Here is a 69,842-nt window from a genome sequence, read left to right on the forward strand (position 1 = left end):
CAGTTCTTGTGCTCAGAGGCCAAGCTATAGCAAGGAGCAGCTCGGCTGACAGGGTTATTGGGCCCCAGCAAGAGTGGCAGCTGGTACTTGTTGGGGGCTGGGTTGGGGTCTGTCACCCGGTACGGCCACCGGTAGCCGAAAGCATACTGGGGAGCCCTGCGTTCCCCAGGTGGGTGGGTCTTCTCTAGGTCGTAATGGCAGGAGGCTGGGATGGGGCTCAGGCCTGCAAGTGGATGAATGGAAGGGAGGGGTCTCAAGGCGGGAGCCAGGCCGCATCTCCTGGTGCCCAGCTGATGGGTAAGAGGTCTTGGTTAGCCTGCTGTGACTTCACTATAACCACTTTATCACCATGCAGGGCCATCAACTCCCCTGCGTAGGGCCATGGGCAGGGGGAGGGACTTAGGCCATCCTGACATCAGCACTGACACTGTTGTCATAATATAAAAATCACAAATGTCATCAGAATGCCACCCTTGGAATGTCAGCATCCTGACATCCTCCCTGTGACAGCACCAAGAAAATATCCTGAAATCGCGACGGCCTGTGAGCTCATTAGCATGACAATATCCCTGATGCAACATGAGTCCCATGACATTTTTATCAGATCATCACCTGGCGACATATGTGCATAACACTGGCTTCAAGACCTAAGTACTGTGACACAGACATGACAACATCAGTGTCTTAATGTAACATTGCAGGGGGATGCCAGTATCCAAAGACACACCTGGCAGAGGCGAGTCATTACCGCTTGTCCTTGCTCAGGTCCTGAGGGTGAACCCCCATCCTCCAACCTCCCAACTCCCACATGCCTCCCCTGTCCCATCTTACACAGGTTAGAGATGCGCTCTCCCATAGGGACCTGCGTGCAGCTGGACATTCCAAACCGAGTTATTTTGGGATCGAAGAAATAGCAAGGCCCAGGGCTGCAAATGTCTGTGACCCCTGCAGGACAGCCACAGAGAGGCCAGGTCAGCCCCAGAGGCCGCTCTATGGTGAGCCTGGACTGCCTCCAGAGGAGATCCCCCTCCCCCAAACAGAAGTGAGGGCTCCCTTCCGATTCCCTGGGTGTTTTCCAACCCTTGATTTCCTCATCTACAAAATGGGGCTTTTAATGCATGACCTTACAGTCTCCAGAAGTCGCTCAAAGAAACAGATAAAATGACAGCTGCATGGCAGCTTGGGCAGCCCCCATCGGGGATTGGTGCCAAGGGATAATAATAGACATAGTGACTATGGTTAGTACTGAGAGGCCCAGCCTCGGACAGGGGGTTCCCCTGCTGAGGAGGATGTGTCATCCCAAGGAGGGACCCAGCAGGCCTCTAGATCTCAGACCCCCAGATACACACCTCAACACCCCTGCCCACCCTTCCTCTCGTTGGCCTCAACCAGCAAGCCTCAGCTCCTCTGTGGCTCTCTGCTCCGGCCCTTCCAGGCATTTCTAAGCCCCCCGGGGAAGCCTTGGGAGCCACCACTCTGTACCATTTTCCCCCACTCCCCAGCTATTCCTGCCCAGCTAAAGTGCCCTCTCCAGAGCCCAGACAGAGAGGAGACTGTACTCTGCCATCTGGACAGTGACAATATCCCTGCCTTCAAAGCTCCCTCAGGAGGTCCAGCCGGGAGCTGCCCACAGCGTTGCCTTTAGAGGGGTGGGTCACCTGGGCGTCTCCCTGCTGGCTTGCTTCTGGACCCAGCAGGCCCCCTGGGGGTCCTCTTCAGGGCAGGCCCGAGTTCCCAGGGTCCTGTGGCTACAGATGATGGCTTCCTACCTCTCACTGCGGCCCCAAACATCCAAGGATGATAACCCTAAGCCCGACGAGTAGGGATGACGGGCACGGCGAGCACTCACGCTTCTCCGAGTGCCGTGTGTGCAGACTGTAGGCTGGCTCCTGGAACATGGAGATGTCATGGTCTACATAACCCGTGCAGGATGGCCGGAGGTATTTGGCAGGGCCCGGACCTGCGAGGATGGACGGGGCAGCCCTCAGGCTTGGCCCACCCGCCCAGTCAGAGGCAGGGTGCCATGAGAACACTGGGGGCTTTCCTCCCACTGATGTCACACTGCCACAAATCCCACCATCGAGCTTCCCCATGGGGAAAGACAGTGTTTCCACGTAAAATGCTACTGATCTCACACAGGCAATGCACAATATGAAAGATAATAGTCACAATTAGTTGAGAAGGTATTCTGCACCAGACACCTTGCGAACTATTTTATACGGATCATCTCAGCTAAGCCTCTCAACAACTCCGTAAAACGGATACTATTGTGTTTCCCATCTTACAGATGAGAAAATTGGGGCTTATAAATATCCATTTGGAGGCACCTGGGTGTCTCAGCCAGTTAACTGTCCAACTTGATTTTGGCTCAGGTCATGATCTCACGATTGTGAGATCGAGCCCCACATCAGGCTCCTTGATGGGCGTGAAACGTGCTTAAGATTCTCTCTCTCTCTCTCTCTCTCTCTCTCTCTCTCTCTCTTTCTCTCTCTCTCTCCCTCATCCTAAACCACCTCCCACATAGAGCAACAATCAGTCATTAACAATGTAATAAGAATTAGTTTGTCTGCTTTCAGTTGAGAGTAAGATTTGAGAGAAGTGAGGAAAGCTACAGGTGGGCTAAAAGCTCCATTGAATCCCTAGCTTTTTTTCCAAAATTGGCCGCATTTCATACCCCATGCTCCCTCCCATCCACACCCCCCTGAAAATTCCCAGCAGCTAATACTGCCTCTGAGGTTCAGCTTGAAGGTGCAGGTCTTTGGTAGGCTTGGAGGAGAGTCCTCTAGAACTTGGCAGGAGGCAGGGCTGGAAGGCTGGGGCACCTTCAGCAGCCCTGCAGAGAAAGAAATCAACCCAGGCTCAGGGCAGGGGACTTCCCTCACCTTTGATCATTGCCATGATCACAGGGGTCTGCTTTACCTCCTGCCGTGACGGCACCTGAAACTTCTCCTCTGGGTGCTGCCCATAGAACACAGAGTTCTTGGCCCCCTTGGCCAGCTTCATGGCTAAGGCCAAGGAGGGGGCAACAGCAGCTACTGAGAGACCCAAGTAGTAGGCAAGGAGCTGGACCTGTGTAGAACCTGTTCCAAAGGCCCCTGCCCAAACCCCTGTGTCCACTCTCTCCCCCTCTCCAGAGGCTGCGTGGGGGTTGGGAAGGAAGTCGATCCTCTGGCTTGAGCAGCTGCGGCTGTCTGGGGTGCAGCCAGCCACAGGACCTAGCAGGCTGGAGCTGGGGATGACATCATCGCAGAACTTGGACTGTGAGACCCAGAGTGTTTATTTCCCCCTGTTGCCATGGCAGCTCAGCTTTAGAACCCTGAAAACTAGGCCCCACTGCCCCCTACTCCCAATCAGGCTAAATAGTCTGACGGTCCCCAGAACCCTGGGTCAGGTTAGAATAAGAGAGAGGTGGAGTGACAGAGCCCGCTCTTCACTCCTGATGGATTGGGTGCCTTGAAGTTGGGGAAAGGAATGGAAAGTGTGGGTGGGTCCTGGGGGATAGGTTCCTGCAGCTCGGACAATCCCTGGGGTGGCCTTCTATCCCCTGCCCCTCCCTCTATTCCCCCCCCCCCGCCCATTCTGGATATGCCCTCTTTTCTGTTTTTCCTTGGAAAAAGATCAAAGCAATTATTTCACACTAAGGTGTAACTGTCTGCTAGCTTCCCAGACTCCTATCCCAGGGCAGTGTCTTTAGAGATCCACATCTAGCTCAAAGAATGCTTACCTGCTGCTGGCGTTTCAGGCAGTGAGTGGGGAGCAGATAAGGAGGACGGAGGGGTGGGACTGAGGCCTGAAAAGCCACTTCCTGTGCCTAGTAGAGAGTACCCCCCAGAGTAGGGGTAGTTTGAGAGGAAACACTGAGGGGTAGCAAAGATACCCAAATGCTAAACGATTGACAGATGAGCCCCGGGGCTGAGGAAATGTTGGTGACACCTTCCCCCCTTAACATTCAGGTTTTAGGGCCCCGGGGCCTGTTTGTACCCACCAGCTCATAGCTGCTCAGACTGGGGATTTGATCTGAACCAGCTAAGAGGGGCTCCCATCTCTGGAAAAGATGACTGCTGGCTTTAGAGAGGGTGTCTGCCACAGCCCCAGGACGCAAATAAAGAAACTGAGGCCGCAAAAGGGGCAAGGACTTACCCAAAGTCTCCCATTATATCAGTAGCAGAGACGGAACCAGGGCACAAACCCAGGGCTCTCTTTGGCTCACAGCCTCTGATCTAATGGAAACCAAACCACACTCTGAGCTCATCCCAACCAGCAGACGCAATGAGGACTCAGGGCCAGGCATGTTGGCACTCCAGAAGCCCTTGTGGGACTGAACGGCTCAAAACAGAGGGCAGGGCCTCACCCAGTGGCAGCAGACCCTCCCTGTGTCCCTCACATGCAGCCAAGCCTCTGATTTCTGGACAGAGCGGGCCAGGCAGGGCTGGGATTGGCCTCAGGCCACAGGCAGTGCTGCCTCCTTACCCCCATCCTCGTCAGCCTTTCCTGGAGGAGGCTGCGGGCCTGCTGGGCCCAAGCCCTGCCAGTCCCCTCACGCTGAGGTGGGGCGGGGACCTCCACCTTCCTGGTCTGGGGAGGCAGGCGGGGTGGAGTCTCCAAGTATCTCAGACCCAGGGAGCCTTCCTACCACACCCCTGCCCTGCTCCTGTCTGTCACCTGTGTGCATGGCTCTCTTGGGGCGACTGAGCCACTAGACCCCAGTCAATCACAAACCACCCACTCCTGCTCCAAATTCTCCCTTCTTTTCAGCCTTTAACAGAGACCTAGCTCACCCTTGGAGACAGCCCTTGGTCCTCGCTGAAGCTGCTGTCCTGTCTCTCACACCCCTGACCCTCAGAGTCCGAGGTGGAGCGGATCTTTGGTCTCCTTGGCACTCACCCGGCAGTGTCCCCCTCCCTGTCAGAAGTACCACTCCTCGAGGGTTCCAGCATCCAGGGTGCCCCCCTCATCTCCTCGGGGCTGCCATCTGTCCTGACTTGTAAACCTGGTGGTGTTGGCTCATGACCTTCTTCCCCACTCACCCAACCCCTGCCATCACCCCGGGTGACAAGGCTTTCCAGGGAACCACCGATCCTTTGGCCTCTCAGTTCCCAGATTTCCTCCTCTCCAAACACCTCCCCTCCACTCCCTCGCAGCCCCCTCTCCCCAGCACACACCAGGCTTCCCACCGCCATCCAGGTCACTGACCATCCACCTCCCTCTGGAAGGCGTGCCAGCCTACCCTTCTGGACTTCGCCACTCTGGCTGCACACATCGCCTGCCAGCAGTGAGACCCCTCCGCTCACCGTGCTCCTTCTCCCTGGCCTTCTGTCCCCTCCTGCCTTCACTGCCCTCCTTGTCCAGCTGCCCCCCTGGGACACCCCAGCCCTGAGTCACCAGGTCTGCCTTGTCTGCCTGCACCAGGCAGCTAAAAGCTGTTGGGATTAGTATTGTGGCTTCCGAACCCTGGACCGGTCTCCACACTGCCCAGTGCCCATCACCACACCGGCCGGCTTGCTCTCTCCCTCTCCCCAGAGGTCGCTTCAAACACAGCTCATTCCCCTCCACCTGCCCAGCCCTCCTTCCGGCCCCCTGCCCCAACCTCCTTCTCAGCAGAGGAAATAGGCCATCAGACAGCACTCTTACCCAAACCTTCCCTAGCCTGCTGTTGGGGCCACCGGCTCCTGCCGCCTACTGCTTCCATTCCCTCCTGGGGCTCAGGAGGGCTCATCAAGACCTTCTTCCATTCCTTCCACCGAATCAAAGATGTCTAACCCCTCACTGGGTCCCTTCCTATCACACATACCCTTCCATCTGTTAGAAACCATCTTCCTGACCCCACACACCTCTCCTTCACTGCCTGTATCCCTCTCCCTTCGTCCAGACAAACTTCCCCGAAGAGGCATTTTCCCTGTTGTCTCTGTTGTCGCCTCCTTTCACTCTTCAGCTCTGCAGGCTGGCTTCAGGCCGTCACTCCGCCTAAACTATGACCTGACAGGGAAAGCTGCAGCCAATGGACACTTCTCACCCTCGTCAGATTGGCTTCCAGGACCAAATGACCAACCACTCCCTCCCTACCCGCAGCACCCCATGTCCCCACTGCCCCTTCCCAGCCTTCTTCCTGGCTCCTCCTTCTCAATCTGACCTTTCAATGTTGGCATATATCTATTAATTGCAAAGGGAAAAACAGTAACTCTACAGGGAGAATCCTGGCAAGCACCACCTCAACCACGTGATGTAAATTAACATCATCAACAGTGGGACAGATAAATGTCTTGCACCTCCTGGGGGAGGCACTGAGAAGGGCACAGCATCACTTCTGGGGTCTTCCCACTGCAGATGCAGGATCTGAATCCAATTATGAAGAAACTAGATAAACTCAAATCAAGATTCACTTTGCAAAAATGGCAATGTCATGAAAGACAAAGAAACACCGAAGAAAAACATTTTTCCAGATTAACAGAAACTCAAGAGGTTTCTCAATGAGGGGGCCCTCAATGAGGGGGCCCTGGCTGGCTCAGTCGGTTAAACATCTGACTCTTGGTTTCGGCTCAGGTCATGATCTCATGGTTCATGAGTTCGGATCCTGCATGGGGGCTCCACGATGGCAGTGTGGAGCCTGCTGGGAATTCTCTCTCTCTCTCTCTCTCTCTCTCTCTCTGCCCCTCCACCACTCGCTCTCAAAATAAATAAATAAACTTTAAAAAAAAAAAAAAAAGGAAAAGAGGACAACAAAATGCAATGCCACAGCCAGAATTCTCTTTTGCTATCAAGGATATTACTGGGGAAATTGGCAAAACTGGACAAAGGTCTGTGGCTAATTATGAACATTGTACTAATGTTAATTTCCTGATTTTGATCATGGCTGTCTGGTTGTGAAAGAGAAGGCCCTTGTTCTTAGGAAATAGCCACCGAAGTATGCAAGGATAAAGGAGCATCATGTCTGCAACTTAACTCTCCAATAACTCAGGAAAAAATATGTATATACCTAGAAAATTTAATATCTGGTGAAATATTAATGTTTGGTAAATCTTGTGAAGAGTATGTGGGAAACATCTGTAATGGTCTTGTTGCTTTTCTGCAAGTGTGAAATTATGTCCCAAAAAAGGTTAAAAGGAGAACTATTAGTGTCTCAGAGTTCAGTCCTGGGCCTTCCTGTCATTTTACCCCACCCACCTCTCGCCAGGGAAGCCCACCCTCTTGTTGCTTCAGTCCCACTGTCTGTCCTCCAACAATTCCCAAACAGACGTGCCTCTGGACCAGGCCTTCTCGGCGGCTTTGACCCACACATCCTACAGCCTACACTGTATCACTGGGTGTCTCACAAGCGCCTCAAAATCAACACACCCAGAGGCGCCTGGGTGGCTCAGTTGGTTAAGCATCCGACTCTTGATTTTGGCTCAGGTCATGATCCCATGGTTCTTGAGAACAATCTGACAGCACAGAACCTGCCTGGGAGTCTCTTGCTTTGCCTCTTCCCCACTCTCTCTCTCGAAATAAATAAAATTTTTTAAAAGTAATATTTGTTGAATGAATGAATGAATGAATGGGTTGATCCATTGATTGATCAAGGAAACGTTCCTTCTTGTGGGAGCAGAGTCCCAGCACCATGCCCAGTCTGGCTCACTGGACTACTACTTATACTTGGATGGGTCTGTATCAGTTATCCGCTGCTGCATAATAAATTATCCTCAAAACCTAACAGCCTAAGATGGCAATACACGTTTACTATTGCATATAGTTTCTGTGGGTCAGGAATTTAGACGTGGCATAGCTGGATGGTTCTGGCTTCAGGCTCCTCAAAAGACAGCAATCAAGATGGCAGTAAGGGCTGCAGTCATCTGAAGGTTTGATTGGTGCTGGCAGACCCATTTCCAAGATGGCTCGCTCACATGAGTGGTGAACTGGTCCCGGCTGTTGGCCAAAGGCCAGAGTTCTTCTCCACATGGGCCCCCCACGGGCTCCTCAGGTCATGGTGGCTGGCACGCAGAGCAAGCAGTCAGAAGAGAGCAAGGCAGTAGCTGCCATGTCTTTTATGACCTCACCTTGGAAGTCACACTCAGTCACTGCTGCAGTCCCTTAGTGGCCACACAGGTCAGCCCTATTCAGTGTGGGAGGTGGCTAAACACGGGTGCAAATGCCAGAAGGTGGGGGATGACAGAGGGCCATCTTGGAGGCTGGCTACCACAGGATTTCACTGTACAAGGAGAGCGAGCCAATGGGGTCAGTAGGGGCTGAACTTCGGTGTTCTCATGTAGGGCGGCATCCTCACTGAGCCCCACACAGGCTGAAGACAGCTCTGCCAGCGTGCCCTGGCTGTCTCTTGGCTGTCCATCTTGCCTTTCCTTCAAGGGACACCTGGGAGTCGCTCAGAGAGTAGGACCCTGGCATCAACGGTTGCCGTCATCATAACCACCAGGCATGGCCCTTCGTGGTTTATAAAGCGCCAGCATCTCTGCTGGAAAACATCGTGCAAGCACCATGGCGGTTCTACAACGTACAGACGAGAGAAGAGGTGCAGAGACGCGAAGTGACTCACCTGAGGCCACACAGAAAAGGCTTGGCAGAACTGGACCTCTGGCTCCTGACCCGACATTCTTTCCACTGCCCTGCCCAGCCGCCAGCTCAGACCCACGTCTCCTAACGCCCATCACAAGCTTCATTTCCGTCCTGAGCAGGTATTTTACATCCCTCTTTTAGGAGCCCTGCCCTAACCCCCAAAGCTGCCTGCCCCGTGCTAGACTCGGAGCAAGTATGTTCACAAAGTTTCCATCCAGACAAGGATTCTTCCTTCCCCCCTCCCCAGACGTACTCTCTGCAGGCTGCCGATGTCTGCTGGTGGGGCACAGCAGGGGTTAATAGCATGAACCAACATTTAGAAATAGCACGACCCCAGGGGAGTCAGCTGTGGCCAGCTGCTCATAGCCACTGAAGCCACAAGCTTTTGTGGACACGGTGTGGAAAATGAGTCCTGCCCCTTGGACCAGAGGCTCTGAGGGGATCCTGCACCACCCCTCACCCCTGTCTCCCCTGCAGGGTATGGGTGTGGCTCAAAGCCTGCCCCGGATCAGAGCAAAGCCTTGCCACTAGCTTCCCATTCGCAGCTGGCTCCTGAAGACAGCAAACACAACTTCTGAGCTCCTGAATTGTGTAATTGTTGGGAATAGCTGCCCCCGCCCCTCCTGAGCCAGGCTGCCTGCACTTACAGGAGCCCCATGGATGCCTCCAGCCAGGAACAGAAGCAAGACCACTCCCAGCAGAGGCCCGGGTCAGAAGCCCAGGCCTGGGAGCCCCTGGCCATGAGACTGCAGGGCCATGGAACTGGGGCCAAAAGCTTGTGTCCCCTTGCGCAGTAGTGGCCTGGGTTCTGTGTCCTTCATGGCAGAAGGCCAATTCCCTGAGGGCAGGACCTGGGCAGCTGCAGTACACCCCAGTGCACACGCCACTCCATCTGGGGCATAAGTACCCGCCATTTACCAGCACGCTGGCTTCGGCCACAGGTTCCCTGGGTGGAGCCCATGTGGTCAGAGTGCAAAACACAGAGGCGCTCAGACTGCCAGGCGTTGGCCAGGGGCAGGACCAAGCCATAGCTGCTGCCAGAGCCGGCACTGAGTCCAAGAATCATTGAGGGTGAGAGTGACCAGGAGTATGTGTCCAGCGTCTTAGCTGAACTCTGCTGGTAGGGAAGTAGGTGATGCTGGGCTTTCTGTTGTCTTGTTCTCCTAGAGGCAGATCACTTGGAGAAACTGAGGCAGCACATGCCACAGGTCTCTGAAGCTTCAGGACACTTTGAATCCTCCTTCACCTGAGGTGTGGGCATCCTTTTTCATTCTTCGAGAGTGTTCTGGGTTTTCCTCTCCCCTGCCCCAAGTGTTGTGCAGTACTTTGCTGAGAAGAAGTCAGTCTAGGGGAAAGGGAGGCATTGAGTAACACCTCCTGACCAGGCTAGGGATGCCCTGGGAGGCACCAGGAGAAGAGATCACTACTCCAGGGAGTTTGTGGAAAGGCAGAAAGGACTGGGAGGGCTTCCTGGAGGAAGTTGAGATATGGCCGGGAAGGCAGGGGCACTCAGAGACGGTCACCGAGGGCACCTGGCCAGCCCACGCCAGAGAACTTCGTGACATAGGTGGGTCCTGGTCAGTTCTGCTCAGGACCTGGCCTTCAGGGTCCCAGGGAGGCCTGCTGAGGAGGCCAGGGAGGGGACAAATGAGAAGCAGGCACTGCCGGGTCCAACAGCCTTTGCTCTTGAGACAACAGGAGGTGGTCACAGATCAGTTCCAAAGCAACATGGGGCCTCAACTTTCTGCCAGTCTGCTGGCATGATGTCGCTCAGCACCTATCCAGGGTTCCAGCCCTGGGCTACAGGCTAAACAAAGGCCAAGCTTTGTGTGCAGGAGCCCCAGCATCCTGTATCTCCACTAGAGCCTCAGTTTTCTCATCAGCGCAAAGGGAATGCTATCCCCCAACACGCATACTTCCCAGGGTTGTCAAGAGATCAGGTGAATGTTTTGTAAACTGGGAAGCCCCAGCAGACAAGCAAGTGCAGGTTAGTACTGCTGTGCTCGTTGCCATTATTTTTCCAGGCCTGTGTTTCTCTCCCTAGCTAGCAACGAGGCAGGGGGAGGCTGCGACCTAATCCTGACTTGAACCTCAGCTGTGGGCGGGAACTCATCTGGAGGCTCCACAGACATACTCCCGGTAGTGGTGGGTAAGTCTGCGTGGGTGGGATTCGGGGAGATGAGAGAAGATGGGAAGGGGGAAGGAAGGGAGGAGAGGGAGGGGGAGGGAAGGGGAGGGCAGATGGGGTGGGTAGAAATCTCCACCCAAGTTTTTTGATTCATAAAGAAGCAGAGGCCTTCTCTTCCCCTCTTCTTTCATTCCTAAAAAGAAAACTCTTTTCCTCCAAGCACAGTTTTCCCGGCAGCACCCCCAACCCTAGGCCTGCACTTGGCCAGTAATTAACCCCTCACAAGGACGAGGTGCCTTGCTGACCTGGGGAGAAGGAAAAACAGGGACAAGTTGTGAATCAATGGCTTTACTGCCACTGAGACCAGCTGAGCACAGCCCCGCCCCAGGCCTCCTAGGGTGAACCAGATGGGAGTCCTTCGGTTTGCCAAAATCCCCACAAAACAGCAGCACTGGCTTCTTAGCCAACCCCAGTGCACATTTATTGAGCACCCACTGTATGCAGTCGCCTCTGGTGGGGAAAGTTCAGCCCTCAAGGGGCTGACTTTTCATCAAGGGAGGCAACAGGTATGAAGCTATGTACAAACTGTGAGGGGCAGAAGGACGTGAGGACTACAGAGAAGGAAGAGAAAGGACAAGTGTCTATGGAACGTCTGCTGCATGCCAAGCCCCGGGCTAGGCACATGAGGTACACAAGTGCACGGAATCCTCACTGACCCAATTCTACAAAGGAAAAAACCGAGTCACAGGAGAGGTGAAGCAACTTGTTCAAGGTTGGACAGCTAAGTAGGAGAGCTGGGATTCGAACTCAGGGCCTAGGTCCAACATCAGCATTTACAAACACCACACAGACACCACACCATCACACTACGCTGTGGTGGTTAAGAGCACTGGGCTTGGGGTCAAAGACCTGGTTCCACATCTTCGCAGCTGTGTAGACTTGCTCAAGCCCCTTAATGTCTCTCAACCTCAGTTTCTTCATCTGTAAAATGGGGCTCAATTTTGTTGCAAACTATGAAGTGTCATTATACTTGGGAGGTCAGTCACTAGTGAAAGAGAGGGCTTGGACACTCTGAAAAATGGTGTGGAGTTTCCTCAAAAAACTAAAATTAGAAGTACCATACGATCCAATATTTCCCCTTCTAGGTATTCAGCAGTTCAGAACCGCAGAACCTCTGGATCCAATATTTCCACTTCCAGGAAGAAGAAATCAGAAACACCAATTCCAAAGGTTACATGCACCCCTCTGGTCACAGCAGCATTATTTACAACAGCCAAGATATGGAAGCAGCCCCAGTGTCCATCGGCAGATGGATGGATAAAGAAGATGTTGTGTATATGTACAAAGCAACATTACTCAGCCATAAAATGAAAAGAGCAAAACCTTGCCCTTTGCAACGACATGAATGGAGTTAGAGGGTATGATGCTAAATGAAATAAGTCATACAAAGTCAAGTACCGTCTGGTTTCACTTATATGTGGAATCTAAAAAACAAAACAGGAGCGCCTGGGTGGTTCAGTCGGTTAAGCGTCCAACTCTTGATTTCAGCTCGGGTCATGATCTCACGGTTGTGAGATCGAGCCTGTAGGCGGGCTCCACACTGAGCATGGAGACTGCTTAAGATTCCCTCTCTCTCTCTCTCTCTCTCTCTCTCTGCCCCTCCCCAGCTCAAATGCGCACTCTCTCTCTCAAAATAAATACATAAAATAAAAATAAAAAACAAATGAACAAACAAACAATAACAGAAGCACAGTCATAAATACAGAGAACAAACTGGGGGGGTGCAAAATAGGAAGGGGATTAAGAGGTATAAACTTCCAGTTATAAAATAAATACATCACGGGGATGAAAAGAACAGCACAGGGAATAGTCGATAATATTGTTATAACTTTGATGACAGATGGTAACTATACTCATTGTGGTGAGCCTTTTGTAATATATATATACCACTATGGTTACATCTGAAACTAATATAATATATAATATTTATACATATAATATACATTATAATATATAATTTATAATTTTTTTAATAAGAAATGTTTAAAGGTGGGGAGGAGCTGGGAAGAGAGTGCTGGTGGGGTGGGGGTGGGAGCGGGCTAGAGCAGGCAGGTGTGAAAGAAGGATTCTGTTGAGAGAAGGGAGGGGACAGCACTCTGGGGCACTCTTCCACCCATCTGCTGGACAGAGAAGCTGAGGCCAGGCGATGCAGATGCTGGGGCCAGGCAGAGAGCGGGCAGAGTCTCCGGGGTTGGACGTTCTGTCTCAGGAGAGCCCTCTCTCCTGTGGTTTGGGACAAGACTGATGTTGTTGCCTGGCGGGGGAGCCAAGAGGAGCAGGGCTCAAAAGCTTTTAGGTGGGAGCTAAATCCAGGGCCAGATTTCCAGGAGGCAGCCCCAGGAAGTTGAGACACCTGCATTCAGGTGTTAGGATGCCCGGGGTTCTAGTCCCAAAGGGCCAGGGACCTACACTCCCCCTCGGGCCTTGTAAGAACCACTTCCGGCTCTGAGCCACAGTTTTCTCTTCCATAAAATGAGGGGTGGGGGGAGTGGTTCTCACTCACCTCACAGGGTTATTTTGAAGCAAATGATACTGTGGGATTGAGAATCCCTCCTGCCTTGTGGGAGAGTCTAGAACATCTCTCCTTTACAGGCTGGGAAGTGGAGGCTCTGCAGGGCAGAGACGGTCAAGGTCACAATGCCAGAGGACACAGAGCAGTGCAGAACCTCAGACCAGTGCCTCTCTGTCCAAATGAAGACCCGAGGAGGCCTCAGAGAAAGCAGCCCCAAAACAGTCTCCGTAGTGGTAGACAGCTGTCCTCCTAGGCCTGGAGCAGACACACACACACACACACACACACCAATCCCTGCAGGGCAAGAGAGAGACAAGTGAGGTAGGTGAGGGGGCTTGCCCAGCTCAGGTCTCCTCCCAGAGGGGGTCCCCTGGAGCCCTTGGGTCAGAGCTCAGGGAGGGCTTGGATCTAGGCTCCTCTGCGACTTTGTTCCAAAACTCCAGGGTGGAGCCTGGGTCTAACGGAGCTGTAAGGGTCCTCTCACCCCTGCCCGGGGAGGAGGCAGCCCAGCACGGGCCCTTTAAGAAAGTTGGGGGTGAGGGGGGCCAACGGGGGAGCCCCAGCCTGAAACCGGAGCGCGGGTCGGCGCCTGCCCCGCCCCCGGAGTTAAGTAAGGCGGCGGCGCGGGCAGCTCCAGAGCCCCAGCCCGCGGCGTAGAGCAGCCTTGTCTCAGCCCGCGCCTTGGCGCCTTCGGTGTCCGGGCTCCCTACTGCCACTCTGCTCGGCTCCTCCTCGCAAATCCTGCTGCACAGCCGGGCCGCGATGAGCTCCGGCCAGCAGCCTCCGCCTCCAGCCCCTGCCCTGGCCCTGGCCCTGGCTTTGACCCTGGTCATGTTGGCCAGACCTTCATCCGCAGGTGAGTAAGGGGCCTGAGACCCCCAACCCAGACTGCCAGAGCTGTGGGGGGCTCCTGAGGTAGAAAAATGGGACAAGAGGGCCCAGAAGCAGCCCCCACTGGGAGACAAGCTCCTGCCATTCCAGGCTGGGCTCTCTGGGAGTCCCAGTCCGGGGTAGAAGCAAGATCCCCCCGTGATAACTCTCCATCTTGAGGCTTCTGTGGGCTCTGGCTGGCTGAGGCTGGCCCCAGTCGGTCGGCCTAGGGTGTGGCCTCCGTGCAGGATAGTCCGCTATACCCAGTGGGGCTGCCCAATGCTGTCTGGGCTCCCTGAGCCCAGCAGGCTTTTGGTGACGGCACTGGTGCCCACAGGACACTCAGCGACAGCAAGAAGCCAGTACCCCAGCCTCAGCAGTCCAGGCCAGGAATGGTGAGAAAAGGGCAGGGAGCCACCCTGCCCCACCCTCCATGGGGTCCCACATGTACCTCAGTCTCTCCCGCCTGCCGCTTCCTCTGGTTTCCTCCGACCACTCTGGGACCCTGCTCGGCCCCGGGTGCATTTGACTGTACGGCCTCTTCACCACCTTCCTCCTGCTCTCCTCTCTAGCTCCTGTCTCCCCTCCCCACTCTCCTAACTCAGAAGGCCTGGTTAGTGACAGGCTCAGCCTCCTAGGGCCCCTCAGATATCCTGCACCCCGGCAGGAGCTCGTCCCTCAGACAGCCCTGGGCAACCCCCACCACATTTCCCTGTCCCCACCATTGGTGCTCGACCCCAGCAGAGACTGAGTGGCAGTTCACCTTCTGAGAGGCACTAGGGTGCATGTCCTTTCTGTTAAATGCCAGAAGTCCGCGATCACAGCATTCTCCTTGAGGTAAGGCCTTAAGAACTGTGGCCTCGGGGCCTATCAGTCATTACTACCCATGTATGAATCATACTCATGTATGTAGTGCTTCAGCCTACATCTTTCAGGACCATTCCCAAAAGCAACAGAAGGGCCTGAATCTCCCTTCCAGGGGCCCAGGCCACACCCTGCTCCCCATCACATAGGGAAGCCAGCTCTAATGGACAGCATCACGAGGTACCCAGAGGGGAAATGAGTCAGGGGAGGACCCCCCACTGGGGTGAGTCAGAGCTAGATCCCCAGGCTCCTTGCTTCTGTTCCCAGGGACCCCCTCCTTCAAAGTCTCGGGGTCTGGGTGATGGGCTGGGCCTCTGGAGAGGTGGGAAGGGGCCATCTGAGGTGACTGGAGAAGGATGCTTATCCAACCTGCAGACTCCAGCCAAGAGATTCCAGCACCCCCATCTCCTTGGGCTTCAACCGAGAGCCATTCTCAAATACCTTCTCAGCAACAAAAACATACAAGCATGGTGCTGGGCAATGAGGAGTACACAGAAATGGATAGGCTAAACTTGAACTCTTTTAGGAGACAGAAAAGCAAATTAAAATTCAAACAGCAGATCCTATCATGTCTGCAAAGATCCAGATGAAGAGTACGGGGAAGAGAAATTGACAGGCAAGCTGGGGCAGGGCCGAGGGTGATCCTCGAGCCAAGGCTCGGAGGATGGGAAGGGGGTCAGTATTCTAGGCAGGAGCTCCGCCTGAGCTAAGGCACTGAGGTGGATATGAGCAGATCATGTTGAGATAGGAAGACCAGCAGCCTGGTTAGAAGGCATATTTTGAGCACAAGCCAGGAAGAGCCATTGGACTGGGGCACAGAATCCTTAAATGGCAGAATACGGCCCACAGCCTATGCTCTGTTGGCAACGGGGAACCGATGAAGATTTTAGAGCAGAAAGTGGCATGGCACCAGTGGGGTTTTATAATGTTAAGCCAATCCCTACCTTTAGGAAGAATTTGGAAGTGGGGAGGGGGCAGGAGGGCTGGTATCTTCTCCCCCACTCCCAGGCAGATTCCCCTTCAACAACCCATCTCTGTCACCATGCCTGCCTTACTTCCCTCTCCTGGTAGGATCAGCCCCCCTACCTGAGGAAGGCATCACTCCCATCCTTACTGGAAACCCCAAGCCCAAAGGCCCTCAAGGTCTCAGGTATCAGAGTGAGGCGCACTGGGATGTTTTCCCTACATTCATCAACATTCCAGAGCACCTAGGCCATGAGGCCTGGGAATCAAGCCCCACTGGAGACCATCTGGGCCAAACTTCCAATGGTACAGACTGGGAAACTCAGACCCCTGAAAGGGAGCAAAGTGTTCTAGGTCCCACAGAGGATCCTGGCAGCCCAGGAAGAGCCCCCATCCCTGCTCTGAGGGAGCTCCCCACCTGCGTGGGACCTTAGGCTAGAGCCATGCTGACATGGTGTGGATGATAAGTGTGGTGTCCAGCTCCTTCTGAGCCCTATGGGAGGCCTTCAGCAGAGGGACAAGCAGTGCAGGAGATTGGGTTTGAGCTGATGTGGAGATGGCGTTCCAGTCAGGGGAACAGCATGAGTAAAATTGAGAGGTCAGAGTGAACACAGAGCCCGCGGGGCCAGTGGCCTCCATACCTCTTACCTGGCTGGCACAGCTGACTTTGAAAGACAGAAGGTGAAAGAAGGTTGAAGTCGGACTGGGTGGGGCAGGAGTTCCTGGTAAGGAGGGTTCTGCATTCCCCGCGTGAGGACTCTGAACTGATGAGGGCAGCTTAGAGAACAGGGCCACGGAGGCATCAAGTGCAAGGAATTGAATCAGGGTAGATTCTTCTGCCTCTAGGGATCCTCTGGGGTACCAATGGTACTGGAGACAGCCTCTGAGGCACACGAGCGTGTGTGTGTGTGTGTGTGTGTGTGTGTGTGTGTGTATGTATGCGCAGGTGAGCTTACTGCCCCTGGGGCCTCTGGGGCAGGGCAGAGGCCAGGCCCTTGGCCCGGGCCACCCAGACTCTGGAAAAGCTGTTCAAGAACCAAGTATAACTGAGCCACCCCTCACCCAACATTCGCCTGCCCTCCAGGGCAGGACAAGAAGGGTCTTTCAGTGCTGCCTGCCCCGGGGGCTGTGGAGGGGGCTGCCAGGTGGGCCAGGCGGCTGGCAGTGACTGCAGGAGGGGAGCAGGCTGTGCGTGGAGCTTTCAAAGGAAGCGTATAGGCTGCTTCTGGGAACTGGGCGAGCTGCCCAGGAGGGGGCAGGCAGGGGAGGGGGAGTTGGAAATAGCCCTGACGTACACACTCACTGGCGCACACAGATGTGGGTGTGCACGTGAGTATGCACAACTACGTCCACAGCCAGCTCACTCACAGACCTGGGCTGGGCGGTGCCCGGGATGAGGAGGCGAGGACAGGAGGGGGGCAGGGGGTGCTGTGCTGTGCTGTGGCTCCTACTCAGTGCCGGGAACGAATGAACAAAGAGCCTTCCTCCAGGACTCGAGCCTGCTCCCCTGCTGGTCCCTCTGCTCCTTCACAGCCTCTTCCCAACTCCTGACCCCACCCCGCTCCCCTCTTGCCTCCACTGTACTCCCTGCCCCAGCATATGTCCAGTTTCAACAGTACTACATTATCATTATTACTCAACGTACGTGAGTGATTTTGGAATGAACCGGGTTTGTGTGAACAACTTTGTACTTGGATTCTCCCCAGGGTAGGGGCTCCTAGCTCTCTCGGCTTCTCAAAAGGGCGCATCATTCCCAACAAGGGAGAGGGTGGAGCTGTCTTACAATTGGGCCCCTACCTCCAGAGACATCCCATGGGGGACACTAACCATGTTGGGCCGCAGCCTCACAGCAGCGCTGCAAGTCAAGAAACATTTTATTTTTATGAAACATTCCCCATTTTATAGATGAGGAAACTGAGGCTCACAGAAATGCAGGGCCCAGCCTTAGGCAACTCTCTGGGCACACAGGCCACAGTGTTACCACTCAACAACAGCCCAGATCGGGCCAGGAAGGTAGTCACCCAGCAGTGGGCCCAGGCACACCCCCCCCCCCCCAGTAGGGAAGAGAGACAGGTCTTCAAGGGAGAAACAGCTCCTGTGTCCCTATACCCCACCTCTCTGGACCCTCACTGCTTTGTCACAGCATAAGCAGATCCTCTTCAGGAAAGTCCCCTACCCCCCTTGAGGGTTGCGGTGGCAAATGAAGCCATGATCGCCTCAGATGTAGGGCAGCAGCACTGAGGGCTGCCGTCAAGGTGGCCTGGTGGCATGGCTCCCCAAGCTCTGAACAGTGCCTGTCCTGTTGACCATTCCTTCCTCCCGCTGAGCTGCTGCCCAGACCCAGCCATTCCCAGCCTGTGGTGGAGCCAGCTCTGGTGGCTCCGATGTGCTTGTCCACTTCAGTGTGTGTCTCCCTCATGGCTTAATAGTCATGGTGGGTCAGTGAGCTGCCCCACCCCCAGACCTTACTACAGGGGTTCCCCACCCCAGATGAGTCCCCCCACCATGGTTCGTAAGGAAACTGGGGCCCAGGGAGGGGAGGCTACTTTCTCAGAATCACATACCAAGTCTTAGCAGGGTGGGGGCTAGCCTCCCTGCCCTGTGTCCTTGTATCCTGGTTTGGGTGGTGGCCTTGCCACAGGACCAGCAGCTTCCTGCAGGCAGACCAGGGGTATCCACTGCCTTGCTCCACACAGGACTGAGCCCACAGAAGGGCATATTGATCACTGAGTCAACCAGGGGTTTTCAGACTATGCCCAAGGTGTTCCGGGCTTTACATTCAGAGGTGGCTAAGCCCGGGAATGTGGGAAGCCGGCCCCACCCCAATTCACGCATAGCAGCTCCATGAGCATGTTTACAGATTTGGGTTTTGTGTAGGATGTGGTTTTGGCAAAGTGTTCTGTGGCTTTTTAAAAAAATGGAAAAAAAGACTTGAAAACCAAGGAATTGCTTTGAGTTGAAACATACTGAGAGCAGGGGAGACTCAGGTCAGATACAAGGAAGAACTTCTTGGCTTTCAAAGAATCCATATCAAAACGGATACCAAGGGCCCCTGGAAGATGTCCTTTCCCAGATGGAACAGGTCTGGGGGCCTGAAGGCAGGGAGCAGAACACAATCCCAACTTTCTCCCAGCCACGGATGGGGACTGGCCTCTGCTGCCCCAACATCCCATTCCTGCTGTTCCTAGAAACAAACGGGACATTCCTGAGCATCCTGTAGAGGCCCAAAGACACCTGCTGGGCCCTCCCTCCCCCTCCGATATATCAGCCTCGGCATTCAATGTCATCCTGTGTCCCAAAGAGTGGCTGATGAACTCGGCCATCAGGTAATAATCCATAATCCCTGGCACTCCTCCACCTTTGTTCAAGCTGTTCCCAGGAACTGGTCTTCTCTGTTTCTCCTCATCCTTCAAGGTCTAGCTCCAGCACCTCCACCTCTGTGGACCTTTTCCAACCATTGATTGCTGAGGGCCACAGCCTGGTCTTCTCCTTCCTGGGGCCCTGCCCTCCTTCACTATGGGGTTACGGGCCTTTCTGCCCCCTAGTCCATGACTTCCATCAGTACGATGCCCAATAGGTACATGTACATGCATGCGTGCACACACACACACACACACACACACACCATACAGTGTTGCTCAGCAGCCAGGCTCAAGGCCTAGCAAGGAGAGTATCCAACCCTGCAGCCAGCGATCCTGGGGGAAACCTCCAGCTCAGGATTCATACCCCCCAACTCCAGGGCCGAAGCAGGGCCTCTGGCCTGGGCCAGCCTGCTCTCTGGGGAGATGGTGGGGGCTGGAGAGAGGAGACCAACTTCCTTTCCCACCTAAGAGCAACCCTCCCCCACCCACATTTCAGGAGGGGCCAGCTATAAATATCAGTGGGCCCAGGATGCTGATTCCCACGACTCCAACCCCTCCCTGCCCCTTCCCTGTGCACAGCAGCTGGGGCCAGCCCAGCTCTCCTGCAGTTGGAGGCTGGCCAGGCCGGCCTCAGGCCCAGACACACACACACACACACACACACACACACACACACACTTCCCACCATGGTCAGGGAAGGAACAAATCACCCTTTTTGGGTGCCTTGGAGCAGCTAAGAGTGTGCCTTCTCCCGCCCTTCAGTCCTGACTCACTCCACCTCTCCCTCCTCGGAGTCCTCAGCTCCAGGAACCTCTACAGGGCTGGGGGAGGCAGGAGAACAGGCACACAGTGGTAAGGAACACGGTATTAGAGAGCCGAGGATCAAATTCCAGCCCTACCACTTGATGCATGACCTCAGGAAGTGATTTGACCTTTCTGAGCTTCAGTCTTCTCTGTAAAATGGGGATAAATGATTCCTACCTCCTACGTGTGTTGAGGACTCAAGCCTTTTGCCAGACTAAATGCTTAGTAGGTACCCGCTCCTGAGGTTGCATTTTCTGTTATTACCATTTTCTTCTGCAGTAGGGGCAGCCTAGCAATAAGGGGACTTTTTGAGAAAGGTTCCAGAGTAAGGGATTGGATGAGGCAGCCCTGTGAGCAAGTCTGTGTGGGACTCAGTGACATGGAAAAGGGGAGGTGGGTTCTCAAGGGAGCTCTCAGCCGGCTGCTGTCTGCCCAGAACCCTTCAGAAAGGGGGAGGGGGTCCTGCATCCGGCCAACTCCCTGGACAGAGGCCCAAATACCTCTCCCACTGCGAGGAGCAGCAGGACAGCCCTTCCCAGCCCCATCCCAAAGCCTAACAGCCCCTCAGATGGATCATTGGCCCTGGGTGCAACACAATCAGTATGTGTTGAAAGAATGAGCAAATGAGACTCAGACTCTGAGAGCAGATGGGTGGGAATGAATGAGCAGGCACCGGGAACTTTTGTAGGATGGGGAGCCTAGACACCCATCTTTTCCCTGCTCCCTGCCCAAGCCTGGGGCCCCTCTGGAGGTCAGGGTGGAAGGCAGGGCCTGGTGACGTGAAATGGCTTCCACAGCTCCCATGGGGCTGTTGCACTGCTCCTTAAGCACAGTCACTGCATCATGAGGAACAGAATCCAGACTGAGGGAGTGAGGGACCCTCTCTGCCTTGAGCTGCTTGGACCCATTGGGGGTGTTGGTGATGCCCAAGTCCATGTATGTGTGAGACCAGAGCTGGCGAGGTGAGAGGAAGTGAGTCTTGGAAACTGGCTGCAGAGAGTGCCAGCTGTAGGTACACTCTAGATAAGAGGCTGGGCAGGGGCTGGGCACTCAGGTTAAGATCCGGGTGTGTGGGCATCCTCTGCCTTCACCCCCATAGCCTCTTCTCAAAAGACCACTGGGCACAGCTCAGCCAGCTCCCCGGATGTTCTAATAGAATCCAGGCACCCGCCCCCGGCTGAGGCTCCATCTTTCAGCATCTGGCGCCCGTGTGCTTCCGGCCATCCATCTGAAGCCCAGCTGAGCTCTACCAGAGTCAGGTACTCAGATGGGGGCCTGTCCCTCCAACTGTTGACAGCCTTGAGGCAGGAGAGATGTAGGGACCGGAGCCAGCTGTGCAACCACAGTCCTTGGGATACCTAGCCCTGCTGTGTGGCTTTGGGCAGACTCTCCCTCTCTGGGCCTCTGGGTAGAATATTCAGTCCCCAAGGTCAGCTGTAAAATTCTGAGCTCAAGCCTCTTGAGAATAGGACAGGGGGCTCTGCTTCTGTCCAGAGACAGCCAGCTGCTTGTCTGGGGCCATACAGCAAAGTGGGCTGGTCCTGGAAGGGGGGCGGAGAGGCTGCCCAGCCTGCCTGAGCTCCCCGGCACCTAGAAACCATTTTCCCAAGTTGGCATGAAGCGCCGGGGCTCTCCCGGGATGAGGGTAGCGGCCCTCCTCCACCCCCCGGTTCCCATCTTCCACCCCCTTGCCCCAGCCCCACCCTACCAAAAATAAACCCAGACCACCCCATTTTGTACCAGCCGGACCCACCCAGCCCCTCCAGAGCCAGTTGAGTCACCGCTCCAAGCTGCTCCTTTTTTTAACTGTCTGAGTCACTGGTTGTGGCCGTGGCTCCATGACACATGCCTCAGGCTACAGCCACGCCACAGCCTCCAACGGCACAACCAAGGGAGGGGTCCGAATAGAGGCTGGCGGCAGGTGTGAGCCCAGGCCGCAGCCTCTGCCAGTAACACCTCCAGGCCTGGGGGAATCCGCCCCCTAGCAAGCCAGGGCTCAGACCTGTCCCCAATGGCCCTGGCACTACCTTGCCTCATCAGCCCAGGACCGTCTTTCAGGGAATCTTGGTGACAAAGCCCATCGGGGTCCACCATGCCCCCACAGCATTTCTTAGCCTCCAACAGGTCTGGCCCTCCCACCTTGAGACTGAGGGTCTCCAGGCCCTGGGCCCTGCAGCGGTGGGAGTGGGCAAGTCTTGGCCTCCTGGGGTGATGGGCACAGAGATGCTTAGTTCGGGCCGTTCCTTACTGGATCCAGCTCAGACCTTGACCACACTGCCCAGAGCACCATGAAGACTTTCTGTGGCACAGAGGCTTCCACTTGAAGTCCCTCCTGGCTTCTCTATCCCCTTCTCCACATGGTGTCAGCCAAGCTACAGGCCTCTCTTCCCCCATCCCTCTGTCTCTTCCCCGTGTCTGTCTCTCGGTCTCTGACCCTGCTCTGTTCCCTTTCCTTCACCCATCCCCGTCCCCGTGGCAACCCAGAGCACTGCCTCTGCATCCGGCAACCCCCAACAGGTCCTTCCTTGTCTTCCCAGCAGACACAACACACCCTCACCTCCACGCATTCCCACAAGGGGCTCTGGGCCCCAGGGACCAATCCTGAGAGAAATTTTCCATCCCCTCACCCAAGTCCCCTCCTTCCCCCACCCCAAAGCACAGGCTACATCCTGTCATCCTGTCATCCTGTCATAGGGGATGTCAGGATCCCACGGGCACTTCCTCAGAGGCTGAGAAAGGGGGGCAGGGGGCCTGGGAATGGCCCCACCCCCAGCCCCTGCCTGAGCGGGAGCCTGCACAGCCTCAGCCCCAGCCATCTCCTGTCTGTGGCTATGGCCTCCAGCTATAAATAGGGGCTCTGATGCTATTTTCTTTAAAAACAAGCACCAGACTCTTTCACCACAGGCCCAGAAAAGCACTCCCTGGCTGGGGCAGTCCCCGACCTCGCCCCAGCCATTGTGTCCAGCCCCCTGCCTGGGCACTGGAGTCCTGGAGGGAGAGGAGGACTGAAGAGAAGCCGGGAGGTGAGACACAGTGGGGGAGAGAGCTGGGGCCAGCTTGCAGACGGAGCCCCTGCGGCTGGCTCAACCAGAGAGAACGCAGCTGCCCCCTCCCCACTTTGGACCCCTCCCCCTGCTTCCCATCTCCCTTCACCAAGCAGAGCCAGTCTTGTTCCGGAGACACAGGGTGTTAGCAGAGAGGCCACAGTGGCACAACTCCCCAAGCCACAGCTGAGCGTCTTTGCAGAGAAGGAACTTTGGGCTGTGGGGAAGAGTGGGGGAAGACTTCCTGTCCTGTCCGAAGGAGCAGGAGGGCATTCCACAGGCAGAGAGGGAAGAAGAGCTGGCCAGGCAGGAGGCCCAGCCTGAGCAAAGGCTGGGAGTGGGGACCTGTCAGTCATGGATGGAAAACAGCCCAAGGTCTAGCGAGGCTGGCATGTGGGGTGTTCAAGGGAGGTGACCAGGAAAACCTGGCAGGGCTGGGGCAGGGTCACCCAGCACCTTCAGTGCCATACTAGGGTGGGGGCTTGATCGTGGGGCAACGAGGAGCCATCGAAGGCTTCCAGACAAGGGAAGATGACAGAGTGACTTTCAGTTTGGGTTAACTGTGGCTGCTATTAGCAAAACAAGGCAGGAACTTCATTGAGCCAGACAAGGGATGGTGACCATCTGCCTTGTGGGATGGCACAGAAGAGCAAGAGGGGGAGATGAATTTGAAAGAGAATTTGGGGGCAAGATGGTTGGAACATGGGGAAGGAGGAGGGAGAATGTCCAAAACGACTTTCAGATTTCCACCCAGCAGTGGGTGGGTGGTGAGGCCTTCTCTGGAAGGCAGGCAGGTTTGGGAACAGATGACACTGAGTCTGGCTGGAGCTGGGTGGGCTTGGGTGTGTCTGGTACAGATGTCTCTGGGGAATTGGCAGGTGGGTCCAGAGCCCCGGAGAGTTGGGCTTGTGGCCTCTTAGGCCAGAAGTGGCTGCACTATACCGCTGTAGTGACCACACCTCTCTATCAGCCACTAACGGCTGAGCTGGGCTGGGCAAGCCAGGTTTGTGTCAGGCTCCCCATCCAGGCTGCACAGATGGGAAGACTGAAACCAAAGAGAGCATGGCTGCATGTGGCTAGGAGGTGTTGGGGGAGTGCGGTGGGGGGGAGGGGTGGGGGGGGCGGTGGAGGTAGTTCCCATCCCAAGCCCCTGCTTCCTCTGGTCTCCTGGACATGGGACTTCCACCTGTGGGATTATCCCCTTCGGATAGGGCAACTGAGGCAGAGGGAGCGGTGGCTTCTCCAGGACACACAGACTCTTGAGCACAAGCTGGGCCAAATTGGTCCAGGCCTGTGTCCAGACCAACAGTCATTGCTTCCGCTAACCCCCCTTCCCAGCTCACACACTCACTGTCTCCAAGCCCAGTCTGCCAGGCTCGGGGAAGCCCCAGGGCACCTCCCCAAGGGCCCTACCCCTAACGGTTTCTCATCCCAGAGCTGAAAGGGAGCTCAGAGATGAGCAACAGGCTTCCACATGCTTTCTGACTCTGGATTCTGCCCAAGAGAGGGGGTGGCCCCACAGCCCCCCTGGGCCAGGCTTCTTGCGCACGCCCTTGCCTCTCCACCCTCTTCCCTGACCTCTAAGACCCCCAGTGGGCATGGCCGACACTTATCACTGGCTTTTGGAACATGCCATCCTTAGCCAGCCCTGGAGAAGAGCCCTCCCTGATCCAGCCAGCCCCAGAACCGGACCCGCGTCCAGCCACACCAGGAGAGGCTGGCTGCCAAGCCAACCATGGAAAGCAAATGCTCTCCCCTCCCTTCTTCGCTCTCCCCAACCCCAGGAGACCCTGAAAACAGGAAGGGAAAAAGTGTGTCTTCCCCAGGCAAGGGGCCAGCTCTCACACCCTCCTCCCGTTGCCCCACTTCCGATTCACACGCAACAATAACCACCCCCCACTGCTTCTGTGTGCACATGCCCCTCCCTGATACCACAACACCCAGCTCCAGAGCCCCGAGCACAGGGGCTCAAATCCAGCTCTGCCACTGCTCCTCCTGACGTCTTAGCACAGGTGGTGCCCTCTTTGAGCCTCAGTTTCCTCACTGGTAAAATGGGAGCTACTTCACGGGACCTTGTTGGGGGAAGGGGCTATTGAGCAGGCCCAATGCCAGGTGAGGAGGGTCCCTTGCTCTGTTTCTTCCCCACGAGACCCCCTACCTCAGCCTGGGCCCTCTAAGAGGAGGGTCCCTCCATCCCCCCCCAGGGCCAGGAAAGCTGGGGAAAGGAGATATGGAAGAGGGCCTGGAAATCCAGCCGTCTCCCTGCACAAGGAGGAAAATTATAAGGCAAGGAAAAGCCTCTCAGAATTGCTCCATACCACAGCAGCCCCACCCCCTGTGCCTCAGGCTAGGGGAGCGACCGGGCTTCCTACAAAGACGCCATTGAGGCCCTGCTTCCTCCCCACCCCGGCCCTCCAGCCTGGGTGGACTCTGAGCTGCTTCTTCCAGCAAACCTCTCATTTTCCCTCCCGCTTCCTCTGTGCCACACATGGCCCCAGGGTTGGGACATGTGGCTGGGAGCCCAGGGTACCAGCCCTGCCTCTGTCAGTGTCTATGGACCAAGTTTAGCATCGCCTAATCCACCAGTTCAGGGATACTCACCTTCTAGAAGAGGTCCCTAAATTGGAAATGTTTATATATATACATATATATATATAGGAATATATATACATATATATATATAGGAATATATATATAAATATACATATATATATAGGAATATATATATAAATATACATATATACACATACATATATATATATATATATATATATATATATATATATACCCCTTGGCTTGGGTGGCTTCTAAGCTCTTGGTTAGAGGACGAGCCACTGAAGCCAGGGACCAGGGTCAGGATTCAGCCAATAGCTGAGGAAACTGTTGCCCTGCCCTGGCCTCCTTGACCTTGCAACCAAACAGAAGGTCAAGTGCCCTGACAGTGAGTCCTGTGGTTCAAGAGTTCTTGGAATGTAGAGGAACAGGCCCACATTGACCCCGGCCGAGGTTCCCATAGGGTTGAGATGAGGAGGCCATTTGCCGTGAGCACATAGAGCCTGGCGTCCCGCATTCTACTGGGAAGCTACTATCTGCCAAGAGGAACAGCTACTTGTCTAAGTTCCATGTGACTTTGAACTAAACTACTGTTGTTCCTATGGGCGTGGCTTGTGGGGTAAGAGAGGAGCAGGTGGTCAGCAGGCCTCTGAGGTGGCTTTGGGTTATGGACTCTCAGGCTGGAAGCAGGGAGGAAGGAGAGCTAGAGCAGTGAGTGCTATGAGTCTGCAGGTGTGTGTGCATCTCCCAGGCAGCTAGCCCTGGCAGGTAGTAAGCATCTGGGCTTGGCTCTTGTGATCCCATTGTCACCACCATGAGCAGGTTATGTTGTCCCTTTGATCTGACCTGAAGTCTTTCCCTGTAACCTTCCCCCTGGTTACTCTCAGAGGTAATAAGCTTGGTGATAGCTCAGTTGAAAGGACCGAGCCTTGGGACGTGCTGAGGTGGGGGCTGACACCGAGTAGGCACAGGGTCAGGCATGCTCAGGAAGGGTCATGTCCAGTATCTAGAGCCCGACGGGACCCACCGCACCACATCCTCACCTGCCCCACACTCCCCTCCATACACTGTGATACGTGGCACTGACCTGCACTCAGTCACATTCGTGGCTATATGCCACCCACTGTGACCATGCACAGGTCTTGGATGCTCTGGGGGACTGAGTATCAGCACACGGCATTGCTTTCCCAGCTCTGAAATGGAAGGGGGCAGTGCAGGGATCTCCAGCGCCACTGGCCCCGGGGTCTGTAGCTCTGGTTCTAAATAAGTTTCCACCCTTCCCAGCCTCCTCAGAAGTGCCCTGGCTTGGGAACAGAAAGCTGGTAAAGAAAAAGCACATCCCTTGGAGGCACAAGGGGAGGGGATCTGGCCTGAGTTCTGCGGGACCTGGGTGACCTCAGGGTGGGCCCAGCTGCTGGGGCAGGGCACCTGGCCCATCCTTACTCTCACACAGGGCCACCCACATTACACCCATAGGGGAGACAGAGAGCCCTTCATCCCTGCCTTGGCCCTCCTAGGGCACTCCCCCACAGCCCCCCTCTGACTTCTCAGAAGGACTCTCCCAGCCTCACCCCTGTCTGCCTAGGATGTGGATCTGGAACAGGATCTGCACACCTGGTGCCAAACCCCAAGGAGCTACGGTGAAGAAGTCTGGCTTCGCCGGAGAGCAGGACCCCTCCCCCTCCCAGCTGGCTGGCAGCACCCCTGCCTCATTCTCCTCACGCCTGTCCACAGCCTCAGGCTTGCTCCGACATCCAGCCTTCTGTGTCTCTCTTGGTTTCTCCTCCTTCGTCTCCTTCTTTAAGCCTGTCTGGACCCCTGAGTTCAGTTTTTGTGGAGAAGGTTTTAAAATCTTTCTCATGCCTTCTGTCTCCCCCAGATTGGTTCTTCTTTTCCATGGCTGCATTGCTGTATTTGAGAATGAATGAATGAATGAATGAATGAATATGGACCCCCCTTCTCTCCCCAACTATCTCTCACCTACTGCTCCATCTCAGTACCACTGGATACACCTCCCCAACATACACACGTCCAGCTCTCCAACTGCCCCCCTTTGCCCCCGGGCCCTGGGCATGCCCACTGGCCATCCTGCCCAGCAGCTCTGACTCCCAAACTTCCTCCCTTATAAAGTCAGGCGGCAGCAGACATCAGGAATGCTGCTGAGGCTGCCCGTGACGCATGCTGGCTGTAGGGCCGCCTGGCTGCCCCCAGGCGACCAGGAATGTGTTGGGAGCAGGGCATACAGGGACTGCTTGCCTGGGAGTGGGGTGGGGTGGGGGGGTGCCTGCATGGGCGGGGCTCAGACAGGTGTCTGGGCCAAGAACTGACAGCTTTCTGCTTCTCTGTCAAACTGCTTCTCCTCTGGAGCCTCCGTTTGTCTGTCAGAAAAGAGAAAGCCAAGCACCCTACTGCATGCTAAAGCTGCAGAGAACTTTGACATTGTGGAAGCCATCACTCAAGGATTGGGGGGGTGGCCCAGGGCTGGGGAGGCAAGAGGCCCCAGGCCTCACTCTCTAAACTGTCCTGGGGCAAGGGTGGTGCTCCCAGTTACAGCCGGCACGAGACAGGGGGAAAAAGAGCCAACGGCAAAGAAAGACAGGGAGAGGCAGAGACAGGCAGCAAGGTGGCTAAGTGGCCAAGACAGAGACGGAGGAGATTAGGGAGAGAAAAAGGGAGAGACAGTCTGGCTAGCCCCAGGGGTTTTGAAGACTCAAAAGGATCAAGGTCTGCAGCAACCCCCACCCCCAGTGCCTGGAAAAGGGGCCCCCGCTTGAGACCCTGCCCCTGGCCAGCCTGGGAGAGCACGGTGGGAGCCTCATAGGCAGAGATACTCCCCACATGGTGACCCTTTGTCCCAAGAGCCCGCTGACAGATGAGAGTAGAGTATCATGAGGGAAGTAAGCCTCATGCTTAGGGCCCCCAGAGGCAGGACTCGGGTCCCCATTCATAAACACGTTAAGAGTGCCCCCAGGGAGACAGGAGATGCCGGCACAACCTGCGCCCTGGCAGAGGGTGGCTTGCTGGGGGACGTTGGCCCAAGCTTCACCTCCCCGTCTGAGAAGGGGCCTGGGGGGAAAGACAGGCTCTTTCTGTGCCCCCAACCCTCGTCTCAGAAAGAGGGATGGAGCCACTCTGCCTTGGCCCAGACAGAAGCGCCCTGTCCGTGGGCAGGAAGGGTGGGAAGCTGTGGGATGTTCCACCTTCAGCAAACCTCTGGGAGGGATGGACGGGCGCCGGGCGGGGGGGCGGGAACCCTCCAGGAGCACACGGCCCCTTTCATGGAGCCAGGCCCAGCCAAGTCACGGCGGGCGGCGCCGAGGGGCAGGACGGGCCTGGGCACAATCACTGCTCTGTCCTGGCAGCTCCCAGCCCACACGCGCACACATGCACAAACACACAGCCTTATGCAAACCCAAAACACACCCCCAGCCACCCACACACTGGAACACACACGAAAATAGACCTCTATGTAGTCCTGGACACCCACCTACCTACCGTCTTTCAGGTAGAGAAACCCAGACATGTGGCATTCTTCCTGCCCCTCCCACTTACCCTCCCCTTGGGGCACCCCCCCCCCCCCCCCACCGACCCATGCTAAAGTCTTGGCACCACCCAGGCAGCCCACACCATTAACCCTCTGCCTACCCATATCTGAGAGCAGACTCCCAGACCAGAAAGGGAACTTCGGGACTAATCCCCACGACAGGAGGAGGGACTGGGAAGGAGTGCCCATTTTACAAAATGGTGACATTGAGGTAGACTGAGCCCCTTCTCCTGGCCCCAGGGGAAGCCCACACAGCTGATACAAGCCTGCACTGGTGTTTGATGGATCATGGGTCTTCCTGACCCAGGAGAGTCGAGGCCAAGTCTCCAAGCAGCACTGATACCTTCTCTCCTCCCCCAACTGCCCTGAGGCCGCAGTCAGGCCGAATAGGCTGGCCCTTGCTACTTTTCCCTCTACTCCTCTGTCTTCAACTGTCCCAGAGCCTGTATATCCCTGCTGCCAGTCTCTCCCTTGGCCTTGCTGCCCATTGAAACCATCCATTCCTCTCCCTCTCTCCTCCTCTACACCACCTTCACCTCCCCAAGGAAGCCCTCTGGGATTGACTCCTAACTCACTTCTCTATCCTGCACTGTCTCTTCTTCATTCACAGCCCCCCTCCAACTGTCTCCCAGAACAGGGTTTCTGGGTTCTTGGAAATGCGGCCCATCAGAGACGATAAGGGGCAGCAGAAGGAGACCAGGAGGTGGGGGGAACGACACCGTCAGAGTTTCCAAAGCCCTGGCCAGCAAGACCTCAGAGGCCTCTGTTGGGGCGAGGGGGCTGCCTGGCCTGTGCACTTCCAGCAGCACAAGGCAGCTTGTGTGAGCGCTTCCCTGCCCAGCCCCACAGGAAACAGCAGGGCCCAGCCCCTCAATAGGCTCATTCAGACCCCAGCTCTCTGGAAAGTACCTCTACTTCCTGCCACCCTCCCACTCTGGCCTGAAAAACCAGGCCAAACAGGCTGCCGCACTCCCCTTCTGGGAGGGGGCTGGAGGCAGGTGGTTCAGTGGTTAGAGCCAGCCATCTACTTCACTTCCTGCCTGGTGTAGGCCCTGACCGTGACCGTGTCGCGCATCCACCCTTAATAAGAGGGAATGTGGATGGGTGTGCGAGCTCACGCCCACTCAGGAGAGGGAGACGGACCCCTTCCCCTTGCATGGCAAACAGGTGAATGTTTAGCTTTCTGGGAGAGAGAACCCTGATTTGTAGCGTTTGCTTCTTTCCATTGTATAAATGTTCCCACCGGGCAACATCACCTGGCTTGCAAAAATCCTGAAAATTTAACAGTCAGCTCTTGCCAGCTGCTATGAGCTCCAGGCTGCCAGAGTGACGGATCCATCCTGCGGGGGCCACTTGCCCCTGACCTTCCTTTCGACTGCCCTCAGTTTAGCGAGCTGCATTTTGGTCTCAAGAATCAAGGAACGCCCTTGCAGATACGGCGCCCCTGCAGGTGCCTGCCCCCTGTCAGTTCTCTGGTCTGCCCCTCACTGGCACCAAGCTCTGCTGGGTCTGCTGGGTTTGGTGGTTCTCATCTGATACCTTTAGCCCCTCAGACGAGGTTCTGGCATTGCCAGCAAGTTCTGGCAAGAGGAGTGAACTCAAGGGGTTCCGACTCAGCCTAAGAGGAAGAGCATTATCGTTCTTGAACATCTGTCCGGACTCCTCCAGTGGCCGATGCCACATCCTCAGGCCCATGTCAGCTGGCTCAGGCTGGCCAGGGGCACGTGTGTGGGCTGGTGCCAGATCGTCCCTATCAAGGCCATCGGCCTTTACTCACTCACACGGGGTTTAAGAGAAGCCCAACAGAGATGAGTCACCTTTTTAACCCATTCCCGTCTCCCCTCCCTTCCCTAGCCCTGGACATCTGGGGACAGAGTCAAAGTTATATTTGGCCCTAATCTCTGCAAAAGGAATAAACCAGAAATTGTTGCAGCTGGTTGGAGGTCAAGGGAGGCTAATTCGGGGAAGCTGTTTGGAGGAGGCGGCAGCTTAAAAAGAGGAGGTATCCCGGTGCGGGACAAAAGGGGCCCTGCACAGTGACCACTGACCTTGGGAAACCCCAGATATGGCCTGCTTAGGCCATGTGGACCTGAGAGGCCCTCTGGCCCGCTCTCCAAACCTTCGGCCCCTCCCAGGCCTTGTCTTCAGACAGACCCAGGCTTGGAGAAGTCAGCTGTTTTTCCCCAGCCGTGGTGGAAACAATAGGGCCGGATCTGACCACTCACCAGGGACTATCAATAGCTCTTCAGCAGGAAGCAATATGGGGTGATGTAGGAAGTTCTGGCCCATTTGGGGTCCAGCAATGCACATGGTCTCCATCTGGCCTCAGAGCCTTTGCTCCTTGCTGGACTCAAGCTGATGAGCTGCCACCCCCACCCCCAAAGACAGCTGGGAGCATGGTCCAAGAGAGAAGCGGAGATGGTGGGTACCACCACCAAGCCCCAGCCGTGGCCCCAGGCCACCCACAGAGGTCGGTCATGGCGTGGAGAGTGTTGCCCAAGAGCCAAAGCATGGGGCATGTCGTAGAAAGAATTTGAGCAGGGATCAGTTTGAGGTAGGAACGGTTCTCCTGGAACTCCATTTCTGGGGGCTGCGACCACCAGGCCAGGTGACACAGTGAGGGATGGTTTCCCTTTAGGCCCAAGAGGGACTAGACCCAGAATGGAGAATCCTCTAGGGCCCAGGAGAGGAGAGTCAGAGCTGGCAGAGGCCCCTGGCTCCAGGAACCTTTGAGGAGGAGACCTGAGTTGCTTGGAATGGCTGGGTCTGGCTTCCTGTGGAGCCAAGTCTGGGCTGGACACAGGTGAGGCGGTGCCTTCTGGTGCCAGGACCAGGCAGGTGACAAGGCAGTGCCACATAGGAGAACTGTGCGGCCGCACCAGCATGAAACCCCCTCCCTGCAGCCCAGCCCACCTGTGTTCTCTGCAGTACCTCTCCTCCTCCAGGCAAGAGTCTGAACTTTGACCCCAGCTCCCTCTCTCCCAGCCTCCTTCTTTGGTGAGAACCACCTGGAGGTGCCCGTGGCCACAGCTTTGACCGACATAGACCTCCAGCTGCAGTTCTCCACGTCCCAATCCGAAGCCTTGCTTCTCCTGGCAGCAGGCCAGGCTGACCACCTCCTGCTGCAACTCTACTCCGGACGTCTGCAGGTCAGTGACATCTCCCTGCTGGCCTCCTCCTCCAGCTTTGAATGGCCCCCAGCCAGTTGGGTGACCTGGTGTGAGTCACTTTCACCTTGGGGTCTCTAGGTCTCCACTGTGCAATGGCAGCTCCAAACGGGGGACTCCCACACAGACGGGCTGTGCCCTGCAGCCCTCCACCCACACTTCCCCCCACGACCCCCAACCGGGCTTGTGCTTTACCACACCACCCACCTGCATTCCAGCCCCCAAGTGGTCTCTCACTGCCAGGCCCCCGCTCATTCCACTCCCTCTGCCTGGGCCCTGCCTCACCCCAGCCCCGCCTTGAGTGTGGACATCACTTCTTCCAGGAGGTGCTCACCTGGGCTGGGTACCCTCTCCTGGGCTCCCAGCAACCCCTGCAAATCCCTCTGCCCGAGCACCAGTCACCCTGCAGCTCCGTTGTCTGTCCATCATGGTAACAACCAGCCTACCAAAGCGTCTCCATTTTTCCGTTTCATCCTACAAGTCACCCCCAGCTTTATTAGCAAGGAGTCTTCTGGCTCTATCTTGAGGCTCCCCCCAGCCGTGAAGAGTTTGAGAACCTGAGGCCTTAGTCCAGATTTGGGAAAGCCATCTGTTTCCACACCCCAGCGGGGAGAGGACTATGGGTGGCCATCCATCTGCTGCTGCCATTGCTTCTCACTGCCACAAGGTGTCACTGTTGAACAAAGGCCTGGTACAGCCTGGCACTGATGCTTTTCCCTTCTGCCGGGTACGGTGATGCCACAGCCCTGTGGAGGTGCTCCGTACTTGGACTCCCAAGGCCACAGTTCTTAGTTCTCTGCTCTTTCAGTTCTCACACTCTGCCACCACCCATTCTAGCATCTGGTTGTGGGAACACCACACCTGAGTCAGTTCTGGTGCCAAAGTCACAGAGACAGAACCACGTTCTTCTCTCCCCAAGGATCCCTCACCTCAGGTCAAGGAGCTTTTGTTTACTTAACCTTCAAAACAGAGAGCTTCTGATTGGGCCCCCATCCCTGAACAGTGACCCAGTGACCCCAAGGCGTCCAGGGGATTCCCACGTGCCCATTTTCCCAGGGGTGAATCTTCTGGATGCCAGGGTGGTTTTTCTGATGGCTCTCACTCAGAGGAAAGTGGGAGAGAATTAAAAATACAGGCTGAATCTCTAGGGAAGCATCTTGCTACGTGTCATTCCCTGATTCACATCAGGGGCCCCAGAGCCCATCCAGACCCAGCACAGAGATCACTTTGGTGAGCGTTTGGGGGATGAGTAAAGAGGTGGCAGGAAGGGGACGGGGGTGGCATGAGAATCTCTTGTCCCAGGCCCTCTGCTCTGGGGACTCCAATGTGGCAGACCAACTGTGTGCTTACAGTAAAAGCGGATGGATCCCCACTGCATTCCTCCCTCTCTCCTCAGGTCAGACTCACCCTGGGCCAGGAGGAGCTGAAGCTGCAGACCTCAGCTGGGACTCTGCTGAGCGACTCTGTCCTCCACACCGTGCAGCTGACTATTTCTGACCGCGAGGCCTTGTTGTCAGTCGATGGGCTCCTGAATGCCTCAGCCCCAGTCCCGGGAGCTCCCCTAGAGGTCCCCTATGGGCTCTTCCTGGGGGGCACTGGAAGCCTTGGCCTGCCCTACGTGAGGGGAACCAGTCGGCCCCTGAGGGGCTGCCTCCATGCTGCCACCCTCAATGGCCGCAACCTCCTGCGACCACTAACGCCAGACGTGCCTGAGGGCTGTGCTGAAGAGTTTTCTGCTGATGACAGTGTGGCTCTGGGCTTCTCTGGGCCCCACTCACTGGCTGCCTTCCCTGCCTGGAGCACTCGGGATGAAGGCACCCTGGAGTTTACACTCACCACTCGGAGCCACCGGGCGCCCCTGGCCTTCCAGGCAGGGGGCCGGCATGGGGATTTCATCTACGTGGACATATTTGAGGGCCACCTGCGGGCTGTGGTCGAGAAGGGCCAAGGCACTGTATTGCTCCACAACAGCGTGCCTGTGGCCGACGGGCAACCCCATGAGGTCAGCGTCCACGTGGATGCTCACCAGCTGGAAATCTCCGTGGACCAGTACCCCACACGCACTTCCAACCGTGGGGTCCTCAGCTACCTGGACCCACGTGGCAGTCTCCTCCTTGGGGGGCTGGACACAGAGGCCTCTCGCCACCTCCAGGAACATCGCCTGGGCCTGGCGCCGGGGGCTGTCAATGTCTCCCTACTGGGCTGCATGGAGGACCTCAGCATCAATGGCCAGAGGCAGGGGCTCCGGGAGGCCTTGCTGACTCGCAGCATGGCGGCCGGCTGCCGGCTGGAGGAAGATGAATACGAGGACGACACCTACGGCCCGTACGAAGCTTTCTCCACCCTGGCACCTGAGGCTTGGCCAGCCATGGAGCTGCCCGAGCCCTGCGTGCCTGAAGCGGGGCTGCCTCCTGTCTTTGCCAACTTTACCCAACTGCTGACCATCAGCCCGCTGGTGGTGGCCGAGGGTGGCACAGCCTGGCTTGAGTGGCGGCACGTGCAGCCCACGCTGGACCTGAGCGAGGCCGAGCTGCGCAAATCCCAGGTGCTGTTCAGCGTGAGCCGCGGGGCACGCCACGGGGAGTTGGAGCTGGACATCCCCGGTGCCCAGGCACGGAAGATGTTCACCCTCCTGGACGTGGTGAACCGCAAGGCCCGCTTCGTCCATGATGGCTCTGAGGACACCTCTGACCAGCTGGTGCTGGAGGTGTCAGTGACTGCTCGGGTGCCCGTGCCCTCCTGCCTCCGGAGGGGCCAAACTTACATCCTGCCAATCCAGATAAACCCTGTCAACGACCCACCCCGCGTCATCTTCCCACACGGCAGCCTCATGGTGATCCTGGAACACACACAGAAGCCGCTGGGGCCAGAGGTTTTCCAGGCCTACGACCCAGACTCTTCCTGCGAGGGCCTCACCTTCCAGCTCCTTGGCACCCCCACCGGCCTCCCCGTGGAGCGCCGAGACCAGCCTGGGGAGCCAGCAACCGAGTTCTCCTGCCGGGAGCTGGAGGCGGGCAGCCTAGTCTATGTCCACCGTGGTGGGCCTGCCCAGGACCTGACGTTCCGGGTCAGCGATGGGCTGCAGGCCAGCCCTCCCGCCACCCTGAGGGTGGTGGCCGTCCGGCCCACCATTCAGATCCGCCACAACACCGGGCTGCACCTGGCCCAGGGCTCCGCCGCACCTGTCTTGCCCGCCAACCTGTCGGTGGAGACCAACGCTGTGGGGCAGGATGTGAGCGTGCTGTTCCGAGTCACCGAGGCCCCGCGGTTCGGGGAGCTGCAGAAGCAGGGGGCAGGTGGGGCCGAGGGTGCTGAGTGGCGAGCCACGCAGGCATTCCACCAGCGGGACGTGGAGCAGGGCCGCGTGAGATACCTGAGCACCGACCCACAGCATCGCACGGAGGACTCTGTGGAGAACCTGGCCCTGGAGGTACAGGTGGGGCAGGAGATCCTGAGCAATCTGTCCTTCCCAGTGACCATCCAGAGAGCCACAGTGTGGCTGCTGCGGCTGGAGCCACTGCACACTCAGAACACCCAGCAGGAGGCGCTCACCACAGCCCACCTGGAAGCCACCCTGGAGGAGGAGGAGGCAGGCCCAAGCCCCACCACCTTCCACTACGAGGTGGTTCAGGCCCCCAGGAAGGGTAATCTTCGGCTACAGGGCACACGGCTGTCAGATGGCCAGAGCTTCACCCAGAATGACCTGCAGGCCGGTCGGGTGACCTACGGGGCCACAGCACGTGCCTCGGAAGCAGTCGAGGACATCTTCCGTTTCCGTGTCATAGCTCCGCCACACTTCTCCCCACTCTATACCTTCCCCATCCACATTGGTGGTGACCCGGACGCCCCCGTCCTCACCAACATCCTCCTCTCGGTGCCCGAGGGTGGCGAGGGTATCCTCTCTGCTGACCACCTCTTCGTCAAGAGTCTCAACAGTGCCAGCTACCTCTATGAGGTCATGGAGCGGCCCCGCCATGGGAGGTTAGTTTGGAGGGGGGCACAGGACCAGGCCACCACGGTGACATCCTTCACCAACGAGGACCTGCTGCAGGGCCGGCTGGTTTACCAGCATGACAACTCTGAGACCACAGAAGATGACATCCCATTTGTGGCTACCCGCCAGAGCGAGGGCAGTGGTGGCATGGCCTGGGAGGAGGTACGGGGCGTCTTCCGCGTGGCCATCCAGCCTGTAAACGACCACGCTCCCGTGCAGACCATCAGCCGCGTCTTCCACGTGGCCAGGGGTGGGCGGCGGCTGCTGACAACAGACGATGTGGCCTTCAGTGATGCTGACTCTGGCTTTGCCGACACTCAGCTGGTACTGACCCGCAAGGACCTTCTCTTCGGCAGTATTGTGGCTGTGGATGAGCCCACGCGGCCCATCTACCGCTTCACCCAGGAGGACCTCAGGAAGAGGCGAGTCCTGTTTGTGCACTCGGGGGCCGACCGCGGCTGGATTCAGCTGCAGGTGTCGGACGGGCAGCACCAGGCCACCGCGCTGCTCGAAGTGCAGGCCTCCGAGCCCTACCTCCATGTGGCCAATGGCTCCAGCCTCGTGGTCCCTCAGGGAGGCCAGGGCACCATTGACACAGCCGTGCTCCACCTGGACACCAACCTAGACATCCGCAGTGGGGATGAGGTCCGCTACCGCGTCACGGCTGGCCCGCACTGGGGGCAGCTGCTCCGGGCCGGCCAGCCAGCCACAGTCTTCTCCCAGCAGGACCTGCTGGACGGGGCCATTCTCTACAGCCACAACGGCAGCCTTAGCCCTCGAGACACCCTGGCCTTCTCTGTGGAGGCAGGGCCTGTGCACACAGATGCCACCCTGCAAGTGACCATTGCCCTAGAGGGGCCACTGGCCCCGCTGCATCTGGTCCGGCACAAGAAGATCTACGTCTTCCAGGGGGAGGCGGCTGAGATCAGAAAGGATCAGCTGGAGGTAAAGGACCGGGGGCCAGAGAAGGGGGGCCCTTCCATCCAGCCTTCATGCCCTGTGTGCTCGGATGTTTGGGGATGTGCCCATGGTGACTCCTGGGTCGGGTGTATGTCCACACCTTGGGTGTGCGGCTGTACCCGTGCATGTTGTATGCCTGAGAGTTTCTGGGAGAGTTTGTGTGTCTGCCTGTGAGTTGTGCGGGCCTCCACATGTCACGTGTACACGTGTACATGCTGTGGCTAACCATGCAGATTCCTGCCCCCCCGACCCATGGAATCTCTGAAGTGGAGCCTGAGAGTCTGTATTCTAATAGTAAGTTCCCTGGAGGGTTTTCATGGGTACAGACTTAGAGGACTGTAGGCCTTGGAGACAGACTCATTTGACCTCCAGGCTCCTGAATCCTCAGCTCTTTTCCAAGACCCCAAACCAGGCCTCAGGATCTGGAGAGAGCTGCTTACCATCCAAGAACCTCACAGAGCAACCACAGGCCATCTAGCGGACCTGCCAACTTGCTGTGTGACCTCAAGCCAGTCCTTGCCCTCTCTGGTACACTGCCAATTTCACACTGCCAATTTCTGAGCCGCTTGTGGTTCTGGCTGTCTGGGTTTTGGGGGTGACTTTGACTAAACATGTCTGGCATCAGAAAGGCTTTGCCATGAAGGAGAGAGCATCTGAGCCGGGCTTTGAAGAGTCTGGGGTTTTAATAGGGAATGAGGAGACAGTATTCCAGGCAGAGGGAACAGAATTCTAGAATACAGACAGTATTCCAGGAAAAGGCACAGAAGCAGGAATGTGAATTTGGGAGAAGTGTGTCCTTTTGTTGCTGGACCATCAGGTGAGGGAGCACCCAGTGGCCATGGGGCTGGACCCGGGTCTTAAGCTCCACGAGGCACGTAGTTTGTGGAGACTGTGCCTCTCTGAAGGATGGAGCGCCCTCTGGTGGTGAATAGTGGGGATAGTATGTGTGTGCATGTGTGTTACGTGCATTACTTATGAGATGTACCTATCTGTGTAGTGATATTGTATGTCTGTGTCACTGAATCTGGGGCTGTGTGATTGTGCACATCGCTCAGGGAGTGTGGGTCTCGGGGGCTGTGCGATCACGTGACTGGGGGTGTGGGGTGGTGAAAGGTGCAGCCCCTCTAACCAGCTGCACATCTGGGTGTCGTGTGTGTGAAACTGAGTGCGTGTCTAAGCAGTGGTGTCTGGGCCACTACCTGGGGGAATTAGGGATACATGGAGACTGAGCCTGTTCTGGCCGCTTAGGGACCACAACAGCCTCCTTCTGTGACCCCTGATGGCTCCTCTGACCCTCTGTTAACCAGGCAGCCCAGGAGGCAGTGCCACCGGCGGACATCGTGTTCTCAGTGAAGACCCCGCCGCGCGCCGGCTACCTGGTGATGCTGTCCCACGGCGCCTCCGTGGCTGAGCCACCCAGCTTGGACCCAGTGCAGAGCTTCTCCCAGGAGGCAGTGGACGCGGGCAGGGTCCTATACCTGCACTCCCGCCCCGAGGCCTGGAGCGATGCCTTCTCCCTGGATGTGGCCTCAGGCGTGGGCGCTCCCCTTGAGGGTGTCCGTGTAGAACTGGAGGTGCTGCCTGCTGCCATCCCACTGGAGACACAGAACTTCAGCGTCCCCGAGGGTGGCAGCCGCACGCTGGCCCCTCCACTGCTCCGCGTCACGGGGCCTTACTTCCCCACGCTGCCAGGCCTTGACCTGCAGGTGCTAGAGCCACCCCAGCATGGGGCCCTGCGGAGAGAGGAAGGTCCTCAAGAGGGGACCCTCGGCGCTTTCTCCTGGAAAGAGGTACAGCTATTAGGGAGGCCCTGGGGGGTACAGCCCCGCTCTGGGGACAGAGTGGGGGAAGCCACAGCAACTCCCAGTCTGGGGTGTTCGCAGAGAGGAGGCAGGATGTTCACATTTATGGAGCACCTCTGCTTCAGATGACTTATGTCACTCCTTCGTCTCTGGGCATATAGAAACCACTGTCCCATTTCCTTCACTCTGGGAGAAATGGTTGTCCCCATTTCCACCTGCAGAAACTGGAGCTCTGCGGGAGTCAGCCTCCTCCCACACCCAAAGGCAGAGCATGAAGGGTGCTGGGCCTGAGACTCTCTCTGGTCTCAGGCCTGCTGGGGCCTGACCTTCAGCCTTGCGCCTGCCCACAGGTGGAACAGCAGTTGATCCGCTATGTGCACGATGGGAGTGAGACGCTGACAGATAGCTTTGTCCTAGTGGCTAATGCCTCAGAGATGGACCGCCAGAGCCATCCGGTGGCCTTCACCATCACCATCCTGCCCGTCAATGACCAACCCCCCATCCTCACCACAAACACAGGCCTGAAGGTAAGAGCCGCCCAGGATCACCTCCTACCTCCCCTCCCAAAGAGAGAGGCCCAGCCCACAGCTTCCCCTCTCCAAGCCCGTTTCCTTTTCTAAAATGGGCACCATGCCACATGCCTCACTAGTTGGGAAGAGAGAAGGGCTATTGCACTGAAAATAGAACACAGGTATGAGAATTTTATTGAACACTTATAAGTGCAGTAGGCAGCCTTGTGAGTGGCCTTGCTGTTCCCTGGATTCACTGTCAACAGGAGGCTCTTTCTATGGCTTAGGACCAGAACTCCTGAAGAAAGTCCTTTCAGGCCCTTAAGAGTAGACTCCAGGCGGAGAGTGGTTAGGGTCCCTACTTTGGCCCACACCAAGTGAAGGTCCCAGCTTGGCTTTTCAAGCCCCTGATCTTTACATCGTTGCAGAACAGTGGTGCCCTCATTCAGCAGAGATCAAAGCTGAGGCCCAGCCAGGTCACAGAATTTCTCCTTGGTCACGGAAGTAGTTACTAGCGGAACAGAAAGGGTATGGCTTGACCAAGATCATATAAGATAGTGGATGGGCAGGGCCTTGATGCTGGCTTCTAGGGTCAACAAGAGTCATGGAAGGATTCACCTGACTTGGGCCGTCTGTGATGTGAGGCACTGGACATCTTTGATGGCAGAGGATGTACCTGTGGGGAGTGGTCCAATGTGGGGAGAGGGCTGCTCTGGAACCACTGGCAGGTGGCACTGTGTGGCATCTTGGCCACCAGGTGGTGCTGTCCACCGTGTTTGTGCCAGGAGCCCAGTGCCAAAGCCCCGCCTCCAAACATCGTGGTCCCCCTTCAGAGCTCTGCCCTGGGTGTGGGGGGGGGGGGGGGGGACGGTTAGCCTGGGGCTGGGAGAAGGTGCCTTGAAATCCCAGAGGGCTCAGCTTTCCAGGTAGGGGAACCCCCCTCCCCAACACTGCCCAAGTTGCTGACCCAGCTGGGGTTGTGTAACAGGATCCCAGAAATGGGATCCCAGAAATGGGATCCTGCCCTGCTGGCAGCCTGAGGGGGCTCCCTTCCCTGAGCATGGGGAGGGGCTGCCCACACCCCTCACTCACCTGGTTGGGGCTTGTGACTGCACTGGAAACACCTGAGCCCTCATCCCAGGGCTGCTTCGGTGGCATGGGACAGGACCTAACAGGAGAGGACATCAGCCTCTCCAGCCCTGTGCCTCCCAGGCCCTGCCTCACCTGCAAGGGGAGCCCACTTATAAGCAACCTGGGGTGGCAAAACTCACCATCCCATAGTGTGCCCAGCCCATGCCCAGACTCACTATGGAGGGTCTAAAGGGAGACCTCTGCCCTGCCAGTGAGAACCAGATAAAGCAGGGCAGTCAGTCAGGGTTGGGGGTCTCTGAAGGGAGAACCTGGTGGGGTAAGAGGTGGGGCTTCCTGAGGGAGGGGACATGAGCTGGCCTTGAAGGACAAGGCAATATTAGGGCAGACAGAGAGAGGGGAGCCTGTGCCCTGGGATGAGAGGGGAAGGTGAATGGGGTGGAGGGCCCTTTGGGGGGGGGGGCCAGAATGGCACGGGCCTCCATGACAGCTGAGGGCCTGAGCCACAGTGCAATGATGACGGCCTCAGGGCCAGGGAGGAACAAGGTGGGAGAGCTTGGTGGGGATAGAATTGTCACAGGCATGTGTCCCCAGATGTGGGAGGGGGCCACTGTGCCCTTCCCTCCGGAGGCCCTCAGGGCCACAGACAGCGACTCAGGACCGGAGGACCTGGTCTACACCATCGAGCGGCCCAGCAATGGGCAGGTAGTGCTGCGGGCGGCACCGGGCACCGAGGTCCACAGCTTCACGCAGGCCCAGCTAGATGGAGGGCTGGTGCTGTTCTCACATAGAGGTGAGTACTGAGAGGTGGGACGCCCCGAGAATGGGGAGCCACCATGGGCCAGCAAGACCCAACTTCACCCCCGTCCTCAGGAGCCCTGGACGGAGGCTTCCACTTCAGCCTCTCCGATGGTGAGCACGCTTCCCCCGGACACTTCTTCCGCGTGACGGCCCAGAAGCAGCTGCTCCTCTCGCTAGAGGGCAGCCAGACGCTGACCGTGTGCCCAGGTGGGTCTGCGAGCATAGGCATGCCTGTAGGCCGGGTGACACCCCAGGGTCACGCTGCCTCCCAGCAGTCGCAGGCCTCGCCCTGGCTCCTGGTCAAAAGCCAACAGGCCCCTTATCCCTCTCACAGGGTCGGTCCAGCCGCTGAGCAGCCAGAGCCTGAGAGCCAGCTCCAGTGCAGGCACGGACCCCCACCACCTGCTCTACCGCGTGGTGCAGGGCCCCCGGCTGGGCCGGCTGTTCCACGCCCGGCAGGGCGGCTCTGGGGAGGCCCTGGTGAACTTCACTCAGGCTGAGGTAAGGGCCCAGCTCTCTACAGCCACCACTTAGACTCCATTCAGCCTCGGGTGGCCCACTCTGCCAGTGGACACGGGGGCACCGCTCCCACATCGTTAGCAGCGGACGCTCGCCGGCCCCACCACAGGCCAGGCTGTGCGTGCCTTGCCCTCCCAGAGCCACCAGTCTGGGAGACAGAAGGATGCAAGAGGTCAGGGCTACAGGAGCCCAGAACAGGGATAAGGTCCTGGGGCATGGCTTCCAGGAGGAAGCTGCAGTTGGACCTTAGGAGCTAGAAAGGGTGCTTTGAGCTGGGGACCCTAGCATACCCCAGTGGCTAGTGAGGGGCAGTGCTTGGTTCGGGGGGGGGGGGGGGGTGGGGGTGGAGTTCAAGATGAAGGCAGCTGTTGGGCTTGTGAGCAGAGGTGCAAGCCTGGAGCTCAGGTCAGGAGCCAGCAAGAAGTAGAGTGGATCCTGGGAGCCAATGAGTGGACACAAGGCAGCTGAGGAGCTTGAGTGGATGTGATGCTGCCATCTCACTTCAGGGCATAGCTGTCCCAGAGCACACCAGCGGCCACCAGGTAAAAACTAGAACGCTCAGCCATGTGAAGAGGGACACTGCTAGTTGCTGGGAGCACAGAACTCTCTGTGCTAAATGTGCTGGTGGGGCCAGCAGCCATCACTTAAATTAATATCCCTTCTACGTGGGGGAGGTGCCCTGTGTGCTGGCAGCCTCCGCTTGCTCCAAAGGCACAGCAGGTGAGGATCTTTCAGACAGCAGGGAAGGAGGTGTCTTTAACAAGGGAAGATGGCAAAAGGTCTCTCAGGTCAACATCCCCCCAGGTTTTTGGTTCTCATGAAGCCCTAGCTTCTGCCCAGGTCCCCTTCCCACCATATAAGATATTCAGCAGGCTGGTGGCTGTAGAAGCTGTGCACCCTGAGCCCCTGGGAGCCTCTGTCATCCGATGCCTACGAAGGGGGAGGGAACAGGACAAGGCCTTCAGGGTCCCTCCCCCACCCACAGTGCTTTCCCCACACCCCAGCAATATGCGGATGGAAGTGAATGGCCACCAGGGGGCCGGGCAGCAGTACCACCCAGAGAAGCTGGGAAGAAGCTTCCTAGCAGAGATGCTGTCCCGACTTTGGGGCACGGGGCAGGACAGGGCTGGGTAGTCTTGACGGCACACTGTCCCACGATACTCTGAGCTGAGTGGGTCAGAGATCAGGTGTCCTGTTTTGCAGATAAGGAAACTGAGGCTTAAGGATACGAGGCAACTATTCACAGAATGTGGCTAGTAAGAGACAAAACCAGGATTATGGCTTCTGACTGCGAGTCCAAGATTTCTTTCGCCAGAGGACACCGTTAGTTCCCGGAGCTCAGAGACCCCCTCCCTGTCTTGCCTGTGATTTGCCTCACCCCCAGCCAGATGCCTCCCATCCACGGAAGCTCCTTGCACCCAGGCATCCAGCCTTCACCCCACTCCTAGGGGCCTCGATTTCCTTCCTGCCACCCTTTAGCCTGGGCCAGAGGTTATAGCTGACAGTCCTTATGGGTCACATCTGGTCCACAGATGTGTTTTATTTGGCCTGCACAATGCATTTAATATTTTTAAATTAATGATCAACATATCCCCTTTGGGGGATTTCACACGCACCACACACAGACACACACACAAGCCTGATTTCCAGGTTCTTAAAAGGCTGTGTTCCCTCTTACCGCAATCAGCTGAGGAACAGCGGCCCCTTTCAGCCTGGGTCTGCAGCCCCTTTCAGCCTGGGTCTGTGCCCCCTTTAGAACTGTGGTTCACCCCCTTCAAAGGATGGATGGCTCCCCTGTTAGATGGGGCACCCCTCTCCAGTTCATCACAACCCCCCTGTCCTAGAGTCTCCTGCATGCTGGGATCCCAGTTTCCATCTTAGTATTGTGCAAGTCCTGTTTTTCTGAGAAGAGGACAACAGTTCCTACATCTCCTAAAAGGGAAAAACAAAAGATAAGCCAAGAGGACACGTTTGAATCACAAGGGGGAGAGAGCAGATTTCTTTACGGAAACGAGGACTATTCCTAGGTGTTTAACATGCAAACAGCCCTAGAGACCAGCAGATGTGGCTGGAATGGAGACACCATGGTGGGAATGGTAGGAGGTGAGGTCACAGGGGTAACCAGGTCAGATCTTTGTGGCCAAATGAGGAGCCACTGCACTATCTGAGCAAGAGTGACATAGCCTCACGTACATTTTAAAAGGCTCACTCTGGCTTCTGTGTTAAGAACAACTGTAGGGGGAGGGAGCAGGGGTCAAAGCTGGCACACAGGAGGCCATGGGGATAATCCAGGCCAGAAGTGACAGTATGCAAGAGAAGGAATAGTCTGGGATGACTCCAGGGGTTTGAGCCTGAGCCTCTGGAAGAACAGAGCTGCCACCACATGAAGTGGGAGGGACTAGGAGAGGTGTGCAGGTAGGGGGTCTGTCCATCTGCACAGAGCGGCCAGGAAGCAAGTGGATATGTGAGTCTGGAGTTCAGGAGACAGCAGCCTGGGGGAGATTAAAGACTATTCTTTATGGAGTTTTGCTGTAAAGGAGAGCAAAATGGGAGGGGCGACAAATGTTGGAAAAAGTGAAGTCACAAGTTTTTTCTTTAAGATGGAGGAGAATAACTACATGGGGTTGAGTAATGATGAGACTGTTCCCTTGCTGGAGGTGGGGGGCGGGGGCTGGATTGTCTCCACAGGAGAAAGAAGGGAAATGGTAAGACTGGTGTCTTCGGCGGGGAAGAGGGGCAGGGACCTAGTGCAAAAGTGGAAGGACCAGCTGTTGAGAGAAGCATGGATAGAATTTTGCTTTCCCCAGGGGCTCAGAGAGATGAGGTGATTTGCCTGAGGCAGCAGAGCCCAGATTTGACAAGGCATTGGCTCCAGAGCCAGTCACCTCACTGCCACACGATTGCCAACGGTGACCCACTGAGCTAGTAAGGAAGAGCACGGGTTACCGACTTAGAGCGAGGCACAGCCAGGAGAGGCGAGAGTGAGGCTGGGCACCGAGAGTTCATCAAGGAGACTGGAGCACCCAGTGCCAGTGCCGCCCGGGGAGGGGGCTACCAGCCACCACGGGCTGAACCCGCCTCTCATCCCAAAATGGGGTCTCCCCACAGGTGTATGCTGGGACTGTTCTGTATGAGCACGAGATGCCCGCTGAGCCCTTCTGGGAGGTCCGTGATGCCGTGGAGCTCCAGCTGTCGTCGCCCCCAGCCCCTGATGTGGCCACCACCCTTGCTGTGGCTGTGTCTTTCGAGGCTGCCTGTCCCCAGCGCCCCAGCCGCCTCTGGAGTAACAAAGGTGAACAGCAAAGTTTGGGGGACACTGGGAGGGCCGAGAGAGGAGGGGACACAAGGCCAGGGTCAGCAGCTCCCATGTCAGTCCCCAGGACCTGGAAAGTTATAGGGAGAGTGGGTAGGTGGGGACGCTTTGAGGTTAGAGAGGAGACATGATCCTTATCCTCCGGGGTACCCTGAGCCCCACCCTGGGGTCCCTGGTCTGACGGAAGAGACACAACCTTGCCCCAGGGGTCCTGGTCTGAGGGTCTGAGGTCTTTCTTCAGTGGACAGGACCTTCACAGCCTATGTCCCACCTCCAGGTCTTTGGGTCCCTGAAGGCCAGCGGGCGGAGATCACCAGGGACGCCCTTGATGCCTCCAACCTCCTGGCCACCATTCCATCACCCCAGCGCCCAGAGCACGACGTACTCTTCCAAATCACACAGTTCCCCACCCGGGGCCAGCTGTTGGTGTCTGGGGAGCCCCTCGACGCCGGGCGGCCCCACTTCCTGCAGTCCGAGCTGGCCGCAGGGCAGCTGGTCTACGCCCACGGCGGCGGGGGCACCCAGCAGGATGGCTTCCGCTTCCGCGCCCACCTCCAGGGGCCGGCGGGGGCTTCCGTTTCGGGCCCCCAAACCTCGGAGGCCTTCGCCATCACCGTGCGGGACGTGAACGAGCGGCCGCCTCGGCCCCAGGCCTCCGTGCCGCTGCGGCTCATCCGGGGCTCCCGCGCCCCGGTCTCCCGGGCCCAGCTGAGTGTGGTGGACCCAGACTCGGCCCCCGGGGAGATCGAGTACGAGGTGCAGCGGGCCCCCCTCAACGGCTTCCTGAGTCTGGCGGGGGCCGGCCCGGGGCCCGTGATCCGCTTCACGCAGGCCGACGTGGACGCGGGGCGGCTGGCCTTCGTGGCCAACGGGAGCAGCGTGGCCGGCATCGTGCAGCTGAGCGTGTCTGACGGGGCCAGCCCCCCGCTGCCCGTGGCCCTGGCCGTGGACGTCTTGCCGGCGGCCATCGACGTGTGGCTGCGCGCGCCCCTAGAGGTGCCCCAGGCCCTGGGGCGCTCCTCCCTGAGCCGGGAGCAGCTCCAGGTGGTGTCAGACCGGGAGGAGCCAGACGCAGCCTACCGCCTCACCAGGGGGCCCCGGTTCGGGCAGCTCCTGGTGGCCGGGCAGCCGGCCACGGCCTTCAGCCAGCTCCAGGTAGACCAGGGGGAGGTGGTCTTCGCCTCACCAACTTCTCCTCCTCTCAGCGACCACTTCAGCGTCCTGGCACTGGCCAGAGGTGGCCAACGCGTCGGCCACAGTGAACATCACCGTCAGGGCACTGCTGCGAGTGTGGGCGGGTGGGCCGTGGCCCCAGGGTGCCACCCTGCGCCTGGACTCCACCGTCCTAGATGCGGGCGAGCTGGCCAACCGCACGGGCAGTGTGCCCCGTTTCCGGCTCCTGGCGGGACCCCGGCATGGCCGCGTGGTCCGTGTGCCCCGGGCCAGAACGGAGCCCAGGGACAGCCAGCTTGTGGAGCAGTTCACCCAGCGGGACCTTGAGGATGGAAGGCTGGGGCTGGAGGTGGGCAGGCCAGAGGGTAGGTCCCCTGGCCCCGCAGGCGACAGTCTCACTCTGGAGCTGTGGGCACGGGGTGTGCCCCCTGCTGTGGCCTCACTGGACTTTGACACTGAGCCTTACAATGCAGCCCGGCCCTACAGTGTGGCCCTGCTCAGTCTCCCCGAGGCTGCTCAGACAGAAGCAAGGAACCCAGAGAGCAGCACCCCCACGGGCGAGCCAGGCCCATTAGCCTCCAGCCCCGTGCCCACCGTGGCCAGGAGGGGCTTCCTGGGCTTCCTGGAGGCCAACATGTTCAGTGTCATCATTCCCGTGTGCCTGGTCCTCCTGCTCCTGGCACTCATCTTGCCCCTACTCTTCTACCTCCGCAAACGCAACAAGACGGGCAAGCACGACGTCCAGGTGCTGACCGCCAAGCCCCGCAACGGCCTAGCCAGCGACACCGAGACCTTCCGCAAGGTAGAGCCGGGCCAAGCCATCCCACTCACCGCAGTGCCCAGCCAGGGGCCCCCGCCAGGGGGCCAGCCTGACCCAGAGCTCCTACAGTTCTGCCGGACACCCAACCCTGCTCTCAAGAACGGCCAGTACTGGGTGTGAGGCCTGGCCTGGGCCCAGATGCTGATCAGGCCAGGGACAGGCTTGCTCAGGCCCCGGCCCCATTGCTCCCATGCCCTGGTGCTGTCTGAGTATCCCCAGAGCCAGAGATACCTGGGGACATCTGAGGTGGAGGGTGCTGGGAGGAAGTCCCAGGGGTGCAGGACCAAGTAGAGTCAAGAGCTGGAATCTCCCCAGCTTTCTCCACGCCTGGAGAACTGCAAGGGGGCCAAGGTCAGAGGCAGGCTTAGAGTCAGTCCCCCTGCCCTGGAGCTAGTCTGGGCTGTCAAAACCAGAGTGATCTCCTAGATATGTCAGGACTCTGGATCCTGGGTCTGTGATCTTGGGTAAGTCACATCTGACCCAGGCTGCTAAGAGGTCAAGGAGAAGAGAGGGTAGGGAAGATAGACAGGGATTCCTGGCTTTTCCACTCCAAGCCAAGGCTCCCTTTGTCTCTGCCCCAGGGTTGACGGGAAAACTTTTTCCCCTGGTTTTTTAGGGAGATGGTATTCCCTGGAGCAGAGGGCAGGAGGAGAGAGACCCTCCACTCTCTAGGAGACATAAGCCAGTAGAATAATATATTCAGGGTGCAAGGTAAGGCAGGTTGCTCTGGGAATGGGTTTATTTAAGAGGGATTGCAAGGAAGCTATTTAACACAGTGTTGAGCTAGCCGAGACTAATGGAGCCCTGAGAATGTGGGATGGAGGAGGGTCTGAGGCCAGTTCATTCCCAGGGCCCCACCTTGATGGGCTGAGGGCTAGGTAGGCAGTATGGGTCTGTGGCCTGGGAACAGGCGGGGCTGAGGAGCATGTAGGGTCTCAGGCCAGGGGCCACTGTAATGCCTGTGCTCCCCCAAGGACTGGGGGGTGAGCCATTGGGGGCACTCAAGTCCATGGGGCCTGGATAAATGGTGCTTTGGAGGTTCTGGACAGCTGTGTGTCATTTGTCTGACCATGCACTGGGTCCTTGTCCACACCAGCCTGCACTCCCCTGGGGCAGGCCATCCTACCAGGCCTCAGCAAACAGGCAAGACAGAGCTACTCAAGCCCTAAATTTCCACCTCTTGGGCCTTTCAGATCTCTTCTGTCCCCACCTGTGTAGGCAGGTGGGCCAGTCTTTGTGGGATGGGACCAAAGCCCTTTGGTTTAGTAGAGATAGGCTAGGCCTTCTCCAAGGAGCTTAAGGAAGAAATTAAATCAGGAGATATATTCAGTGTCCCAGCCATAGATTTCTTTGCCTGAGTTTTGGCTTCAACAGCCTTGTCCCTCCCCACTCTCAAGAGGTTAGAGAGCAAAGGTGAGGAGACCAAGGGGCACAAGGGACCCCAAGGCTGGGACCTGATACTGCTGGAGAGACAGAGGGTCCTGCCACAGGTGCCTTCCCTTGGCTCCCTGGAGATTTTCACAAGAAAGGTTTCTTTTGGTCTCCACCCCCAACAAGAAGACCAAGGTGCTCCTTCTCGAAGGTAGGGTAAGCAGCAAGGATTCTGAAAAACCAGCTGTCCCGAGGCTGTCATCTGGTTAGAGATGGAGCCGAGATACAGGGTCTCCAGAAGACCCTCTATGAGCTGCTAAGGAGCTGTCACATTCTGCCCCTCTCCCTTTTGAGGGTCTCCCAGGGTTGCAGGTGAAAAGGACAGATTCTGGGTCCCAGGTGATACTGCCCTGGCAGTAGGCTGATGTCCTCAGAGAAAAAGCAGCTCTCAGGGTGGGAGCAGGGGACCTGAGCACAGCCACATTGGGGTGGAGAGTCCCAGCCAGCCTTTGGCAGCTGACCAGTGACTGGGGACCAGAGTCACCTCTTCCCTGTGTCTCCATATCTGTAACATCTGAACCAGGAACTAGGGCAAGAGAGGAAACTCCCTCCTCTCCACTGCTGCCCCTACACCTCCCTGCAGGGACGCTTCTCAGTGCCCCTTTAACATCTCGACATCCCCTTAGATCCTCCTTCATTCACAAGATTTGGGCAGGACACCAGGAATCCTGGTATTTCACTGCTGAAAGGGCCCCCAGAGGATCGAGGGCAGGCTGAGAGTCAGAAAGGGTTAGGGGGTTGTCCAGCCACACACAGAAAAGCAGCATTAGATTAGACCAGACCCTGAGGCCCAGCCAGCTCTTCTTGCCACACTGAAGAGTCTGCCCCCAAGGAAGTTGCCAGGACCCATAGAGAGGGACCCCCATAGAGATCCCTCTACACCAGAGGCTCAAAATCCTGCCCTGGCTTCCTTTTACAACCTAGTCTCTCCAGCACCCCTCAGGCCAGCCTCACACAGGGGCCCTGCCAAGGGTGTCTCCACACCACACCCCACGTTCTTCCCTGCCTCTTCCTGGAGCTCAGGGCCAGATCCTCAGGGCCCTAATATCTGGCGCCAGTCTCCACCCAGTTTCCCTGGGAGTGTAAGCTGAGACAAGGGTGACAGACCCGCCAGGCAGGATCTGGCCTTATCTCCAATTTCCCCCAGAGGACTGACGACACCCTCTCTGTTCACTCAGCCCAGCCTGCCCTGCCCCCAGTGAGCTGGCACCAGCTGACACTGCTCCAGCTCCTTTAAGCCTGTGCTGGACAGCGGGCTGGCACCCAGGGCATAGTGCAAGCAGCTCCATGAGGACCTGGGAGCGGGTCTTTCACTGGAATCCCAAACTTGGAACCCAATCTAAATGTGGAGCCTCAATTTATGCAAATCCCTTGCAGATTTCAGATATGCACCCAAGACTTAAAAGCGTTGCTATCCACTTTGCAAAATAACTCACTATCGCCTAGCTTTAAGGAGCCAGCCTGTGTACAAGTGTTAGGAAAGTCTGGGAGCCTCTGACCCTCTTCACACACACACACACACACACACACACACACACACACACACACGCTGCACTTGTACAAACAGCTGTGTACCTTTAGACCTTCAGATACACAACACAGACATAAATACCTGCCTACATAATAACATACACCCACACAATATATACAGCTGCACACACAAACTCTGGAGATAGTACCCCTCACTTGTGGCCCTCCCAACAGTCCCCAGAGCTGGCCATGTGGAACCAAGGGCTAGGATTCCCTGCCCATCCAGAGACCCAAGCTGACATCAGCAGAGCCAAGAAGTGAACCCACAGTGGGAGGGGTGGTGGTGGAGGGGGTGTGGGAAGCAGGGTAGGGATTGACAGAGGGCCTAGTTCCTAGGGTCCCTAGCTTAGAAGTCCTGCCCACCACCCTAAATGGTCTAGCCTATTAGATGCTAAAGAAAGGGCTCCCTTTGAGCCCCTCCCCTCATGCTAGGAGCTGGCCCACAGTTGCTATGACAGCTGTAGAATCCACCGAGCTGGAACCATCATCCTCCAATAGAAAGCAAGAAAAATGGATCTTGACCCTGCCCTGCACCTCTCCTGACCAATGGGAACTGCCAGGGGTGTTGGCATCTTCCTCTGGGCCCTGAAGATTCAGGATCTTAAAGGGATGGAGGTACCTGGGCAGCCCCCAGAGTTCTCTGGTTGGGTCTCCCATTCCTTGCCATAACGTGTGAAGATGCCCTGGCAAACGGATGGAGCCAGGACATTAACCAGACCTGCTGGACCCCTCTCTCCACAGCCCTTATCCTCCCCGAGGCTCCGTGGTAGTTAATACCATCTCTGTATAGTTACCGCTAGGATTAGTCAGGCATTGGCAAGGGCATTTTGTGCCAAAACTGCTGTGGGAGATGCACAAAGGAATCCACCCACCCCTTCCTGAAGAGCCCCAGACATGCAAATAAGTAACTACCACACCACGATGTGTGCCCTAACCCAGCCGTGTCAACTGGCTGGTAAGGGGAAGCCCAGAGTGGGAAGGCACCTTGCTCTATCAGCCTCCTTCTCTCCATAGAGTGTGTCGGGTCTTTCCATGGAAGGGGCAGCCATGCAGCTGCTAAAGCTAAGCATGCCCAACTACCTCCTGGTCACATTTCCTATCTCGGTGTAACGAGGTACGGCATTTAACCGATAGCTGCTGTCCTCATAAAGGATGCAGGCTCCTCCGAGGGCCACCAGGATAATTTGTGGGTTGTGCTGTGTTCCTTCACAAGGCAGATGTTCTAAGACCCCCTACAGACAAAGGTAGCCCTTGGTTAAATCGACCAGTGACCAAGAAAGAACTTGTCTACCCAAATGCAGCCTCAGCTGGCGGTGCCCCGTGCCCCACCAACCTGAGCACTGCCAGCTCTGTTAGCCCAAAACCTAGAGCTAATCCCAAGGCTTCCTTCTGATGCCTTGTGAGGTCAGAGAGGGACCAAGTGACCCAGTCTCTGGGTCCTGAAGGCCCAAACTAGATGGGTTGTCTAAGCCTTTGTTGCCCAAAGTGGGTCCATGGACCAGCAGCATCAGAAGCACCTGAGAGCTTCTTAGAAATGAGGACTGTGAATTCTGGCTCAGTCTGTAGAGTATGCAACTCTTGATCTGGGGGTTATGAGTCCACCACGCTGGGTGGACATAGTACTTAAAAATAAAAATCTTTAAAAAAGAAAAAGAAAAATGAGGACTCTCAGGCCTCACCCCAGATCTGCTGAGTCAAACCCTGCATTTTAACAAGGTCCAGGTGATTAGACACCCAACCAGTAAAGTTTAAGACACATTGACTTAAGTCATCCCCCTCAACTTCAATTGGAGAAACTGAGCTGCAAGAGGCAGAGACCAGGCCAAGATCACAGTCAGTCAATGACAGAGCTAGAAACAGGTCAGACCACATGATCTAGTTCCAGAGTTTTGTCTTCCACCTCAAGCTGTCCATTCTTCCCCACACCCATTTGAAGTACCCATTTGGGACCTCTGCCCCACAGATCTGGGCAGATAGGGCTCTGATGTGGGGGTTCCTGCTCCAGGAGCCTCCACTCAGGACAAGAGGGAAGCAGAGGAGGGCCAGGCTAGCCAGGTCTGATCCAGTGGGGAGGGTCTGCGGAAGCAGCCCACTCCCACCCTATCTCCCACAGACAGGTCCCAGAAAGTGCAGCAGCCCCTACCAACCTGCCTTCTGCAACCCAGCTAGTACCCCCGTCCCCACCTGTCCAGGTTCCACCTACAGGGGGAGAGACAAAAGGAAGGGTCCAGCCAAGGTCCCCAGTCAGTGCATCGGGTCTCCCCCACAGTAGAGCAGCAGCAGCAGCCGGCAGGAGAGGGGGAAAGAAACTGCCTGCCAGGCTACTGCCCAGGCCTGATCAAGAAGGAGGGGATGCACCTCCCAGAGTACCCCATCCTGTCCTGCAGAGGGCTGGGGAGCAAGAGGGGCTGGACCACTAACTGTCCCTTCTGGCTCCCAGAACAAATGCTAGCTGTGGCCCCCAGGCTGTGTGGCGCCCTGGTGCTGAGTGCCTTCAGGGCCAACTCCCCTCCCCTCCCAGGTTGCTGAGGCCCCCGGCCCTCCACACCTTGCAGTAAATATAGTTCAATGCTGTGTGCCCATCAGAGCAGTGTCCAGCCTGGCCCAGGGCTAGGTATATAGCAGATGTTCAGTAGATATCTATTACCAGAATATAGTTCCTCTCTTCCCACAGGCCAAAAAGTCTCTGACCACCAATCTCACCCAGACCCCTCTTTCCTGGCTTCCCATCTGGTTCCCCTGGCTTCTCTCATCCCCAGGAATGCTGGCTGGGCTCCCAACTGCTTGCTCTGGCCCCTAGACCCCTTCCAGGGCCCAGGCGGACCTGGCCCCAGGCCCTAAATTCCTAAGGCGCTGGTTTAATCTGTCCCTGCCAGACCCTTCAGCACTCACTTCTCTTCCTCCGTGCTCACCCATGGCTTCCTCCCCACCAGATACCTGGCGTCTCTCCGCTCAGAAGCCCATGGGCAGAACACTTTAACCAAATCATATGTGGGAGCCTGCCACCGATAGAATCAAAGTTGTTTGAATGGGACAGGAGGAGAACACAACCCAGAACCCCCTTACACTCAGCCTTCCCCTGTCACTACAGCTCCTCGTCAGAACCTCCAGGATCCACTGGCCCCTGTGCCAGCTGCTCCTGCCACTGCAGGGCTCACCTGATCCCAACCTTCAGGGGCACAGAGCAGAGCCGAGCCATGGGTGCCCCTAGAGGACCCCGCATTCAGTCAGAGGTCTCAGGGCCCCAACCTTAGAGGAGTGACTCACCTTAATCACCCAGCATACCTCCTGGAGGATTGAAACCCTTCCAGATGCCAAAGATGCATCTTTCAGCAGTGGGATTCCTAGCACCTAAAGAGGCATCAGGGCAAGTGTGTGGGTCAGAGACGCCAGACATGCTGGCCAGCGCAGAGCCCTCCAAGAACCAGAGAGTAGCAGAAGGAACCCTGTTGGGTCTTGTTGGGGAAGGTGTAGCCTCTTCTAAAGGCCTGGTGAGCAAGCAGACAGGTGGGCGAGGCTGGTGAAGCCTGAGCACTCCTGGAAGGCTGTGAGTCAGGGTGGAAGGGCTCCTACTGAGTCAGCCCTGCTAGGAAGGTTGCCCTGTGGGTGTGGCTCCTGGACTAGGCAACTGGGCAGGGTTCTTGGACCCCAAGAAGGTTCCAGGCCCCAGAACTTCAGCCCCTCTGCCCCATGAGCTGCCTGAGAACCTCAGTCTGGGGACAGAACCCATGAACTGAAGGAGGGAGGGCAGAGATGGTGATTGTGTCTACCCAATGAACTTGTAGAAGTCCACCCACCTGTGGATGGGATATCTGACCCTAGAAAGTACAGAGCCAGGCCTGGGAGAGCTTGTTACCTGCTTTCTGCCTTCAGTCCCGCCTCCTGTCTTCATTTCTGCCCATTTCCCAGTTCCTACTGCCGTGAATCCTGTGTGGTTAGCCAGAGGCTCCACTCCTCTGCCTGAATTAGAACCTGTCAAAACAGTGCATCTGGGGCGCCTGGGTGGCGCAGTCGGTTAAGCGTCCGACTTCAGCCAGGTCACGATCTCGCGGTCCGTGAGTTCGAGCCCCGCGTCGGGCTCTGGGCTGATGGCTCAGAGCCTGGAGCCTGTTTCCGATTCTGTGTCTCCCTCTCTCTCTGCCCCTCCCCCGTTCATGCTCTGTCTCTCTCTGTCCCAAAAATAAATAAACGTTGAAAAAAAAAAAATTAAAAAAAAAAAAAAACAAAAAACAGTGCATCTGACCAAGGCTGCTTTTCAAAGGGTCAGTGTTGTGGCAAAGCTCTTAGAACAGCACCAGGCACAATAGTAAATGCTCAATAAATATTGACTATTATTATTAGTGCTGTTATAATGGTGGTTATTATTGAATTGCCTAACATATGGGTCTATCCTATTGCAGAAGCTTAATAAATGTTCGAAGTTGACATTACTGTTATTACTATAATTTATTACGGCCATAACAGTGCCTGGCACATAGTAAGTGCTAAACAAATGCTCAGTCCTGGAAGGCCAAATGCATTCCCCATTTGGAAAAGAGGGACATCAAGACATTCTCCTTTGCTGGACTTTGGTAAGGAGAGTGAGGTGTGCAGCAAGGGGTCAAGTTCTCGGTACAAGCCACTCTGACCTCCCTTCCTCCACCCCACCCCATTGATCTGGAAGAAGTTGGAGGAGGCTTGACCCCTTGGACCCAAGAGGGAGGAGTCCCACTTGAACCTCCCTGTCCAGTGGAGGAGGGCGGTGGAGGAGGGCAGGGCTGGAGGGAGGATGGGCCCGGTGGGCCCAGGGAGGGCCAGAACACAGGGCCTTCCTGAAGTGGGGGAGCCTGGGCTGTGCCCTGAAGAACAGGGAGAGCCAAGCTTAAAGCCAAACAAGACGGGGTGGGCGGGGGACAGCAGGGGGCAGGGATGGGGGAGGGCAAGATGGTGTAGAGCCAGAGGGACAGGAGACTGGCCCTGGGGCAGACAGGGGCTCTGGGGATCAGGCTGAGAGAAGCTCCCGTGCAATTCACAGTCTGATAGGGAGTAGCTGCCCTGAGTAAACCTGGTACTGGGCTGGAAGCATGTCCTTCCACACTGCCCTCCTGCCAGGGCCAACCCTTTAAGATGCAGAACCGGGGTGGGGGTTGGGTGACTGCTGAGCCCCTGGGTCAGAACTCTCACCCAGGTGAGTGAGCTCAGTTGCCCAACTACCCAGGGGTCACCCTAGGAGCCTCAGGCGTCAGCCAGGTTGGGATACCACCACCCTTCATACATACCTACCCCACCCCTGCCCAGCTGATGCCAGCCCAACTGGGCTGGGCTTCAGTGCCCAGGAGGGAGGAGGCTGCCTATTCTACCGCCTGGGATGGCACAGCCTCCTACCAGCCAGAGGAGGATGAGGGCCTCTCCAGGCCACACTGGCCTCAAACCCAGCCCTCCAGAGGAATGAGCAGGGACTGGTGCATGCATCCCTCCCACCCTTTCTTATGCCATGCCTTGCTGAGAAAGAGGGAAATACTCCCCACAGCAAGTCCCTGGATCCTGGGGGGCAAGGGGGGTGGTATGTGCAGATGATGTCAGGGAGGAAGCATGCTTTTGGCCACCAGCCGCTGCAACACACACACGTGCACGCACATACATATTCACAGGACTGCCCCATGCATCAGTGTACATAGGCACGTGCAGACGCACTCAATTGACAGCGGTTGACCTATGCAAACCAGAACCCACACAAGGGGGTTCTGAGGCATAGCCCTGCAGACATCCCAAGTCACCTGCTGTGAGTTGAGCGCCATCCTGGGCACTGGGGATACAGCAGTGAACAAGACAAACGCCAGTTCCCCCGAAGGTTGCCTTCTAACAAACAGATATATTTAAAATCTAACTTTGCACAGAAGTATTTATTTGCAGATGAGAATTTGTGATGTCTGGCGTTTGCTGGAAGCAAGGGATGTGGGGGAGTAAAATACTGGCCCAGGGTTGGTAATTGCTATGGTATGGGCACATGGGGATCCATCATATTAGTTTCTCTATTTTTGTATACACTTGAAACACAAATGCATACAATTGCCAATTGATAATAAGTAAAACAAAGAACAGTAAGGCAGGGCAAGGGGACAGAGCGCTAGGACTAGGAAGACTCTTTATTAGATGGTCAGAGATGGTTTCGTCCAAAGAGGTAACATTTGAAGCAACGACTCGAAATTAACTGAGGTTCAAACCACACAAACATCTGGGAGGAAGACCATTCCAGACAGAGGGGACCAGCAAATGCAAAGGCCCTGAGGCCGTAAGCATTCTGGGCTTAGGTGAGGAATAAGAGTACAGTGGGTCTGGAGTTATGTGGCCAAAGGGACAGGTGTCCAAGGTTCCATCAGAAGGGACCTTGTGGGCTGTGGTAGCAATCTGAATCTGGCTTACTTAAGAACGGCAGGAAGCCCTGGAGGTTGAAAGCAGGGTCGGACATGATTTGATTTAGAATATGGTCTTAAGAGATGGCTCTGACTCTACTGGACCATCAGGAGGATGGAAAAAGGTAGAGAAGGCAGAACAGCTTGGAGGCTACCACAGTGATGTGCTACCACAGTGATTCCAGGCGGGCATCATGGTGGCTTGGCCAGTAAGATGGTGACACAGGTCAGATTCAGGATCTCTTTGGAGGAGCTCACAAGGCTTTGCCTCGTGGATGGATGTGGATGTGAGTGAAAGAGAGAAGTTAAGCCCAATTGCAAGTCTGGGCCTGAGCTTCAGGTTGAGAGGTGTTGCTCTTCCAGGCTGGGGAGCACGGGGGAAAAGCACATGTGGCCGAATGACTACGGGCACGGGTGCCACCATGGGGACCCACACGCAAGCACAGGCACACATGCTGACAGGCACTCGGTGACCACACAGGTGGATGCACACAGCTGGGATAGCGGGTGCAGGGCGCAGACCCCATCCCCATCCTCTGCCTGCCCCCCCTACCCCAACATAAAAGCCCCAGGGCCTGGGCCCCCCCACTCTCCGGCTCAGCCTTGGCACTCACAAGACCCAGTCCTGGCATTTCCCTACCAACTCTCACCCGCCATACTGGCCCCCTCAAGCAAAGAGGCTCCTGACTCAGTTCCTTCCCAGACACCTGAGTCTTGTCCCCGACCCCCAGCTCCCTATCCCTGGCTTCATCTGCCCAGCCCACTCTCCGTGGCCAGATCCTTCTCCAGCCGGAGGCCCTACAGAAAACTATCAGTCAACAAATATTTGCTCTGTGCACTCTGTGGGCCAAGCCCTCTGCCTTTCCACCTGCTAACTTGAAGGCACACAGCCACCAACACCCAGTGCCTGCCACTTACCACCCATCTCCCCGCTCCCCTCCGTTCCCCAGCACTAGTGCATTCACTCTCCAGCAGGACAGCTGCCCCCAGCCTGCCCACCTTGGAAGGGTACAGTGTGGCCCAGGCAGACTTCAGCCTCAACGCGATGCCGTGAGCAGCTGTACAACCTCACACAGGTGACTCCATGCCCCTGAGCCTCCGTCTGCTGGGAATGTTGGCAATCATTCTCACCTTCCAGACAGTTGTGGGAATTAGATAACTCATGGGAGCCACTTAGCCCGACGCCCAGCACCTAGCAGCACACAGCAGCCATTCAGTGTTAGCTGTTGGGCACTTGGCCGCACCCTTGCCTTGCTGGCCCGTGTGGCTTCAAGGACACAGCACACCTAGAGCAGTGACAATGCCCGCACTCGTGAAGTCGTGCCCCGTGTAATTGTGACAACTGTTAACATCCGTTGAGGAAAACTGAGACCGAGCCATGACCCTGCCTGAGATTGCCCGATGAATCCATCCAAGGAAGGCCTGACATGAGCCTGCATCTCTTAACTCTTGGGCCATGCTCTCTTGTGTGTGATGATGTACGTGACAACCAACGAACAGCCCAGTGAACTCCTCCTGCCCTGGACTGACAAATACCACGACAGTCAGCCAGCCCCAAGGAGGACCGCTCCCGTGAAGACGTGGTGGCAACGTGGGGCAAGGCTCAAGGTCTGGAGGTGGTCAGGGGGCCTAGTCCCAGGCCCAGCCCTGCCATCTACCTACTGTGTGGCCTTAGAGGGCTCGCTCAGTTCTCTCACTTATGAAGTCAGGTAACAATATTCTTGGCCCAGCCTCTCTCTAGGTCCCCTCAAGGCTCTGCTCAGAGGCTGGTCATCCCAGCCCCTCCTTACTGGACACTTGCTATGTGCAGGCACTGCCAGCTGATGCGTTTGCTCAGGTAATCCTAACAGCCATCTGCGACTCCTGTTATAAATAGAGAAATGGAAGCAGGAAGCAATTAAGAAACATCCCTCGAATAAGGACGTGAAGGGTAGGATTTGCTCTAGGGCTCAGCCGCTCACCCAATACCAGGGTCCTGTCTCTGGCTGGTGGAGGGAAAGGAAACAGGGGACTTGTAGCTATCTGGGGGCAGCAGGGCTGTGGAGTGGAGCTTCACCACTACTCCCGCCTGTTGTACTCCTGACAAAATAGCAGCCAGGGGGATCAGGTCAGCCCAGAGGAGCCCCAGGTGCCTCCAGGAGGCTAACTCCTCCCTCAGGCACCAATCGTTGGCTTCCCAGCACAGGTGGCCCAGACCTGGCTACCATCTCACACCAGCTCGGCTATTCCAGCACCTCCCTCACTGGGCCCATTTCCTGGTCTGTAAAATGATGTTGATAATCTCTTGCATGCAGGGTGGTTGCGAAATATGTCCATCCAGTGTCCACGGTGCTGCCTGAGCTGGGGGAGGGTAAAGCCCCAGAAGCTGGGAGATCCAGGAGCAGCAGGGGCTTGGACCTCTTCCAGGTAGAGCCCCAAGGAGGCAGCCAGACCTCAGATGACAAAGGGTTGCATAGGAATCTGTAGAGCCTCCCAAAGCTTCTTGTGCTTGAGTGCACAGTGGGGGGTGTGGAATGCTGACCATGAGCCTCAAGGGGACCACAGGCCACAGAAGGGACTTTTGCAGCCCCCTGAGGTTCCTTGAGGTCCACAGGTATAAGGATGATTGAGGGAGCCCTGAGTGCTCAAAACAGACCAAAGGCCAGACCCACAGAGGCCTCATGATGGGATCAAAGGACAAGGTGGGAAGACAGAGGGTGGGTGGAGGAGATGACCAGAGGGTCTGATGCTAATCTAGGACCACGGTGGGCACCACAGGCCCAGTGCCATGGTCCAGGAGAGTCTGCAAGAACCCACAACAGCATTTGCAGGGAAAAAAAAAAAAAAAAAGCAGGACACAAAAAGACAAAATCAAAATTCATACAGTTATTCCTATGAGACAAGAAGACATTGCCAAGTAACAAACTGAACCCAACTGAAAGAGTAGAAATGAATGACCTTTAATGTGGAACACAGGCAAATTTTCATGTGTGTGATAGGGTGTGGGATTCAGCCTCTAAAATTCAAAGTGCCAGAGGCCTGCCCATGTCTTGAAAAGTGCCATTCCCAAAACTTATATGCATCCCAGCAGAAAGGAGGGGTCCCCAACTGACTTGAGATTCCTGTTCTATCATGTGAGGGAAAGAGAAAGCAAAAAAGAAAGGGGGCGCCTGTGGGTGGCTGAGTCAGTTAAATGTCTGACTTCGGCTCAGGTCAATGATCTCTTGGTTCAGGAGTCTGAGCCCAGCGTCCGGCTCTGTGCTGACAGCTCGGAGAGCCTGGAACCTGCTTTGGATTCTGTGTGTGTATCTCTCTCTCTCTGCCCCCTCCCCCACTTGCACTCACTCTCTCTCTCTCTCTCTCTCTCAAAATAAACATTAAAAAAAAATGCTTTTTAAAGAAAAGAAAAGAAATTCCAGTCAGTTGCAGAGAAATGAAGTGATGCTCCTCACACACGTTCATCTGTAAACGGAGGTCCTGGGTCAATGCCATGGCCACCGTGCAGGCCACTGTAGCCTCTTCGTCCCTGTGGGCTGGCAGGACTCACGCTACCCACAAGCCCCTATCACATGTCAGCAGTTGGATCTGCCAGCTCCCATTCTTTCACCTGTGGAGCGGAGCTCTGCTAGCTCCTTTTCCCTCAGACCTAAGTGAGTCAGTCAAGACGTTGAGGAACGAAGTCGGAGAGCTGGGTTCGAGTCCAGCTCCACCTTGGTCTCAGGGTGTGATCCCAGCCCGGCCCCATCCTCCCTCCGGCCAGGCCTCAGTCCCTTCGTCTGTGAAATGGAATAATGACGCCTCCCAGGGCTGCTGTGGGGACCAAGGAGGCCACAGCCATGGGAGACTCTGTTTTCTAAACAGCCTGGACTGCACTAGGGTTTGACTAACAAAAAACCAAGCCAAAGGAAAAAAGGCTTTGTGTTAAACTATCCTGAACCCTGGGACTGGGTTTCACAATCAGCCCTTCTGAGCATGTCTGGGGAGGTAAATTTTAGTTCTCCCCATGGTCTTTTGGCCAGGGCTCATGGTCTCCTACCCCAGCCGTCAGAGGCGCGCTGGAGCTGAGCTGGTAGGGAAGCAGGTTGGTGGGGGGCTGGGGACAAGCAGACTTGGCTCCAGGAGGCCTGAGTCAGCGGGCAGGCAGGCAGGGCGGGCCGTCTTCACAGGCTTGGGGAGGAGATGGTGCAGGAATGTTTCTCCCGCCCAGGGCTGGGCCCTGCCCACCGCATCCTGGCTCTTGCTCATATGGACGCTGCAGCCTCAGCTCTGGCTGGAGAGATAGGAGATGCCTGGAGCTTTGTTGGGTGGGTTCAGCCAGGGGGTAATGGAGGCAGTAGGGACTGGCCCTGGGGACTTGGCCGCAGGGCTACTGGGAGCTAAGCTCAGGCCCTTGAATACATTCTGGCCCCCGTGGGTGACACGGCAGCCCGATCGCTAGACCTCGAGTTCCTGTCTGTACAATGGGTGATGCCACTGGCTCTCCCAGCAGGGGGTGCAGGTGCAGTCTAGAAGCAGCTACCTGTGTGACACCTTTGCTATGAGCGTGTGTAACTTGGGGCCGTGCGTCTGAGTACCTGCGCGTGTCGCTCTGCGAGGGTAGGACGGCGGTGTGACCGTGAGTGAGGGTGGGGTATGGCTATGTGAAGGGATTATGGCATGTGTGTGGATGTGGCCCACGTGTGGATGTGGCTGTGAATGTGTGACAGCGTGTGGCACCGTGGCTGGGAGTGAAACTGTGTGAGCACATGACTGCATACGTGTACATATGGCCAGGGGTAGCCTACATGCTTGTGGGCAGGGTATGTGGCTGCACGTGGCTGCACCTGCTTTGGGTTAGGCGACTATACCTGCGACCACGTGGACATGTGGCTGGCTACATGGCAGTGCCACGGGAAGGAGGAGGGGTGCTCAGCTGGATCCGGAACTACCTGTCGGCCTGCCTCACGCAGGCTTGGCTCTGCTCCAGTCGTGGCACTGCCGTGGCATAGCAGTTCATGGCCTTTCCGGTGTGTCCCGGGAGCCAGGATGCAGGATCTGAGGGCTGCCTCCATCCCCAACCCCCACATGTGGCCACAAAGCAAACTCCTTTCCTGGGCTGGGCCAAGACCAGGGATCAGGGCTCATCACCCCCACCCTAGGTCCTGATAGCTGCCCAGGGCAGAAAGAGGGCCTTGTTCTCCAACCCCCTCAGAGCAAAAGTGAGGGAGGGAATTGGAGGCAGTTGGGCCCAGCTCAGTCTGGAACATCTGCCTGGCATGTGACCGAGGCCAGCCAGCAGCCTCTGCCACCACCAGGATGCTCCCCCAACCCCCCCTACCGGTCCCCCAGGGCCCTGCTGAAAGGGCATCCAGTCAGCCCAGATCCATCTCAAATTCCCCCCCACACACACACACACACCACACCCACCCCCAGTACCTCAAGCTATACAGAGAAATAAATAAACAGAGAGAGAGGGGGCGCCTGGGTGGCGCAGTCGGTTAAGCGTCCGACTTCAAGCAAGGTCACGATCTCACGGTCCGTGAGTTCGAGCCCCGCGGTCGGGCTCTGGGCTGATGCTCAGAGCCTGGAGCCTGTTTCCGATTCTGTGTCTCCCTCTCTCTCTGCCCCTCCCCCCGTTCATGCTCTGTCTCTCTCTGTCCAAAAAATAAATAAACGGGAAAGAAACAGAGAGAATGGCTGTGGACATCCTCACTCCCCACTATACATGGGCCTGCCCCAGCCTAGAGATCTCAGGATGCCTACAGCATAGACCTGGCCAGTCCCAAGACTTCACATTTGGACTCTCCTCCTAGGTCCAAGCCCCTCCTGAGAAAAATGTCAGACTGCTTCCCTCACCCTAAGGCTGGGAGGCATGGGAGGTGGCTCCCCCTCTAAAGAAAGGGACACAAGAGGGTTGTGCTATTCCCAGGGCAGGAAGCACGAACAGGGGACTTTCCAGGCACTGTGGGTTAAGAAAGGCATTCCCACCACTCCTACCCAGACTGGCCTCAGTAAGGAGACTCCCCCATTGTGGTCAGAGTTCCCTCTACAGAAGGCTGCTTGGAGGTCAAGTTGTGAAGAGGTTAAGGGCGGGAAGGTCCTTGGGTGGGTTGGAAAATGAAGGAAGGAGGGCAGGGAGGAGGGAGGGGAAAATTCCACAGAAAGTCCCAAATCTGAACCTAATTTTGACCGAGGGCCAGAGGGTGCTCTGCCCTGAACGGAGAGCTTTTGCTGCCCTTCCCCACTGCGCTGGCCATTCCTTACCCCCCTCTCACTGCCACAAGCTCCCTGGGCCCCTGGCCTGGCCAAAGCCTCCCTTGAGGCCCCGAACCTACCAGCCCTCCCTCCACCGAGTCCCCCTTGCCCTCCTTCCCATTGATTCCTGCTCATACTGACTGGGACAACCGCTGAGGGCGCCGCTGGGGAGGACCTCCTTGGTTTCCAGCATGGAAGCCACCCCCGGCCTGGACACCCAGGACTCTTTGGGAAGGACACAATTTCTGAGTCCCCTCCACCTCTCCTGGACCAGGGCTTTCCTGGGGGGCAAAGCTGGAGCATGCCTCCCTGGGGAGAGGAACAATTAGGTTGTGTGGGGCATGGCCTCCTATCCCTTCCTCGGGCAACCCTCAGTCTGAAATCACAGAGCACAGCCAAACCCTAGCAGGACTCCACCCATTGAGAGATGAGGAGAGTGAGGTCTGGGAGGGGTGTGAGTCTGGCTGGGGCCCATGGCCACCTCTAGCTCCCCAGCCAGCACCTGCCACCAGCACAGTCCTCCCCCAAATTTTAGAGGTTTTGTGCCCAACATAACCTTATAATCCAATAGCTCCCAGGGAAACTTAGGGTTCCATCCTCCCCACACACTCAATCCCTGCAGGATCCAAACAAAAAAAGCCATGCTTTTGTTATCTTAATTGCAAAAGGTTTATCAAGAAAACAAGAAAGAAAAAAGATCAAGCAGCAGGAGCCAGGAGTGGCCATGACCTCCCAAGGGGGGGCCAGCAGTGGCACCTATCAGTTCCCCCAACCCACAGCTGGCCCATGCCCAGGCCTAGGGGGAAGGAGTAGCCCCCTGGAGGATGTAAACACGGGTGGGAGAGAGCACAACCTGGCCAGGGAGGGAGCTGGGGCTGACATCACAGTGAGGCTGGCCGTGGGCGTGCGGGCCCAGGGGCTTCTGGGGCAGTGGGCAAAGCCAGCCGTCTTTTTCCCCTTGGCCTTCCCTCTGTGCCACAGGAAGGGTTCCGGGAGTCACTGGGTCTGAGGACCCTGGAAGCCTGGGGCCGAGCCTGCTCGGAATGTGGAGAGCTATTGCTGGTGAACTCAAATATCTGGTAACTTCTGGGTGTCCTTTCCAGGAAGGTGCCACCAACGTCCTGGGGTCAGTGGCCTGTCTCAGCACCTTGAGCCCAGGGTAAAGATGCTGCATGGTCCCCTAGCCAAGGGGTAATGGAGGCTCAGCAGGTGGAGGGGAGACAGGAGGAGTTGGCCCGCAGCTCCTCCAGAGGGGACAAGGTGAGGCAGGGACAGGGACACAGGAGCAAGAAGATCCCTCCCCTCCATCACACAGTCCAGAATCTCAACCGATGGGGGCACGAAATTTACTTGGGAAAAGTAAAGGTGGGAGGGAGGGGGTGTTTTCATTCCTCCACACCCTTGCCCATGCTATTCCTCTCTTCTGAATGTCTTCCCCCCCACCCCATCTCTCATCTACTGTCCCCATTTACTGTCTGGCAGGTCTTTGTCATTCTCCAAAATACTACTCAAATGTCACCTACTCTATGGAGCCTTTCCTGACCAACAGAATGAGTGGTTCTTTCTTTAAGCTCCCAGGAACCCCTTATTTACCATCAATCATTCTGCATTGCCCTCATCTGTTTCTGTGTCTGACCCTACCTCTACTGGGGACTCCCTGAGGGCAGGCATGTCGCAGTCCCGGGTGCCCAGCATCTGACCCGGAGCTGCAGCAGGCCCTGGTGCCTGCTGAATGAACGAGGGGGTGGTAGCCAGGTGAGTGAGTACTGTAGGTTCTAGGGGAGGCTAAGACTGTGGCCCGGCCTCAAGCAACTGACCAGCAGCCCAGACCTCAGCCCAGAAGCTTCCTGACCCCACTCTCACCCCTTCTGTGCCCCTACCTCTAAGGGCTGGGAGACTTCCCCAGGGGTACCCAGGACTCCTCCAAAGCCCACCCCATCCCCTCCCAGCCACTGCTGGTGTGGGGAGGTCAAGAGAGCGGAGTGCGCTGCGGCGACCAGGCCCGGGGGCAGGGTGGGGGCCAGGTACACATGATCAGAGGTTGTCATACATGCGCAGCGTCTTCTCCAGCTGCTGGCCTACCCGCTGGTAGAAGAGGATCTGCTGGCGCAGGTAGTTCTGCATCATGTGCTTGAAGTCGAGCTCACGGCGCTGGTGGAAGTGGTTCATTTCAGCCTGCAGGGCGAAGCCCACCACGCGGCAGCGCCTACGAATGCCATCTGCCTCGTCCTGTGCCATGCGGCCCTCGTCACTCATGCGTTGGCTCTCCTTCACCTTGGCGAAGGCGCCTGGCACGGGCACAGTGGAGGAGGACAAGGGAAGTTAGGGCTCTGGTCTCCCCCATTTGCTCCCTATACCCTCCGTGAGCCCCCTCATGAGCGCTATCCACCCTCCACCTGGTGTCTCCACCAGGACAAACCCTCCCCAAACCCTCACCTCCATCCAGCTCAACTCCCCTCCAAACCTGGGGCACTGCCAACAGCCCACAACACCCAGACTGTCACAGCCCTGCTGGCTGTACATTGTTCCAGGACAGGGCTGTCTTTATCCAACAGAAGCATCGTCTCTCACACTGGCTCCTGATCAGCTCAGACATCACCTCCTCCAGGAAGCCTTCCCCCCACCACATTAGGTACTTCCCAGCATTCCCAGGGCTTTCATCTGCCCCGCTCTTACCACCCTGTGGCTGCTCCGCCTGCCTTCCTGTGGTCTGTGAGCTCAATGTCTCCGGCACCCAGGACAAAGCCTAGCCCACGGAGGAGCTCACTTGGTACATGTCTGCTGAGCTGATTCAACCTGTTCCTCACTGAACTCCTATAAGGGGCTCCCACCTCAGGCCCAGAGGTTCTCCGTGGTACCTGAAGAGCAGCCAAGCTGGGCACTCAAAGCTCCAGAACCTCCCCACTCCCCCGGCCCCCACTGCTTACAGATCAAAGCCCAAGCCTATTCTCCTAGCTGTGAGGCCCTCTGGGAATTGGCCCCATGTTCATCAAACTCACCCTGCTCTTTCCTCCCTTTGCACCTCCGCCTGCTAGATCTCTACACACAATTTAAGGCTCCCCAACAGGCTCAGGCGCCACCCCCACACCAGAGCCTCCCCCAGTACCGAGGCAGAATGCCTCTGGACCCCTCTCCAGGCTTCTCCCCACCCCCATCACACTATTGATTCTAAAACAGCACCTCACAGGCCACCTGGAGTTTTCTTTTGTGTGCGTCTCCCCACAAACGGGCCCAGCCCCTCCCCACACCAGCCTAAAGGGACCAGAGGAAGCCCTAGTCATAACCAGGTGACAGATGGGGGACGGGGGATGAACCTGGGCAGGGGATCCAATTTAGAAGATCTGAATGAATCAGCAAGCAGTTGGTGAATGAATTTCAGCTCTGAATTAACAGGCACTTGACTAATTGTGCATCAAAGGCAGTGGGGACAGGTGCCGGGAGGAGGAGGCAGTTCGCCTGTGCCTGGCACGAACTCCTCGCGGGGCTGCAGGGAATCCACTGTGCGCAGAAGAGTAAGGCTGTGGGCAGGGTTGGCACGGAGGAGAGAACACCCCCGGGCACTTCAAAAGCATCCAGGGCACACCAACAGCATGCCAGGGGCCTTGAAGATGTACTCTTTTTACTCTCACTCAAGATGTCCGATGCATTCAAGATCCCTTTTTTTGGTCATTCACTGTATGTCAGGCCCAGGGCTCTACATGCTGGAAATAACTCCAGAAGGATTTAGAAGGAGTCGTTAACAAGCAGTTATGCAAGTAGTTGCATATTAGTTAGCAAGTGCACGGCTAACTGGCTAATAATGGCATCTGGGGTAGACAGTCGCAAGTCTGGAGAATCTCCAGGGCCGCTCACACAGCACTCAGAAGAACTCTGCAGTCACCAGTTCCCAACCCACTCAGTCCTTCTGCCACCTTCCTTGAGCCACCTCCCGCCTCCTGTTCCAGCCCCGCTGGCCAGACCTGGGCAGCAGAAGAGGGCTCAGCCCAAGGCCCAGGATGAGGACCCGATAAGAGACTTCAGAGCTAAAGAGGCCCTAGATGCCAGCTGCCCACCCTCCACCCCCACCCCTACCCCACTACTGTACAGAGGAAACCGAGGCCCTGACAGGAGGACTTGCCTAGGGGCTCCCAGCCTCCTTCATGCTCCTCACACGGGGGATGCCTGGCCCAGACATACCCCTCCTCAGTGGATACTGCTTCTACTGCAGAGGGTTCATACCCAGCCACCCCATTTGTGTGGGGCCCCCAGACAACGACAAGGATCCTACCTGAAAAGGAGACACTAACTAGCCTGGATTCCACCTGCCTGAAAAAAATCTCAGTGCACTAAGGGTGGACCTGTATTCAAGAGGGCTTTTCTGGCCTTGGAGGAAAGAAAGGCTCCTTTTGTTGATGAGGAGACAGAGGCCCAAATAATAGAAACAAATCTACTGCAACTGCTAGGTATCCACAGACAGGCAGGGAGCCAAAGATGGGGGACAAAAGCTGCCTGGGGGGGGGGGGGGGGGGCAGAGGTCCCACCCTGCTCTCTGTCACCTCTCCACCCTGTGACTCAGATCTGGGGCCGGGACCAGCTAACACTAACGTACCCCAGAGACAGGCTGGGAGTCAGGGCTCAGGCCTGTCTAGCATCCCTGCTACATTCCATGTAGGACTCAACCTGAGAGCTGAGGACCCAGGGGAGCCTCCTGCCCTGGCAGGTGTCCTATAGGCCGGATCCTATGAACCAGGAAAGGAGGCTGAAGCTTCAGAGCCCCAGGGTCCCAGACATATTTCCTAAGATCCTACCTTAATCCATCTCGTCCCCACCTCTCGAGGTAATTACCCGGCCCCCACCCAGGTCAGGGACAAGAGGTCTGAGTCCTAGTCTCAGCTGTGTCACCTCCAGCAAGCCACTGCTCTTGCTGGGCTGGAGGTTTCTCAGGTGTCAAAAGGGACAGGCCAGACCAGATCTGATGCTGCTGACAACTGCCCTTGGTGGTATAGTACTCTTGGAAAAATGGGATAATGGTGCCTGCCCTATAGCATAGTTGAGGTTTAACTTGAACTCGTCTGTATAAAGCACTTAGGATGGCACCTGACAGAATAAGAGCTCAAGAGGATATATATGCGCAAGCGTGTGCGGACTGCTTCTCAGTGACAGCGACAACCAGCTGGTGGGGGCTTGTAGCAATATGATTCTCTTTATTTATGGAAGCCTAGGAGGGGAGGGAGAGAGAGGGTTAGGTGATGGCCCAGAACACAGAGTTCGGACCCACTCTTCCCCCAGACAAGCACTTGGTCCTGCAGGGGACATTCTACCTTGGCCAACCTGTGAGTCCCATGGTCCCTCCACGTACATTCTGCAGCCCTGGGCCTGCTTCCGGCCCAGCAAGGATGCCAGCTGAGTTAGCAGTGCTAAAGCACCCAAGCCCCCCTTGTCCTTCCCCTTCTGGCTCATGCACATATCCCTGGGGGAGCTCCTTACCCCATCTGTCAGGCACAGGGGAAACAGCCTGGGCTGTGCAGTCAGACACCCCTGAGCCCCAATTCCTGCTCTGCATATCATCCCACCTTATTGTAACCTCCCTGGCTTGTGCTGAGCCTTAGGACATAGCCCTACCCTGGCTGGCTCTCAGGTAGGGGCCCTGGACGGTCACTGTTTCCCCTTATCCCAGGGTAACTATTACTAGGGCCCCCTTCATCCCCAAAACTTCCCTGGCTTAGATGGTTAATTATACGGTTACTCCTCTTAGGAGACTCCTGGACTGAGCTCCAGGGCCCGGGCCAGTGGGCAGACAGACTGGTGGGCTTCATCTCAGTGCCAATCAGGCTCCATGACCCATTTTACTAAGGTGGACACTGAGGGGAGAAAACGCTCTCACGGTCATCTCAGAGGCAACATTTGTCCAAATCCTGGTCTCCTGATCCCACCTGAGCCTCCCATCAGCTTCCTTCCATGGCCTCTGCCACACTCTTGCCATCTTTCAGATGTCCAGACAGACTAGGTAGAATTCTAGGGACCCAAGGCCCAACTTTCCTGCTCCTTTCTCTGAGAAAGGGTTCCACCCACACTGCCAGCATGGAACCCCTCCTCCCCCCATCAGGCTGTGGTCCCCCAAACCTGCCCAATTCTGTCTCAGCCAGATTCCAAGCCTCTCTCCCTAACTTGCCCAACCACAGGCCTAGGAGTAGCAATGCAAAGCCCAGAAGAAGGAAGAGTAAGCCCAATGGGCTTGGTCTATTGAGGAGGAGTCCTCAGGGTGAGAGAAGATGGGTTAGCCTCTGCCTAAGGTTGAATGCACCAGCCCAGAGGCCTGTTGGGCCCATACTCTCAGAAAGACCTCAGGTAGAAGCCCTCTCAGCTCTGTCTCCCTGCCCCAGAATCAGAAAAGCCCATCCAGCTTTACTTCTTCCTGCTTCAGTACAAGCCTGGGAACTCTGGCTGGGTATGGGATTGCCTTCCTCCCCCCCAGCTCTGCCCAGGGCAAGGTCCCCAGCAACTGCACAGGGGCAGCTGTTTAATCACTGTGCCCCTGCTTTCCCCTGCCACTGCCCACACAGAAACATGCCATCCGAGGAGCTGGCTGAACCAGCTTTCCCAGGCCGTAGCACAGCAGCGAGAGTGGCTCCACTTCCGCCCAGGGAAACACTTGCCCCACTGGGCCCCAGCCTGCCAGCCACGTCCCAGCCCTAGAGCTCAGACTCAGCTCTAAGGCATCACTCTGTTTTCCACCAGACCCTCCCCAGAAGTCTCCTGTCTTCACCCCCTTGGAGGCCTGAGAGCTCACTAGATCTACCCTCCCTTGTTTTCTAGATCAGGAACCTAAGGCCCAGAGAGGGGAAGGCACTTCCCAGGAACACACAGCAGATAGAGGACACAGTCCCCACATGTCTCCTGAA

The 69,842-nt window shown here is 56.8% G+C and overlaps 3 protein-coding genes across 3 annotated transcripts in view; 1 reads left to right on the plus strand and 2 right to left on the minus strand.

The window, feature by feature from the left end:
- Nucleotides 1–3,003, minus strand: part of ODF3L1 (outer dense fiber of sperm tails 3 like 1) — a 3,262-nt gene extending 259 nt beyond the window's left edge. Inside the window, exons 1-4 of the mRNA XM_030317514.1 lie at nt 2,883–3,003; nt 1,850–1,960; nt 832–945; nt 1–223 (exon numbers count right to left, since the gene is read on the minus strand). The exon at nt 1–223 is cut by the window's left edge and continues 259 nt beyond it. Of these exons, the coding sequence (XP_030173374.1) occupies nt 1–223; nt 832–945; nt 1,850–1,960; nt 2,883–3,003 (569 nt within the window). The remainder of the gene's footprint in view (nt 224–831; nt 946–1,849; nt 1,961–2,882) is intronic.
- Nucleotides 3,004–14,006: 11,003 nt separating this feature from the next.
- Nucleotides 14,007–48,250, plus strand: CSPG4 (chondroitin sulfate proteoglycan 4). Its single transcript, XM_030317644.1, is given in 11 exon segments — nt 14,007–14,100; nt 32,234–32,397; nt 33,812–37,354; nt 38,677–39,159; nt 39,522–39,698; nt 41,364–41,562; nt 41,643–41,777; nt 41,905–42,071; nt 45,198–45,381; nt 45,680–46,641; nt 46,643–48,250. Coding segments are annotated over 11 exon segments (6,981 nt in total). The 3' UTR covers nt 47,516–48,250.
- A 15,361-nt stretch (nt 48,251–63,611) lies between these two features.
- Nucleotides 63,612–69,842, minus strand: part of SNX33 (sorting nexin 33) — a 10,468-nt gene continuing 4,237 nt past the window's right edge. Inside the window, exon 2 of the mRNA XM_030317646.1 lies at nt 63,612–65,249. Within this exon, the coding sequence (XP_030173506.1) occupies nt 64,996–65,249 (254 nt within the window). The 3' untranslated portion in view covers nt 63,612–64,995. The remainder of the gene's footprint in view (nt 65,250–69,842) is intronic.

The sequence above is a fragment of the Lynx canadensis genome, chromosome B3 (assembly GCF_007474595.2).
Source record: "Lynx canadensis isolate LIC74 chromosome B3, mLynCan4.pri.v2, whole genome shotgun sequence".
NCBI lineage: Eukaryota > Metazoa > Chordata > Mammalia > Carnivora > Felidae > Lynx > Lynx canadensis.